The sequence below is a fragment of the Cynocephalus volans genome, chromosome 5 (genome assembly GCF_027409185.1).
Source record: "Cynocephalus volans isolate mCynVol1 chromosome 5, mCynVol1.pri, whole genome shotgun sequence".
Lineage (NCBI taxonomy): Eukaryota > Metazoa > Chordata > Mammalia > Dermoptera > Cynocephalidae > Cynocephalus > Cynocephalus volans.
This window is the reverse complement of record NC_084464.1, coordinates 58,358,414-58,430,502: the sequence shown is the minus strand read 5'-3', so window position 1 is coordinate 58,430,502 and position 72,089 is coordinate 58,358,414. Positions and strand designations below refer to the sequence as shown.

General features: G+C 40.7%; 2 protein-coding genes across 2 annotated transcripts; both read right to left on the bottom strand.

The window, feature by feature from the left end:
• Positions 1–17,510: 17,510 nt before the first annotated feature.
• On the bottom strand, positions 17,511–34,143 carry LOC134377603 (adhesion G protein-coupled receptor F4). The gene is made up of 9 exons (XM_063096093.1): positions 34,057–34,143; positions 33,142–33,196; positions 27,911–28,062; positions 26,472–26,723; positions 24,175–25,554; positions 21,968–22,009; positions 21,525–21,584; positions 20,414–20,470; positions 17,511–17,586 (listed from the first exon to the last, which is right to left on the bottom strand). Exons 1-8 carry the CDS (start codon positions 34,141–34,143, stop codon positions 20,423–20,425), a joined length of 2,076 nt encoding a protein of 691 aa, XP_062952163.1. The 3' UTR covers positions 17,511–17,586; positions 20,414–20,422.
• Positions 34,144–49,508: 15,365 nt separating this feature from the next.
• Positions 49,509–67,214, bottom strand: LOC134379055 (adhesion G-protein coupled receptor F2-like). The gene is made up of 8 exons (XM_063098312.1): positions 67,143–67,214; positions 62,820–62,862; positions 61,947–62,098; positions 59,231–59,464; positions 56,903–58,264; positions 52,493–52,534; positions 49,739–49,798; positions 49,509–49,613 (listed from the first exon to the last, which is right to left on the bottom strand). The coding sequence occupies exons 1-8, from the start codon at positions 67,212–67,214 to the stop codon at positions 49,509–49,511; spliced, it is 2,070 nt and encodes a 689-aa protein (XP_062954382.1).
• Between the last annotated feature and the right edge of the window lie 4,875 nt (positions 67,215–72,089).

The following is a 72,089-nucleotide window of genomic DNA, read 5'->3' as shown; positions in this document are numbered from 1 at the left end:
GCAGACAAAAAAAAAAAAGGAAAAAAGAATATTAAAAAATGAAGAAAATCTAAGAGAGCTAGCAGACAATCTTACACGCATAAACATCCAAATTTGGGGTGTTCCAGAAGGGGAAGAGAAAGGAAAAGGGATGGAAAACCTAAGCAATGAAATAATGAAAAACTTCTGAGGTATAGGAAGAGACATGGACCTTCAGATCCAGGAGGCTCAAAAATCTCCAAACAGATTCAACCCAAAAATATCCTCTCCAAGACACATTACAGTCAAACTGGCAAAGCTCAAAGACAAAGAAAGAATCTTAAAAGAAGCAAGAGAAAAGTGTCAAGTCACCTATAAGGGATCCCCTATCAGACTAACAGCAGACTGCTCAACAGAAACTCTACAGGCCAGAAGAAAATGGGAAAATATATTTAAAATACCAAAAGGAAAAACATGCCAGCCAAGAATACTATACCTACCAAGGCTATCCTTCAGAAATGAGGGGGAAATAGTGTTTTTTCCACACAAACAAAAAACTGCAGGAGTTCACAACCACACGACCAACCGTACAAGAAATCCTCAAGGAAGTCCTGCATCTAGAATACAAAAAGTGATATTCATGACCACAAATGCACAAAAAACAAAACCCACTGGTAGAACAAAAATGCGAATGAGCAAGAGAAAGAAACTAAATCTTACACCACAAAAAAACCATAATGACAATGTAATAATGCCAATGCTTTATTTCCGACTTTAGTAATTTCTAAAGAGGTCTTCCCTCTGTTTTCTTTTCAGTCTAGACAAAGATTTGCAAATTTTGTGGATCTTTTTAAAGAACCAACTTTTGGTTTTGCTGATTTTCTATATTGTTTTTTAATTTCCTATTCCATATATTTCTATTGTAATCGTTATTATTCACTACTTATATTTGCTTTTGGTTTAGTTTGCTCTTCTTTTTCTATTTTATTAAAGTAGAAGTTTACATTACTGATTTGAGATTTTTCTTATTTTTGATATAGGTGTTTACAAGTATAAATTTTCCTCTAAGCACTGCATGAGCCCTGCATCCTATAAATTTTGATATGCTGCTCTTTGATTTTTATCTCAAAAAAATTAACTCTCTAATTTCCTTGTAATTTTTCTTTTTACCCATTGTTTAATTAGGAGAGGGCTGTTTGATTTCAACAGATTTGTGAATTTTCTAAATTTCTTTCTACTATTGTGGTCAGAGAGCATATTTTCTACGATCTTGGCCTTTTAAAACGTATTAAGACATGTTTTGTGGCCAAAAAATAAGTAACATGAATAATAATAATAAATGACTATTCCACACATTCTCTTCTCTCATATCTCACACTTCCTCCCCCATCCTCACTCTCAGCCAATCATCTTTCTTCTTATTTGTCTGAGAAAATAAAAGCAAACAGAAGAGAACTTCCACAGACTCCCAGCACCACTGCTACTCACCCACAAACATCTGTATCAATGTCTCTGGCTTTCTCTCTGTTACCAGAGCTGACATTGTCTAAAGCCAACACTGGCCCCTGGATACCAAATTACAGATATGGGAAGTTTTACTTTTGCAACTCATTTAATATTTCCCAACTGCAAAGAGATTCTAAAAGAATTTGAAAAGCACATTTTATAACAATTTGGCAGTAGAGGATATTTTACTACTATTCTTAATGTAAACAGCAGATCAAAGAGAAGGAAAGACTTGTGTGGCCATTACCACTCATCATGGGCAATTATGAAGTAATTGGAAGAACGCCAGTTTGCTGAATTTGTTTGAATGCTAGTGCTGAGTGACCTTGGGAAATATTCCAGAGTCATAATAACCTGAGTTCGAGTCATAATTCCATTAGCAATGGGCTTTATTATTCAGGCAGGTTATGAAATCGCAAAAGCCTTCAGTTTCCTGTACATGATAGCACTGCCTCATACATTATATTGAGGATTAGATGTATAGAATCATGTAAAATGTGTCTGGTATGTGCTCGTATTATTTTTATGTTTGTTTTCATTCTCCTTTTTGGTTTGTTAATTTTAAGGTTAATAAGTAAAAACATTATAATATTATTTCCATGTTTTGGTACTCAGACAAGTGCCCAACCCCACCCCACCCCCAAGATGTCCATGTCTTCACCACCAGAATCTGTGAATATGTTACCTTACCTGGAAAAAAGGATTTTGCAAATGTGATTAAGGATTCTGATATGGGGAGATTATCCTGCATTATCTGGGTGGGCCCAATGTAATCACAAAGATCCTGAGAAGTAGGAAAGGGAGTCAGAAGAGTAGGCAAAGGAAGATTTGACTACAGAAGAGGAAATCAAGGTAACCCAATGTGAGAAGGGCTCAGTCCATCCTTGCTAACCTTGAAGATGGCAGAACTTTGCCAAGGAAATTAGGCAGCCTCTGGAAGCTGGAAAAGGCAGCAAGTGGGTTGTCCCCAGAGCCTCCAGAAAAGAATGCATCCCTGCTGACACCTTGATTTTAGCCCAGTGAGGCCTATTTAGAACTTCTTAGCTCCAGAACTATAGCACAATAAATTTGTGTTGCTTTAAGCAACTAATTTTGTGGCAATTCATTGCAGCAGCCATAGAAAACTAATATGCATGCCTATGTCTACCCTGCTCCTATCGGTAATCATATTTACTGCTTTCTGCTTTATTTTTTCCTGTGGATATACTTCTTTAATAAACAAATACATATGTGTTTACTCTGATTTTTCCATCTTTCTTATGCAGAAGATTCTATATTATATATTCAACTCTTCCCCTTGCTGTTTTTACTTGACAATATACATTCTCATTCTTTTTTTACCCTTGTATACATGAGGTTGTACCATAGCTCCTTAAACCAATACTTGAATGACTAACATTTGGGTTGATTACAATCTTTTGCTAATGCAAATAGAGCTGCAATAAATAAATTCGAAAATATGTTTTTTTTAACATTCGGGGAGGTGTTTTCTCACACGAGATTCCTAGAAATGGTACTGCTGGGGAAAACAGTAAAGGTATATGTACTTTTGTTAAATATTGCCCCCGTAGTAAGGATCATATTATTTTTCACTCCGATCAGCAGTATATGAAAATGCCTATTTCTGTACAGCCCCTCCAAAAGCATGTGTAGTCAAACTTTTGCATTGTTGCCAATCTGATCATTGGGATATGATATTTTATTGTAGCTTTAATTTTTGTTTCCTTTATGATGAGTAAGGGTAAGCCTATTTTTCATATGTTTAAGGATCATAAAGCTCTCTATCCATGAACTGTCTTTCATATCTTTTTCTAATTTCTTTGTATTATTTTATTTTTTCTTCTCAATTTTAAGAATTCTTCACATATGAGGGAGATTAGCCTGCAAAAGAGCCACCTTTTGTTGCCTCAATAAAGTGCAATTTCTTTAATACGTCGTGGCCTTTTTGTATGTCTTCTTCTGATTCTTTGATGTTCCTTGTTTCAGTAGGAACTTTGTTCAACCAGTTCCTTTTTTTCTTCACCTCCAGGCCTCCAAGAGACTCTTCTCCCTCCTTCAGTTCTTCCTGAGACTGCTACCTCTCCTGCCAATGCTCCTGCTCACTTCCCAGGCTTTCCCTCTTGATTGAGTCCCAGGCAACCAGTTCTCTGTTTCACGGGGCTTTAGGGTAGGTCTCTCTCCTGTTGGGGTTAAATCTTAGTTGACATGATCTGTGCTCCTTTGACACTGGGACCTCACTTCCCACTCCTCTCTTCTGTGCAAACCCCTCCTGACCTTCTACTCTAATGCAGGCTCTGGAGGCAGCTTTGCTAGTCTTACACGAATATTTCCCTACAGATGCATAAACTGAAGTTTGTAGTACTGTTTATCTCTGGTTATGTTGTAGATGTGAGCCATGGGTGATTTTATTCGGAATCCTTGTTTATTTGTATGATTTGGGGGAGAACATATAAAGAGACTCATACTTACACCAGCACTTATATGACCATGGCAAGTATTAAGATTTAAATAACTGTTAGTAATTATCAGTATTTGTATTAAAGAAAGGGTACATGGAAATCTGAAGTATAGGTATTGGGAAAATTGGATTTCCATGAGAAAAAATAAAATTAAATAACTGTATTCTCACCTATCATCACAGTGTCCAAGAGTAGACTCTAGCTCCGGGTTTCTCAGCCTCAGCACTATTGACGTTTGGGGCTGGATAATCCTTTGCTGTGGGGGCCATCCTCTGTATTGTAGGAAACTTAGCATCATGCTGGCCTTTACACACTAGATGCCATAGATACACCCCACCCACTCCCCAAGTAGTGGCAATAAGAATGTCTCCAGACAGGCCTAAATATCTCCCAGGGGGCAAAAACACCTCCAGTTGAGAACCATGTCACCATGTCTATAGGTGGAATAAATCCCTGAATGTAGGGGAACATCTTTGTGGCCAAGAGTTATGAGGGAGTTTCTTTAAACACAACTTCTAAAACACAAATATATGGCAAAATATTGATCAATTTCATGACATTCTTCAGACTACTTTGTTGAAAATTAGACTGTAAGAGCATAAGAACCAAATCAGAAGGACCAATTAGGCAGTTCTTAAATTAATCTAGGGGTCCAATGTCACACAGCAGGCAAAGTGTGGAACCAGGATGTTGTTTTACTCCACACACACACACTCTTTATGTCCACTTGATGTGTTTCTAGAGTAGTGACATAAGAAATGTTGTAAGCTGGTGAAAGGACTAAGAGAAGCGTTAGCTCAAGCCCTGTCAGATTCTCTGAAAATAGGTTATGTGGTTAAGCTCAGACTCTAGACTTTGAGGTTTTATAAAGTTAGAAATGATCTGAAAAACTGTGATGGAAAGATCTGAGCATAATGTGACTACGTCTTTATACCAGTAGGAAATGACCCACAGCTGATGGGAGAATTAGAGTTTCTCAATGACTAGCAGGAAATCAGGTTAGAGGATGAAAGGGTAATGCTGTGCTTTTGTAGTTGTGTCGGATAAAAATGGTGAGGGGGAGGCAACTCTTGGGACCATCTGAAGAGGACTCACTATCTGAGATGTAGGCCCTTTTCAAACATTTGCAGCCTCCAGCCTGCCTCTCCAGTGTACTGGGACATTCACAGAGCCTCAGCCAGAGGCCTATATGACCTTTATCAAGTCTTGGGCATGCTCTACTACCGTGCATGTTTTTTTTTAATTGTGGTAGAAAATACATATCATAAAATTTACCATCTTAACCATTTTTAAGTGTATAGTTCAATAGTGTTAAGTATATTTACATTTTTATGAAAGAAATCTCCATAACTTCTTCATCTTTCAAAACTGAAACTCTATACCCATTAAACAACAATTGTCTTTTACACTCTCCTCCCAGACTCTGGTAACTACTATTCTATTTTCTGTATTTGTCTTTTGTGATTGGCTTATTTTACTTAGGACAATTTCCTTAAAATTCATCTATGTTATACCATATGACAAAAATTTCTTTCTTTTTAAGGCTGAATAATATTCTATTGAAATATATACCACATTTTTTTTTTTTTTTGTCCATTCATTTTTTAATGGACATTTGAGTTGTTTCCGCCTCTTGGCTATTGTGAATAGAGATTTTATAAATATGGGTGTGAAAATATCTCTTTGAGACACTGACTTCTATCCTCCTGGATATATACCCAGAAGTCAGATGTCTGAATAGTATGGAAGTTCTATTTTTAATTTTTTGAGGAACTGCGATACTGTTTTCTATAACGGTTGCATCATTTTACAATCCCACCAACAGTGCACAAGGTTTCCAACTTCCCCACATCCTTGCCAGCCCTTGCTATTTTCTGTTTTGTTTTATAGTGGCCATCCTAATAGGTGTGAGGTACCCTGCACTTCTGAATGGGCCAAGTATGTACAAACGGATATAGGGTGCTTCCTGGTTGAAACAATCCTACACTTGCATTATGCTTTCTATGAGGCTGGGAAAATATTAATTGTTTATAACTAATACTGAGAGAATAGAGTAAGGTTTGGGTGGAGTGAAAGTTCCCCTAAGCCACCCCTTGGTACTATCACTGATCAATGATGGTTCCTAGGCAGATCTCACTGGCTTCTTATTTTCTGCCATGAGTCCTTGCAATAAAATGCTATATTCCAGAAAGTTTACAACTTGAGCTTCTTTCTCCATATCCAAATGAATTATTTCAACCCTTTTTATCTATTAACCACAAATTACACGCTTAGTGCCATGCTTGGAGCATAGTACTTCTCTCTTGGGGGAACAGCTACAAGTTGATGTCTTTTCAACTGTTATTTGTTGTAAGATTTCAGCCACCAGGTGGCACCTAAGTGTCTAATTTGTTGAAATCAATTGTGTCTGCACTGTCTGTTAACCAAGTTTTAAGTTAATTTGCAAATGACTTATTTATGGCTATAAAGTTACAGTTACTGTACTAGTTTCCTATCATTGCTGCAACAAATTTCCACTTATTGGCTTAAAACATCACAGTGTATTATCTTGCAGTCCTGCAGGTCAGAAGTGAAACATGAGTCTTACTGGGCTAAAATCAAAATGTCAGCAAGGATGCATTCCTTCTGGATCCTCTAAGGGAGAATACATTTCCTTGCCTTTCCCAGCTTCCAGAGGCCACCTGCATTCCTAGGCTTATGGCCCCTTCCTCCATCCCCAAAGCCAGGAGCATAGCATCTTCATATCTCTGACTCTAACCTCCTTCCTCCACTTATAAGACCCTTGTGATTACACTGGGCCCACCTGGATAATCCAGGATAATCTTCCCACATCACATGCCCAATAAATGTTAAATCAATAAATGTAGTTTCGAAATATTACAATAGGAAACAGATGGCAGTTCAAGCAGTTCAAGCAAATATTGTACAAGAAGGAATTCCTATCAGAGAGATAAGAGTGGTTTCCTAGTAACTGGGCAGCAAAGTCATCTGGGAGCAGATATTGGCTAAGTTCAGGGAGCAATCTGGGAATCAGTCCCTGAGGAAAAGAAAAAGACTGGAGCAAGGTAGATGCCAAGGTTTATGCGGAGCTAAAAGCAGAGAGGTGAATCAATACACGGCACAGGATTGTTATTAGAACTGGTACAATATGGAAAGTTGGTTCCAGGCGAAAAGTGGAAGCCCAATTTTGGACACATGATCCAAAATGCAATGAGTTTAACTAGCTATTGAATTAGCCAGCTCATACTGAACAAAGCTCCTTTTACTTCCTCCTTACCAAGGTAAAGTTAGTCCTAAAGCAAGGTTGATCTTGAAGTTTAAGATGAAGTGACCTTAGTTGGGGAAGAGCATTTCTACAGAGATTGGGGTCTACATAGGACATATTGGAGACCCTTGTTATACATACTGACTAAAACATATATAATAAATGAAATAACTGGGTTTTTTAACCCATTGGGGATGACTTATTTTTAAAGCTTTCTTTCTTTTGGTGACAGGGCTTGATAGCTAGAGTAGGGTGTGGGATGGTAAGGTTGGGGGTTAGAAGAAAGAAACAGCTCTTCCTTGAAGTGTTCTGAGACCTCAGCAGAGAAAGCTAATGGGAAAGGACAGGAAGCTGAAGCTGGGCTCAACCTACTTGCCCAGGGAACTGGTACCACAGGGAGTGAGCGGCTACCTGACCCCCAGTCTCCAGAGGGGCTGGTGACTGGGGCTCAACTGGACCACAAGCACTGTCTATGGGGTCTAGGATGCTGCACGGGGTACAGCAGCCAAACCACATGCAGGTGGTGACAGGAGATGCCAGGGGACTGACCAGGGGAGCAGGGGTCGAGCCCAGGGCATGGGATGGTATCTAAGGGTGAAGCTGGGCAGAGGCAACATCAGGGCTCTGGTCCTGGACTGCGCGTATGTTGTGGCCTCTTTTTTCATCTCCATGCTGTGGAGGTGATTTATGCCTCCAGAAACACCCTGCAGGAAGGAGCTGTGGGGACCCACCCGTGACAGAGAGAGGGCACTGAGGCCCTGGGAGGGTTGTGCCAAGAGTGACCAGAATTGAGTATTAACTCTAACAGCAATAATAGCTCTATTTTCGGAGAGTTAGCCTGACGAGAAGCTTTTTCCTCCATGACCTGCTTTCATCCTAACAAGACAGGCATGTGGGCCGTGAGGTAAGTTCTCACACCGTTTACATATTTCATAACTGAGGCTCAGAGAGCTGAAGTTGTTTGCGCACAGCTGAGAAGTGGTCAAGCCAGAATTGCAACCAAGGTTTGTGCCCTTACCCTACACCAATAACCTATCAAAGGACCTTGGAGCTTTGGGCTCATAGCCACTTGATGGTTCTTCATTCCTTCACTTAATTATTTACCCAGCGCCGCTGTGTGCTGGGCCTATTAGACAACAGGAAACAATAGGAACAAGAAATGGTACCTGCCCCTGGATCTTTCAGGAAAAAGGAGCTGACAATAAAAAGAGAAAAATACAGAGTGTGAGCTAAAAAGAAAGTGAACAAATGCTGAGGTAAGAGGATAATTGGATGTGGAGACTATTGTGTATTAGATGGTCAGGGAAGGTCTCTCGGGAGGTAACATTTAAGCTGAGACCCCTGAGGAGGGAGAAGGAGCTGGCTATTAGGAATCCACAGGAGAGATTTCCAGGCAGATGGAAGAGCAACCACAAGAGTCTTAAGGTGGAAATAAGCTAAATGTGTTCAAGGAGCAGCAGAGTCATTGTATGTGAAGGAGTAAGAGGGTGATAAAGGATGAAGTTGGAGAGGGGGCAGGGGCTGCATCTTATACGGCCTTAAGGGTCATAGTAAGAACTTTGGATTTTATTCTGGAAAGTTTTAAACCAAAGAGTGGTGTGATCGAATATATGTTTTAAAAGATCACTTTGCAGTAGAGTGGGATGTGGGCAAGCAAGAGTAGAAGCATAGAGAGCTATTAGGAGGCTAGTGGAATAATCCAGAGAGGTTATCATGATGCTTGAGGTGGCAGTAATGACAGAAAATGAATTTAAGGTATGATTTGGAGGTAGTGCTGGTGGGACTTTCTGAAGGATTAGTTGTGGAAGGTGAGGATAAATGAATCAAGGGCAACTTCCATGTGTGTGGCTTAAGCACCTGGATGGATGATGACGTTAATCAATGAAGGAAAGACTTGATAGCAGTGACAGTGGGGAATTTAGAGTCCTTTCTATCTAGGTTAATCTGAGGTTCCCGAGATATACCAGAGGACAAGTCAAGCAAGTAATTGAAAGTGTGGTGGAGACCTAGTTGTCTACCCAAATAATTGGTCTCTTGGCCATTGTATTAGTCTGTTTCTGTTGCTTGTAACAAAATACTTGGAACTAGGTAATTTATAAAGAAAATGAAATTTATTGCTTACAGTCTCAAAGGCTGGGAAGTACAAAGTCCAGGGAACACATCTGGTGAAGGTCTTCTTTGGTGGTGGCTTTACAGCAATGCAGGGGTCTCACATGGCAGAAAAGGGCAGGGCAGAGAGAGAGGGACGCTCTCACAAGCTCTCCTTTTAAAGCCCTCAGAACCATGCCCCTGACCGCTCTTGTTAATCCTTTCACTACAGCATGGTCCTACAATCTAATCACTTCTTCAAGGCCCCACCTTTTAATTGCCATAATAGGATTTCCCACCCTCTACAGTTACCGTGGGGATTAAGCTTCTAATACATGAACTTTAGGGGTGTGTTCAGTCAATCCACAGCAACCATATAGCTATACTACTTTCCTCAGCCCTCTGAAGTAAGTGTGGCCATGTGCCTGTGCTCTACCCAATGGAAAGTGGGCAGAAGATATGTGCACAGTTTCCAGGCCTGGCCCATAAAAACCATCAACAGGAATTCCTCCATGCTCTTACTTATTCCACCAGCAGGAAGCAGATGATGACCAGATTCTGAAGAAGACAAGGCTTCTAGATAGAAGATTTCTGGGTAGAAAAGAAATCTGCCTCATTACCCTAAATGTCCACTCAGGACTGTTATATGAGAAAAAATAAATAAACTTCGATTGTGTTATGCTTAAAAAAAAAAAAAAAAGGCTCTGGTCCTGCAAGGTGGAACTCAGATCAGAGCACTAGCCACAGCAGGACAGATGTTCAGTAAACCAGACTCTGCCAATATATACAGGAGATAAAGGAAACAGCAACAGGCTGAAGACCTAGAGCTCAGGGCTCATCCTCTGCAACACCTAAACCAGGACAATGGCAGCAAATCCCAGGCCCCGGTCACTGGTGTGTATGAAACTCTGAATGCTTTCTAAAATAGCTAGAATTCATTCACAAGCCGGCAGAGCTGAGCTGATAAGTAAAAGGCATCAGTGTAACAGTGACAGAGACTGAGAGGCAACGGCTGATGTGCAGATCCTCTGCAGAGAGCATGATTCAGAGGTGACCCCACTAGACACAGTAGGAGCTTGAGCAGGAAGCCTGGAGCCTGCAGCTTAGGCCACTATTTCAAGATCTAAAGAGAAACATTCACTTATATTTGAAGCACTTTTCTTGAGTTCATTTTAGACACTGAGAGCCAATATTAGGAAGGAAAGAAACCATGAGGACATGTGGCCTTAGGCCAGAAAGACAAAAGGCATCCTTGTGGCTCCCAGGGTCCTGGCCCAGCCCAGTTCCCCAAGACTGACTGCCCCATAGGACTAGTATTGCACATGGAAGTACTGGTGAGAAAGAGCAGTGCTTGAAGCGTCCCCTTCACAGTTCTTCTCTGTGAATTTCTGACAACAGTAGATAAGGAACTGGAGATTCAGGATTGATTGCAGCCATGCTTTTGTTTACTTTATCCATGGTGACGGGTCAGGAAAGAGATGACAGGAGGGTTGCGCCACTCCCCAGGCACATAACTGGTAGCACTCAGGTGCTCTCAGAACTCATAACAGTTTCTACGCCTAGTTTTTCCTTTTTTTGTTTACTATCTAATCACTCTGAAAATCAGGAACATGGAGTGCACTTGCACAAATCTCAGTTTCTCCTTCAGAAACTGGTTGCCCACTCCCTGAATGGACAATCACATCTCAAGGTGCAGTCATCTTGGGTGGCTACACTCAAGGTCAGGATTGTGCTTTCCCTTCACACAGTCCCAGCAGCCTGCAAGGTCACTGACTGGCAATTTTCTAATAATGGCAGAATAACTTGAAATATTTGGATCCCAGATTCCTTTTGCTGCTATGTGGCTTATTCAAAAAAAAAAAAAAAAAAGTGAGGCCTACTTCCATAAAGCACAACATGTCCTCAAATGCCAAAATTTTCACCGACATTCCCTCAGTCTATTGTGCAGAACATTCAGACTATCAGTAACTTCCACTGACTCTGAACAAAGAATATCGTTAATGTATCAATAAAGACAGTATCCTGTGAATGGTGTCATTGGTCCCATGCCCTAGAAAATGGACTCTGAGGTGGAGGTTTGCTGGCATGCAGTTTATTGGGGAGTAATTCCTGGGAACATCTATGAGGGACTGAGAGAAGCCAAATAGGGCAGAGGGAGGAGTTGAACTATGAGGCAGTCACAAGAGTGTCCTGGGCTGATCCCAAGGAAGCTCTGGAGCGGGGTGATCCTTCAGAAACATTCCACTTTGAGCAAAGCCTTTATGTTCAGTATCATTCAGGCACTGGATGCAAGCTGACCCTGGAGTGACCTGGGGAGAGGCAGCTTCCTTCCTTCAGACCTTCGAGGACAAGTGTTAGAGAGGAACTCAGCTGTCACCCATCAGCCAGCAACATTCGTGACAACTGGGGATCTCGGCAGTGTGTCCCTGCATCTAGTCTAAATAGTTTCTTCAAGATAGTTGCTTTCAGGCTGTAAATGGGTGGCCTGTTTCACAGCAAACTCTCTGCAGTGTGGCACTGCATCTTGTCTGTCTTCAGATCTGACATACCAGCTGCTCTGATGCTCTTTGCAAATAGTAAGCTTCAGTTAATATTTGGATTAGATTTGTCTTAAATAAAATCCCTATTATTAAATAAAATGCCCTATTATTGCTATATTATTTTTAAAAATAGAAATTAAAGAATCTGCAGTGAAGCTGACAATGAAAAGCTTATTTATGCAGGGCAGCAACAGTATTTTAATGATAATAATGCACTGTGTCCATAAAATACCTTCTGGGCTAAGAAATGAATTCACATTCTCATGAAGCATTTCATTCATCTAAACATCTCTGGGCATGTATATTAGTTTGCTAGGGCTGCCATCAAAAAGTACCACAGACTGGCTTAAACAACAGAGATGTCTTTTCTCATAATCCTATTGGCTAGAAGTTCAAGATTAAGGTGTTGGCAGACTTGGTTCCTTCTGCGGCCCCTTTCCTTGGCTCATAGATGGCCATCTTCTCCCTGTGTCTTCACATGGTCTTCCCTCTGTTTGTGTATGTCTCCTAATCTCCCCTTCTTATAAGGATACCAGTTGTACTGGATTAGGGCACACCCTATTGGTCTCATTCTAACTTAATTACCTCTTTAAAGGCCCTACCTCGAAATGCAGTCACATTCTAAATATTGGGGGTTAGGACTTCAACATATAGATTTTGGGAAGACATAACTCAGCCCACAAGAGCGCATGGCAAGGGCTCATACTTTTAACATCATTTTATAGTTAGGCAAACTAAGACAGGGATGTTGAGTGGCTTGAGGCACAGCTCATGTCATCTATCCCAAAGGCTTGTCACCTTAACTCTAATGTGACTGTGGGGTTGTCTCATCCCCAAGAATCCTCTGTACACCTTTATTGCTTTTAACATAGAGAGGACTCTTACCACTAATCTTTCTTGAAGCTTGTTTTGTATTGCAGAATTCAGTGACGAAAGTCATTCAAGAATGCAGTTTCTCCACAATTTGTTCCTCTGAAAATTAATGTTACCCTATACAGGGTTCACTCTCTTGCACCAAGTTCCAGACCCAGTTTTAATTTTTATTCCTAAAGCAGATCCCTTGCTCTGAAACTCTGTCCCCTTTTCTATCCTGTGACCAGGCCAGACCACTAGAAGGAGGCCTCATCTAACTCTTGCTCTTGAGTCTTATAAAAGTCCTAATTTGTAAGTCCTTGATTCCACTTCTCTATTCCCCACCACCATCCCACTGGCTCTACAGAGCCAAAATCTCCTCCAAAGGAAAAGCAATGAACTCACGTCCCCATCCGCAGACAAACAGAGGGATCAGGAAGGGGAATTAACATTTCTCAAGCACCTACCATGTGTTAGACACAGGGGGGCAGGTGCCTTCATAGACATCATCTTCTTTACTCTCCACAATACCGTAAAGTGTGTTTTATATTTGCATTTTATGGATGAGCAAATAACTTGCTCAAATTACCCATTATAATTCAGAAAGGACAAAACTGAAAGGCACACTTGTCTGTCTCGAAAAGCTGGTTTCTTTCCACTGGCCCACACTGCTTATGTGCAAAAGGCATCACAGAGCCATGCCCTAATCCAAACCTACCCTCACCAAAAATCAGCAGGTGCCCAAAAGCTTAAATGCTCAGTCTTCTTGACTTTCATACCCCACTTATGTGTATGAACAAAGGTACTATCCACCATCTTAAAATATCTTGGTATCATAGAAAAGGATGGAACTCTTCTGTGCACGCTTGACTGCTTCCTGTTTAATATGTTTCAACATCCTTCATTTGTTTTATCAGCTAAAATCTTTTCTTTGCCCACTCATCATAACCTGCATGGAGGGCTCTTAAATCTTAGTAGGCCCCGTCCCAGAGGAAGTTGTGGAAAGAGGGAAGGAGATGAGTTCCGTTTTCTGGCTGCCTTTTCTCATGGTGCCACTCATTGGCTGACTGTCTCCCAAGGGTCCTGGAACTCTTTGGAAACCAGTCCCCCACTCTGGGCAGATTGTTTTCTCTTGAAGAGCTGGGTTGGGAAACCAAACACAAAGTAAAGTCTGCCCCTTCTGTTTGTAATACAAACTTTCAGCCACACTGCTGAATGGAATGAATGAGATGTGGGGATGTGGAAAGAGATGACAAAATATCACCTGGCCACAATATGCAAGTGAAAATGGGTTTCCTTTTAAAGGGCTGCAATAGGACCCCAACCATTGAGACACTGAGTTGTGCCCAAGCATGGCAATTACCAGGAGGGAAGAATTTCTAGGAGAAAAGTTTATCTTCAGGCTGAGTTGCTTAGGGCTAAGACTGGATGCTGAAGTCAGAGCAAGATAGCCACCCGAGGGCCTGTGCAGTGTCCTCCTAACAAATACCCACTTCATTCCACCCTGTTGTCCCCTCCGTATTTCTCTGACTTCTTGGTTTTCTTTATGTGACCAACCATTTTTCCCCCAAACAGAAAGCAGTGCAAAATTATTTATTTTTTATTATCTTTACATCCCACCAGGCATTCTAGGGCTTGCATGATCTGACATATTCTCCCTCTAAGACTGAAATGTCTCTCCACTTGGGCAGGTTATTCTCTTCACTTCTCTTTGAGTGCCTTCCTTATCCTCACTTGCCTTTTTGAAGCCCTCATGCTTTCCTCCCTGCCTGAAATAAGTACATACCCATATCTGTTCAAATCTTATATTATAATACATATTATATTAGATTATAATACAGCCATTAGGCCCAGTCCAGTTCCACCCTCTCCGAGACCATGTCCCAAGCACTCTTGGCCATGCCAGTTTCTCAGTTCTCTGATACATTCATTGCACCAAGTCCTTACATGTTGAACCCATTCAGCATTGATGGCATTGTTTTATGACACATCATTTTTTCGTGGATAGACATTTGGCCCCAAGCAAAAGGCTAATAAGAGAAATTTCATTTTTTCCACTTTACTTCTCAAAATAGGGGCATATATTTAGAGGTCAATAAGTATTTGTTTGAATTAAACTTACTGACAAGAATTTCTTCTCTTTCTCTGTTTTATTACCCAAGAAGTTTTTTCCCATCAAAGACTAACTGAGCCAGAATCTCTGGGGCAAGGCTCAGGCTCTCATAGTTTTTAGAAGCTTTCCAGGTGGTTTTTAATGTGTTTCAGGGCTGGAATCACTGTTCTTTATGGTAGTTCACTATACTATACAGTCAGTTCTTCAAACCAGAATTTGTTCTAACTTAATAGATACATTAGGGAATAATTTGAACATAACATGAATTTCATGTTTGTTTGTGTATGATATCATCTGCAAGAAACAGTAGCAGAATGCAGAAAACTGTACATACACAAACCGAGCCATGCAGGAATACACAACACACACACGAACTTCAAACATCTTCAGCTCCCTTAGTACTCTGCCTGTGTTGCAAGCCACATCCATCCGCTTCTGGTATGACAGCGTTCTGTCAATTTCAGATAACCTTTTTTTTTTTTTTTTTTTTTTTGTCGTTTTTTTGTGACCGGCACACCGGTCAGTCCTATATAGGATCCGAACCCGCTGTGGGAGCGTCGGCGCGCTGCCAGCGCAGCACTCTACCAAGTGCGCCACGTTTATCACAACAACTAGCAAGCTGCAAACTTTTTGAAGCCACTTCCCAAAGCAAACTTCAGGTCCTTATGAAGGGAAAATACCATATTTCTTGCAGTATTTATCTATTTCTTAACCACTTAACATGAGTTTGACCGTGCTGCCATTTTTATTGCTTTTTTTTTTAATGTGTCTCAGACAAAGTTTTGATATGTTAGATCCCTAACCCATTTTACCCATAAGCTCTATGGTTTTTATTGGCAATTCTGCATAGCAAGGTGATTTTTAGAAACACTTATGTGGTGTAATTGCGGAACTGTCTGCCCTCAGCACCCTATCTCCCTTAATACGTGCTGAAAAGATGGAGAGCTTAAGAAAATATGGGGAGAAAAGGAGACTAAATGGTAGAGCATAAGGAAATTATAAATTTGAACGTGTTACAGTTCCAAATAAATCTACTAAACTTAAGGCAATTATTTAGCTTGGAATTCCATAATCCTCTGGAATTTCTGAAGTGAGAGAAATAAAAGTTGTTTTGATAGTGGCAGGGGTCAGGAAGGACATGTGAATCAATAAATTAATGCTCAGGAAATTTTACAAATTTGAAAGTTAAATTCATGTCCTTCCTATGAACATTTTATTTTAATTTTATGAGAGGAGAATAATTTGCAATTAACTGAAAATTTTCATCCTTTAAGTAATCAGTGTTTGGTTTGAACCCAATCCTTGTTTGCTTTTAAGCCAATTCTAAAGGTTTTGACAGCAAGCCTGCAAAGAGGTACAGTTGTCCTTTGGTATCTTCAGGGCATTGGTTTCAGGACCCCCGCAGATACCAAAATCCACAAATGCTCAAGTCTCTTATGTAAAGTGGTGTGGTATTTGCATATAACCTATGCACATCCTCCTATATACTTTAAATCGTCTCTGGATTACTTATAATACCTAATACAATGTAAATGCAATGTAAATAGTTGTTACATTGTATTGATTTTTTTTACTTGTCATATTTTTTATTGTTGTATTGTTTTTTTTTCCAAATATTTTTAACCCACAGTTGGTTGAACCTGAGGTTGCAGAATCGCAAATACCAAGGTCCAGCTGTACTCACCTGTATTTTGTTTGTTTCATGAAAAAGAAGTGACTAAATGGCTTTTATGACTTCTGCTTTGAACAAATTGTTCTATCCCACCCACATGGCCATCTTTAGCCCTACTGAATGCCTTACTATTTTAAACCAAATTGGTGATAGAAATTTCACTGAGAGTTTCTGAAAGACAGCCCGTGCTTTTTGCCAAATATTTCCAGGTTCCCACCCGTGGGCACATGGCAGTTTTGCATTCCCAGACCTCCTGTAGGTCTGGTCAATGAATTGAGGTGGACTGACAACAGGATTGATGTCCAAGAATGTGGTGGTACTAATGGAGAAGTCCATCTGGAATGAACTCACACATGAGCAGGTTGTGAAAGGTAAGTATATTCATTTTTATTTCTAAAATAACAACTGGAATCTTCCTTATATGTAGTGATTTAAAAAGACACACACGCAAACATACACACACATGCAGATACAAACACAAAAATAGTAATACCGAAAGGTACATTTTTCCTATTTCATAAATGAGGAAATTCAGATCCTGAAAGCTAAATTATTTTACTCAAGGTCTTAAATAGACTAAAATAAAAAGCATACTAAGTAGTTCTTTTACTACTCTTCTGTTCTCTGCCTTTGGGAAAGCTACCAGGACTTAACTGTCTCCAAAGCAGATTCAGTGTTTCTCTTGCCACACCACCCTCCCACTGCTACCCACCTCACCCCCACGAAATAGGATCTAACTCCCATCGCCCAAAGTGCCCAGGACCCACGCAGTGTAAAGGACAACTGAGCCATGGAGCCGGCCTAGGGAGTGAAAGTAGACCAAGTCCAGAGGGGCCCAGCAGCACCAGGAGGTCAGAAAATGGTTTGCAGGCTGATTCTTAATCTTGCCAAGGTTGACCAAGAAGCTGGTCTCTTGCAAGTCATGGGTAGGTCAAAGTGTCAGTAGATCAGCCTCCCTAAAGCAGAGTCACCAAATGGTATCCTCAGCAAACATTTTCACACCGAGGGCTTATGGTCACTCCTGGCAGAGAAAGTCTTCCAAGGAAGCTTGGTTGTCCCTCCTCATTCCAGCCTGCTTTCCATGTCCTTCTCATGGAGCTCCCCTCTCAGACATCCTCGAGGAACGGGACAGCCTGGGCAAAATGGTTGGAACACTGATTAATAGATTAAGAGCTGGCATTTATTGATAGTTTGAGCCAGACACTATTACAGGGCTTTTTGCTATTGTTTTTGTTTTGTTCTTTTTTTCCTCAGGGTGGCCATAAACCATTCTAGGGTTTTTTTAATGTGTTATCTCATTTAATCCTGAAATAATTTGGAGAGTTATGTACTATTATCAATCCCGTTTTACAGATGAGGAAATGAGGCACAGAGACATTGAGTAATTTCCTCAAGGTCACACAGTAGGAAGGCTGTTCTGCAGCTGTATTTTCTCCGTGCCTTTTGCCTGCTCTGTGCTGCTCTCTCGACACTACACTCGGCGCTCAGCGCCCGCTGTCCTCTGCTGTCTGAACTTGGTCTCTAGAATGACTGCCGCTCTGAAGTTACAATTTAACGTTGTAAACCGTGTTGCTTCCCTCGGGGTAGTTGCTCAGTCGGTCTCACTTTTCATTTGTGGAGTGAAGAACTCTATATCCTTTTAAGAGAATTTTAAACATAAACAAATATGTGGAAGATTTTTGGAGGAACCGAGAGCTTCCTGGGGCACCCGGAATCACACTGGGTAAAACCGCCCGAGTCGTATTAAAGGCTCGCCCTCCATGTGAACAGCAGAGGGCGCTGTGCAGCCGTGGCCTCGCCCTAAAAGTGCTGTCTCCTTCTCGCCCCTGCCTGCCCGGTGGGCTTCCCCCAAGTAGACTCTCTACCTGAAGCAGACTTCCCGGGTTTCACACCTCTGCAGTTCTCCTTCCTTGACCCCAGGACCACATGGAAGGCCTCTCTCAACTCTGTTACTAAGAACAATCCTGACCTGAGGTCTTTGGGATAGGAGGGGCTTCCACCCACACTGGGAGCCTCAATTCTCAGGGCAAGTCCAGTTCTGATCTCCCGCCCCCTTTCTCACCCCTGGAATCCTGCCTACCTCCTGAGTCCCGGTCAGTCTTTGATTTTGAATTCTGGTTTGAGGTCTGAAATATGGCCTTGTCCCTGTGAGTTGGCCCTGCCCTGACTGCGATTCTGCCTTGGGCTTTCCAAACATCTCGAGTGTGCCTGAGCTGTAATTCTGCCCTAAACCCTGTGCTCTAATGGTTATTGTGTCCCCAACATGGGCTACTGTGATCTCAGTTGCTGTTAAAGAACCTTCTGAGGTCACGCGTGTGCAGATGTGAAAAGCATAGGTCCCAATTACCGAGAAAATCTAGTAGGCACAGGCCCACCTGTGGAGTATATGCTGAAAGAATGCAATCCTCAGTTCATCACCTACCTCATAGGTTCAAAAAAGAAGTTGAAAGTTAAAGAATTATGTGATGAGGAACTTCGTTGGGGAGTATTGTTAGCACATTCCTATCTCCTTCCTAGATTTCCGCCTAATTCCAGTATAAGCCTTTTGAACTTCACCAACTCTAGTAAGTAGTACAGTCCCTGGTCTTGGCTTCTGCTGATTTTCTCCAACCAAATATGCCCAACTAGCTAGAGATAAGGCCTCAGTCACGTTCCTCCCTTGAATGGCTGGATACAGAATCTGCAGGAGGCTGGGCCTGCCCAACCTGAGACAGTCTGATATCTAAAATGGGTTGTTGTCAAATTAGGACCATATTTTTTTTTTCTTTTAGAAAGCAAGCCCAGCTGTGTTTTTCATAGGTCAAGAAATGTTTTGCTGATGTTCCACCATGGAAAAACCCTATGGACTAGGAAATGGGCAGAGGTCAGGAGGGTCAACCTTCTATAAATTCTAATATAAAAATCCAAATGTGAGGACAATTAGTTAAGGATAATATGCCGATGTTTTCCCCTCTCTGTTTTCCCCGCACCCCATACATACCAGTCAATGTGTATGACAGAGCCCCCTTACTCTCTCTCCCTATCCCTGGGGCCATGTGCCAATGTCTCACAGCAGCACATCAGTTTGTAGGATCTAACACAGGTCCCTTAAGGGTTCTTCCAACTCAGAGTTATCTTTGGTTCCATGAGATCGTTTCAACCCATTGCTCAATACATATGGGCCATGACTCAGAAAGGGAAGGAATATAAAGAAAAATGTGGCTGCTGCCAAATAGTGCTAAAAAATTTTTTTTAATTAAACAACAAAACAACTCTGAGATCTGAGACTTATCCACATCCGTGCAGAAAGGCCATGAAACCTCTCCAAGACAAAACCATTTCCAAGGTTGGTCATCCCTGCCCACATCCCCCTATTACTGCTGAGGCTTCTGACTGACATTTTGTGACTTATTCTCCCATTCATGGTTGCCTGATATTTGTTTTCCCCTGGTTTCACTTGTGTAGAAATAAGTCTCAGGAGCTGCCGTGAGTAGGCAGCTAATTTGCCACAACCCCACCCACACTCCCCGAGGAATGATTCTGGGCCCCACTTCATTAGAGAGATACAGGCCTGATGCTTTGTAATTTCAATCAATCAAATCTCCCTTCTCGACAATGGGCATATTGTAAATGTCACACCCACTGACAAGATGGGACTAAGGTATGTGAGCGCTGCAGACAAGGGTGTGTTTTGTATTAATGCAGGTGCAATGGCAGCATCTGCTCACAGAGGGCAGAAAATAAAAGCATGCTCATGGTTTGGTTATGCAAACCGAGATCACATAGGTTTTAAAGAAGATGCACATATTTTCGTTTATGTGCTGGGCAATAAAAAAGTTCCATCCTCTGAAAGATATGTCCCCCTCTTCCCTCCCACCTAGTACCAGCATCACATGGCAGGCCATAGTATGCTCACAAGGGGCACTGGGTGTCTTGACACAACTTGCAAGTGAAGTTTCTTCTTAAGTATTTAATACTCACATTTCATCCTCAGCGATTCACTAACTTAGGTCCATTGGTTGGGCTTAATGATGCATTCTACATGGGAGTGGGGATAACAGTGATGACAATGAGTAATGACACTGACAAAACAAGAACATACATTTACATTTATGTCTATGCCCGCCTAGAGATAAACATGTGAAAATGAAGACATGAAGAGAAGTATCCAAATTAACAAAGCTGCACAGAAAAATTATATTTTACTGAATCTAACATTATAAGCTACATTGTTACTTTTATGTTCTGATAAAAAATTTTTTTAAAAAACTTGCCAATTAAACCATGGCATGTCATTGAGTGTAAGATACATTACAATTTTAGAAATATCAAAATATGAAGAAAAATGCCTATCTTAGAATTGATAAAGTATGATACTAAAAGTACACAGTACTAGCTAACCATGAATGGTAGTTATCCATGTATCCAGAAAGTTTTTTGTTTGTTTTTAAGGAAGTAGCTCTAAATGAGAATTTGTTGGTTAAACAAATAACTTCTAATTAATACAGAAATGTTGGCAATTTTAGTTGGTTCCTTAAAAGACAGATTGCTAGGTCCAAAGTCTTTCTCAAGTCTGTAAGTACGTGGATACTCCAATCCAAGGGAAGTGTGGTTTACTGGAAAGAGTCCTGAAGAAGGACAATGGGAAGGGATTTTGATGCCAGTTGGTCGTGGTCATGATTCTGCTCCTAATTGTCTGGGTGTCCTTGTGAACATCCCATAAGTACTCTGAGCCTGGATTTCCGTACCATAAAATGAGTGGACTGGACTAGACTCTCATTTGTAACTCATCTCTCATTTCCCAGCTCTCACATTTTATTAATCTATAATCCCTGGTTTATGTGGTCCAATTTCAAAGGGTCAAATGTCAAGCTGAAATACACTCAATGTGGAAAATTTTCTTGAAGGGTATATTCTGCTGACCTTCAGGTTTAGCAGGATGCTCCAAATTTATTGAATGAAGAAATGAATGAATAAAATATGCCCTATTGATTCTCTTTGCTAACACATCCTGAGCACGAGGCTACAGTATTTGCCTCTGCATAATTGAAGAGGACACCCTCCAGTGTTGAGACGAGCGGGGCGGGCTTACCTCTGCTGCCCTCGCTTTCCCCTTCAGTGAAGACATCCTCATCCTCAAAGCATCTCTTATCTAAAGAAGCAATGACAGTGAGAAATACCTGACAGATGTCAGAGGAAACAGAACCCCCAAGGCTCAGACTCATGTCCTGAAACTTTGAGGCCAGTAACCCTGGCAGAAAAGTTGAGGTGTGGTTATCACTGGATTTGAGATTAAGATTAAAATTGTGGTCATGGTCTTTTCACCAGCAGAACTCACTCCCAGCCGCCTGTTGATTTGATAAAGAGCAAGAAATGAGAGTATAGTTCTCGCCTCTTTTCCTCACACAGCTGACACCCTGAATCACCTCACAAACTCAACTCCCCTGGACTATGCTCCGATCAAAACCACTTCATCCTCCTGCTTCCCTCGCCACATGGAAATCGTTAACAATGAGTAAGACAAATTCAAATTACCTTGTGATCCATAATGGTTCCAAACAGCAAGATGAAGAAACCCTGCAGCAAAATGCGACAGAATCATGAGGGACTGTCTTACAAACAATACCCTACCTGTTATTTTAATACCACTCTTGTAGATACCTGCTAGGGCAGTTATTAGATATTAGCAACCTCAGTTTCCATTGATACAGATAAAAATGCATTGATGGCTATTTCCTCTGAATCTGTCTCCACTCCTGTAAGAGGATTACTCTCATGGGACTATGCATGAGGGTTATTGATATTAATAGCTACATTTGTAGAATAGAGTTTTTGACCTTATTAAATCATTTTATTTTCTTCCCAAATATCGATATAGTGGTTCTTACTCATGATGACAGTAACACGTGACATGGACTCTTGTTATTCAAAATCACAATCATAGAAGGTGTCTTAAGAAAATGAAACTTGTGTTCTAGTCTACTTCAAGAGGGAATTAAAAGTTGGTAAGTAGGCAGCCAGGGCCTCTGAGCAGGTAGATGAAGTTTCTGCATAAAAGAAAGAGAAAGTGACAGAGACCGGTGAGACCAGAATCTCTCCACTATCTAAGGATAGTTTCATGGTAAAGAAACACTGATCAGACGACTGAAAACGTTAAATGTGAGTCACAGGGAAAGCTTGCTAAGAAAAGTGGATTGTATAGAACTAAAAGTATTTGGGTATTTTTTTCTATCAAGAAAAGAGAAACACAAATGACCCGAAAAAGAAATACAGAACAAAACTTCCTGGGGCTTAATTAAGCTGCAAAGTAAGAAAGAGGATGAGATCATTAGTCACCAGAATAACTTCAAGAGTGGAGAGATTTATTAAAAGTCCAAGAGCTTTTGATTTCCCAAAAACAAAAACAAAAAACCTTAAGTTGTTTTCAAAGCAATGCAATGAGAAGAGTGAAATAAATGTGTCCCATTGTTATTTAAAAAATTATGAGTAAGATATATAACTGATCTGAGTTGGCATTTCTTTAAAGTCTACTTTTTTCTTTTTTTTTTTAATTGAAACGTAATTGATTGTACACATCTGTGAGGTACAGAGTTGAATATCAATACTTGTATGCTATATGTGATGCTCAAATGGGGATAATTGGTATATTCAACATTACACAGTGTAATCATTTTTGGTGGCCCTTTACCAATTTCTCTGCTTTATATTTTGTATCATGCTTTTAAATAAAGTAATAGTGACATGTCAATAGGAATACTTTGCTACTTTATTTATATTTATATTATTTAAAGCAGTAGTTGGAAAATTTCTCCTGCAAAGAACCAGGTAGTAAATATTTTAGGTTTTACAGCTCATACTATTGCAACTACTCATTGTAGCACAAAAGCAGGCATGGGAAAAACATAAACAAATGAGCATGGCTGTGTTCCAATAAAGCCCTATTTACAAAAACAGACAGCAGGCCATCATTTGCCAACCCCTGATTAAAAGCATAATTAAGAATATGGACTTTACAAATTTTTTACTACTCATAAGTACAAAAAGCAGTCTGGCTAAAAATACCTTCTTCAAAGTGCAAGCTGAGTAGCCAAGAGGGAGTAAGACAACTTTAAGAGAGACAATCTTGCCTCACCAAGCATGTTAGAGAAGAAAAAGACAATAGAGATCATTCTAGATCCATCTCTTTGCTATACAGATGAGATGGCTGAAGCCCAGAGAAAAGTGACCGTCCCAAGATCAGATAGTATATGGCAACAACTTACATTTATTTCACAGGGAACAGCAGGGGAGAGGTTCAATGAGAACGCCTGACTGGTTAACACCCAAAGTGAATGGCAAGGGACATCTCTTTCTACTATGGAAAGTGGCTATTATTCCACTGAGTTCCCAAACCATTGGTGAAAGGACAAAAATTGTGCTTGTTTTGGGGTATACTATGTGAGTATAGCCTCACCCATCCCTGACCAAAGAACAGTCCTCTATAAGTGAAGGTTAACTTTTTCTGACATTGAAACTTTAGAAGGGATACAGGTAGATCCATGAGGAAAGAAGGAAGGAAATTCCCACCCAACCAGCTTGATCAGCCAAAGCCAACTTAACAATCAATAAGAGTGAGAGATGCCACAGCCAAATATCCTTAAGATATGGAAGAAAACAGAAGGAACATTTTGTGTTCTATAATTTTAGCCATATTTTGTTGTCTAGCCAGAATAACACAGAAAAGTCTCCCTCTTCGAACTTACCTGGAAAGCATTGAGCAGGGCAAAGATTATATGGAACATCAAGGAAGCACCTTCTATGAGAGTGGCTATCCCAAAACCCCAGGTCAGTCCCAGCAGTGGGGTGAGGATGGCAACATTTTTGCTAATCCTCATAATTATGGCCACATCCTGAGACTTGGAACTGCCAATAGAGGGCCTCTGAGTGTTGACAGCAACAACCAAAACCACAACGAGATTCACGGCCACAATGACCAAAGCTGGGATGGCAAATGCTAAAAGGGCTTTGGTGTTGTCCCAGTTAAGCCAGCAGGCCTCAGGTCTCACATAGCCTTTATCTGGTTCTGTGATAGCAACTGTGGTGACAGCAATGACCAGTGGGCACCCATAGCCAATGGCAAAGCCAATGGCCATCATGCGGGACTTCATCATCCTACGGAAAACGACCAATATTCCATAGATGATGAGTAGTGCTTTGAAGAGCATCCAGAAAAACAGAGAGAGGTAGAAAAAATGGCTGAAAAACGTCACTGCAACACACCAGTTGTAGTCCTGGGCCTTTAGATTGAAGTTAGAGCCTACGATGAACCACACGTTAGCAATGAGGAGTGACACTGCTATGTTCACAATACACACATGTCGCATGTATGATATCTCTGTCACAACCACCTGGGACCACACTGTGGCTTCAATGATCAGGCAAAGAACCAAGCTAAGGACTGAGATGCTGAGCCCGATGCAGGTGATGTAGTCCAGGACTTTGTCTGTGATAGATCTGGGGGACATCAGAATGGAAAAAGACATCACCACGTTGGTATAGTTGCAGCGGCATTTCACTTTGTTCATGATATCCGATGTCATGTGACATGCTTTCTCGTCCCACCTCCTTTTCCTGGAATGCCAGCCAACGCACTGGGCCCTGGCATTTCGGGATTTATTGATCTTTTCAAAGGTGAGTAACACTTCTTTCAACCTTCCTGGTAAAGCTACTGAAAGGACCAGACCATTTACTGGTCTGGGAAGACTCACATTTTGCAAGTGGGCTTCTTTCAGAATGGCCCCCAAGGTTGGAAAAGCCATGCTGATGGCTTGGTATGCATTTGCTGGCAGCTTCCGGAGTTCTTGTCTGGGAATTTCTATCATTCCTAAGATACCTTCTGTTTTATTATTTGTGCTCATAGAGAAGCTGAAACTATTCTCTGGGGTGTTGTGGTTGATGTGAAACCCTTTTGTCTGAATGAAGAGTTCATCTGCAATATTCTCAGATTCATTGTGGATGTGGAGTTGCCCGGCAAATAAATTCACTGACTGCAGCAAATCCGAACCGGCGTTTTCATCAGGAATGTAAGCCCAGTTTGAAATGGCTGCTGGGTCGAGGATGTGATTGGCCACTTCACTGTAGCTCTGCAGTGGAGAAAAGTGGATATTATACTAAGGATTTACACATTACTGTACAGAGTTGACTCCTAAAATCTGAAATTTCTGAAAATCAAATTATTTGATCTTACTTGACATATTTCTCTTCAAATTCCCTGTGTAAAATTCCCACATTAAAAAAGCTGCACAGAGGGAAGAAAAGTAAAGGAATTTTTAAAAAAGTATCACAGCTGAGGTTTTCTTGCTTTATTATTGTACCCAAGGCAGCATTTCTGAACTACAATGTGTGGAACCCACCTTTCCTTGAGACATTAATGATTGTTTAAGGGAGGGTGTGGGGGTAGGTTCCATGGTAATCTAAATTTGAAAAATACTGCATACATATTCCTGTATCATTTCCCCCTTACATATCTCATGAATATTCATAACCAATAAAAAAAAGTACGAAATAAGAAAGAATAAATTAAAATTAAAAATAATAAAAAAAGAGTTCCAAAGTTCATTAGCACATTAAAAGCTCTAAAATGTCTTGCCATAAGGAAATCTGCCTAAATTTGTCTGACCCAGAACTTCCTACAACTGCTGTACTATGCATCTCCCCTTTAAAAATGGAACCTCCACTAACATTTCTCAGAACAATTGTGTTCCACAGAACATACTTTTGAAAACACTAGAGTTGCCTGAGTCTTTTTAACAGCCACCACTATGTGATATTTTCTTTAAAATATTAAGTGTGTACAAAAATGTGTACAAAAAGGTTCTAACTTCTTGCAAACTTCCATAAACTAGAATGAACCAATAAGCAAAATTGAGGTAAAATGCCTGCTGTTGTTGTTATAGTTGTTGTGGTTGTTGTTTTTACTCTGAAAAGTACATTTGAAACTGTTAAAGTGAAAGATTTTGAAAAAGAAAAGTGTGCTTTTAATGAAATTAATGAAGAGTACCTTCATTTTCTCTTGAGTAACGTTATCGGACAAGTCCCTAGAAATATTTTTTAATAATTCCACTATAAATGCAATGTTTCCTGATGTGACTTCTGATGACTTCACAACATCAATTATACAGGCGTAATCAAGGGGGCAGTTCTTGCGGATTCCTTGAGCTATGCTCTCAATGGGCTCCGGAGCTCGAAAGTCAAGAATGTGCAGAGGTATAGACGGTGCTGCTATGGAAAGGCGAGATGCACCATTTGAGTCCTGTTTTAAAAAAACAAACAATGTCCCATTCAGAAATGATTAAGTACCTAACATGTCAGACTAAAGGAGCTAAAGACACAAACAACCCACATGAAGAAAACAGATAAAGAAGGAAGCAATCTTAAACAGTGGTTTTGATGCTGCAAAGTAGAGAGGGGAAGGTGGGGTCACAAACAAGCAATAGATTCCACCAACATTCCCACAAAGATCAGGATATCGACTTTTCCTACTGGAGTTTGCTTTCAAGACAATGAATTTAACATCTTGTTATAACAAGATGATTTTCTCCAGAGATTTGGGGAAAGAGGAGCTACATGGAATTTTAGGAGGAAGTGGTATTTGGAGGTTGGCAGATCAAACACAGAATGCTAAGAAACTGGAATTTCAAAAAGTTTAGACTTCACTAATTAAAAGTTCTTTGCTCATTCTTTGATACTTTTACCTACAGTCTCTCAGAATGTGACTTTGAATAAGGCAAAGCAATAATTCATTTCCTTTAATTTACTTTTGAGTGCCACTAAAGTTGCAAGGACTTTCATGTGATCGCCTATGCTGAGTGACAAAGACTTCACCTGCAATCACTTTATAAAGCCACTGTTAAAATTTTAGAAAATGTAGAGATCTGTGTGCTTCAATGAGATTGAAGAGACCGTTGAGGAAATGGTTGCTAAGTGGACAAAGGATAAGTGGACTAAGGATATAGGAGAGGAGATATGAATTTTAACCGAGATGTGATGTATTCACTGGATTTCTATTCCCTCTGGATCATATATCTCTTCTTTCTTTTGGTCAAGTGATTGAAAGTATTAGAAAAAGATATCACAATGAATTTGATTCTAGACACATTTAGTTGAATAACTGATTAGCACAAGAGGCATACAAATCCACCTTTACCACGAAAACGTAACCTGTAAGCAGGCATTTACACAGTGCAGTGTAAATGAATTTCAGATCTTTTTTTTTTTGAGAAGATTCTGAGAAGAAGAAACAGAGAAAGTGAAGAGAGGAAGGAGTACCTGAGAGTTTGGGTAAGAAAGGAAGGACAAGAAACAAATTTAACCCATTCCATAGATTTTCCTAAATCCAGACCTGAAACTTACTGTCATGCTGAACAGATCACATTAAAAACGCCTCTACCACCTCCTGGGGGATTGGTTTCTGTCACCAATAATATGCAAATGAATCACCTTAAAGAGTGTTTTCATGGAAAGGCTTGTACAAGTCTCGGTTGATTTTTGCCACCTCTTTTGATTACATATAAATCCTATTTCTCCACGAAAGTGCTTAGCACAAGGCTGGCTGCAGTTGGAAAAAGAGATGCAAGATCCATGGCATTTCTCTGAAAAGGAAGAAAGACAGAAAGACCTAATTAGCATTTCCACACTCTGGCAAATGCATCTAATTCATTCTGGAGATTTGGGGATTGCTTCCTGGAGGAGGTGACATTGAACTGGGCCCACAGCCAGGCAGATTGTGAAGCTAGTGTCCAGGCAGAGTGAAGAGCACATGGAAAGAGGACTTACAGGTCATTCAGAAAGGCTGGCTCAGAATGCATAGGGACAGGGGGTGGGGGTGGCGAGAGGTGAGAGTGGGAAGAAAAGCAGGAGCTAAGTCACGAACAGCCTTGAATGCTGTACTAATGTGGTAGTTACCAGAAAGCATGATTGTATTTATTTTTGAAAGATCATTAACAATAGCATAGAGCAGGTGTCGGTAAACTTTTTTGTAAAGGACCACATAAATGGAGTTGCCAGTCAAAATACAGGAAACCCAGTTAAATGTTCATTTTCTTTTCAGATACTGTCAATTCTTAACAGGACACTGAATTAGCAAATACTGAACCATTGCTCCTAAGGAAATATAACGTTAGATTCCTGTGAGCTTTTGCTCACAACATGTTCATCAATTGATCAATATATGACCTTGTTTTGTATGTATTTGTATTTAAAGACACCTTATTTAATGTATCGTGTTGATTCATTAACATTGAACTCATAGCCAATAGCATTATAACTCATGCCTGAATGAAGCATTAAACAGAAAAATCACCCAAAAAAAGGCACAAAAATGCAAAAAAAAAAAAAAAAGTGGCACTACATACCCTGAAGAAGGACAGTTGGTTACAGTATGAGGACTAGGGGCCGGCCCGTGGCTCACTCGGGAGAGTGTGGTGCTGACAGTATGAGGACTAGAACAAGAAGGCAGTGGTCACCTTGTCCAGCCTCAGCTGGGAACATGTGCATCAGGCAACTTAATTTTTTTGGTGCTCTGTGCATGTCTGTGAGTATTGAGGCAGTGCTTACAAATAAATTTCAGTGAGTAAGCAAATTCACAAATACAGAATCCAAAAAGAATAAATATAACAAATAAAATTTTTGTCTATGTATGACTCTTGTGATATTATTCATTGTTTATCTGAAATTCAAATTTAACCAGGTGTTCTATATTTTTATTTGCTAAACATGGCAACCCTAGCCAGAGAGTAAATACTTTCAGCTTTGCAGACCATATGGGTCTCTGTCACAACTACTCAACTCTGCCTTTGTAGAGTGAAAGCAGCCAATGACAATATGTAAATAAATGGGCATGGCTGTGTTCCAGTAAAACTTTATTTACAAAAACTTGTCCATGGGTCAAAATGGATCGACTGAGGCAGGAAGTCTAAGAATGAAGCATTGAAGTATTCCCAGGAATAATTGCCTTATGGTATTGGCAGTGCAATGGAAAGCCGATGATGCTGAGAACTATCAAGGTGTTGAAATCAATAAAATGAGTTGACCAACTGGATGACCGTCGTGGAGTGCATGCGTATTTATGGCTCAGACAACTCTGTGGATGATTTCACTTACTGAGAAAGGACGCGAGTGGGTTTGCATCTTTCCTTGACATCTACCAAGTGTGTCAATTTTTGCAAGTTAATTAACTGAAGTAGTTCTCAATTTCTTCATCCATATAGTTTGGAGATGATGCCATAGTGTTGTTATAAATATTGAATGAGATTGCATCTTGTACAACACTTAGATCAGTGTTGTCGTAAATGCTCAATAAATGTTAGCTACCTTTCTCTCCTCTTTCTCAATTCTACATCTATATAGAAATGTGCTTGCCACCAAAAGAATACCTGGCTATTACTGTGCAGAATCCAGTTACTCCCTACTATTTGGGTGAGAACCACATGCTTTCACCATATTACTACTAATGATTACCTCCTTAGTTTACTTGTCACTTCTCAAGAGTAACCATTCTCACTGCCATGATATCCATCTTACACTGCTTTAACAGAACTCTCAGCACCAGATTATTGAATACATTTAAGCACCTGATAATCTTTGAATGAAAGAATTAATGAATCTTGGCCTTCCTCCTCCTCTGCCTCTTGTTGGCTCATTATTTCAGACAGATTTCTCTTTTGGGTTTGAAAATGGACATTTGTCTATTATTCTAAAACACATGTGAATACTTGCCAACTTGCTTCATTGACTGTGCCATTGATGATGATATAATTATAAGAAAATCTATAAGTATTGGTAAACATGGAGAACTTATTAAAGATTGTTATTCAATTGGAAAGTCTATGGTCTGGGGGCATGCTTGCAACATCAGTGTCTGTATGGCTGAGGCAATGGTCGGAATCCTGCTGTCAGGTTGAAGCAATTGCCTCAGCCATACAACTGGTATTGTTGGCAGGATTACTGGGCAGGTAAAAGAACCAGACAATTTGTGTAGTCGTAGCAGGATTCTGGGCAGGTAAAAGAGCCTGGCAATTGGCATCATGGGTAGGATGCCAAGCAGGTAAAGAAGCAGAAAGTCCCTCCAGAGGAGGAGGAAATGTGGCTACCTTTGAGTATGTGGTACCCGGTGGCCACTTTCCTGTTGACCAGGGTCTGACTGTTGCTCACTGCACTGCGAGCCAACATGGACCAGAAACCGCATGAAGTGGCACAGTTTCAAGATTTGCAGCAGAAAGCAGACAGGTTGGAAACACAATACATGCCCTGGAAGCTGAAGTACAGCAACAGATTATCCCTGCTTCTGACACCAAAGACATATGACAAACCCAATGGTGAGTTGGGGGAGACTGTGTGTCTCCTAGAATGACTTTTGCTCATCAGAAAGTGAAGCATGAGCAGCCTATGGGTGGACTAGTAGGCAACCCACAAGTGACCCAATTCACTAACTATGTCCAATATACCCAGATCAAATTGGTTGGCTTGGGGAAACAGGAAAGTGGCAGAAATAGAGAGATCCCCTGGCTACTCTAGTTATGGGACCTAGGGGTGGATGGTGTGCTGTGCTCTGGAGATGATGTAGTAAATGCATGTCGCGTTTGTCAGGAGGCAAATGGCTCAGAGGGTGCCACTTAAATCTGATGGTTTGATGGGTGCCATATAAACAGAAAAAAAGAGTGCCACATGCAGATGGGCAGATGACCCAAGGATGGGTGCACCTGCAAAATTTCAAGTATGTTTTCACCTGGTGAAAATGTGGAAAAGTTAGCCTCCGTTACTATGTGCCTGTTTCTGGCAGCAGTTACAGAATAGCCACAGATATGCACAGGGGCAGAGCAGCCACTCAGAGATGGACTGGGCAAATGCAGCTGTTTGAACTGTGGGCGAAAGCTGGAGAACGGCCCAAGACTGTGAGTAAATAGCCAGTATAAGCCAAGCTGATTCAAGTGGTTCAAGAGCTGGTGATGGGGCAGCTAGATGCTAATAGCCAAGACAATGGACAAAGGCCCTGAAAGCATTTCAGAAGTTTTGGAGAGTGCCCCTCCCATCACAGGCCCTGAGGCCTAGGAGAACTTCCTGCTGCCCTCAGGAAACTGCTCCCCACACTCCACTCTGGCTGCTCTGGCTGGAGTAGCTGTGCCTAAGGCGGCCCCAAGTGCCATTCGGTTCGTGCAGCAGCTCCGGAGAGCACAAGCGGGAAAACTTGGTGGCAGCTGCGTTGTGGCCAGCAGAACTCGAGAACAGTGGAGGTGTGGCACCCTCCACCCAGATTTTGGAAGATGTATGAAAAAGCCAGGGACTCAGGCAGAGATCTGCTGCAGGGGTGGAGCCACTGCAGAGGTCATCTACGGAGCAATAGGGAGCAGAAAAGTGGGGTCAGAGCCCCCACAGAGAACCCCCACTGAGGAAATGTCTAGTGGAGCCAGGACAATGGGGCTGCCACCAGGAGCCCAGAACTGTGGGGCCGCTGGCAATGTGCGGTGATGGCCTGGAAAAGCCACAGGCACCAAGGCAGCTCAATGGGCTGCACCAATGGAGCTGTAGGAGGGAGGCTGCCTGATGCTTTGGAGGTCCAGATACCCCAGTGTGCTTAGTGTTTGCCCTGTTTGAGTTTCGGATTTGTTCAAGGCCTGTTTTCCCTTTCTATTCCTCCCTTCTGGAATGGGAATGTGTACCCAGTGTCTGTCCCACCACTGTATTTTGGAAGTAGATAAACTTGTATTTTTATTTTTTACAGGTACACAGCTGAAAGGAGTACTGTCTTTAGTCTCAGATGAGACTTTGGACTTTGAGTTGGTGCTGGAACAAGCTAAAGATTGTTGAGACTGTTTGGATGGAATATGTAATGTGTGAATTCAAGGATCAGTCATCCTCGCTAAGGGAACACTGCGGAAGATTCTGAATGAGTAGATTGTACAGCGAGGGACCCTAAAGAGGTGGCTGTAGGGAAAATACAGGAAAATGGTCAGGGCCCCTCAGATGTTCAGAATCTTGCCAAGCATTTGATGTAAATATGCACATGTGCCCAGGTGTTCCTTGTTTAATGTCTAATATAATTGCACATGTGCACCCAGGTGTCCTGTGTAATGGACTTAAGAATAAAGGATGAGTGGCTCTGATCCACAGGGCCCCCCACCCCCAGGATGCCCCCAGAGGGGGCCATGGGGAGGCTGCTACTGCTGCTGGAGGCTGTTTCTGCTACTGCTGCTGGAGGCTGTTGCTGCCAGTGCCCCCAGGATGCCCCGAGAGGCCACCGCCACTGCTGCTTCTGCTGCTACTGCTGCTGCAGGCTGCTGCAAGCTGCTGCTGCTACTGCTACTGCTGAGGACAGAGCTCATGTCGTCTGCCAATGGCTCCCAGGATCTTTCCCAATTACCTAGCGTGGACCTGCATGTGAGGGTTCTGGTGACCCAGCCTGGCACGTGAGGGGTCTGGTGACCCTGTCTATACAACGGGTTTGAAGGGTCTGAACCCTAGCCCTGACAATACAAATGGAAACTTAGCATAACTAAAATAATGAAACGTTTTGGCTTTAGTTATGAGTCTGTAGCCATACAATTAGAATAGCTATTGCTTTAACAATACTATGGCCCTAACCCTACTACTGGCATAGTTGTGTAGCTTTACAATGTCCTTCCTTTATTCTGCCCGGTCTCTAAGTGGAAGAAGACTGTTCTGTAGCCACATACCTTGTATCCTTCCAGTCTTGGGTTTTTCTTCAGGGCTTAGAAGTTTATCTCCATCCTGAAAAACATAAATTCCAAAAGGTCTACTATACTGTGGGATTCTCCTCTCTCATCTCAATTTAGATGCTCCATGTACATATGAGGAGAAAATGTGTTCAGAACTAGAAAGAAAACTGCAGCAGATCCATGTGCAGGTATTGCAGGAACTTGCTGAAAGAAACATGGATGAGGGCACAGAGAATACTCTGCCTTCAGATAAGGGATAGAACCTTGACAGTGGTCACTTGGGCTCTGAAGGTCAAGCTCGTGGGTTATGCACATCTTTTCAAAAGTTTAAGAGTCCAGAGAGAACACAGAGATGACAATTTTACAACTAAGCTGTTCTCTGCCTATATTCACTGTAAGGATGAAATGGAGCTAATGGGGTCCACTAGATCCTATATATCCTTAGAAGAAAGAAATAAGCAGATACTAGGAATAATCATGAGGTTGTAATAATAGAATCACAAATCTTTTATGCCTATAAAGGACCATAAACATTATTTTCAAAACCTTTATATTATAGATAAAGAAATTAAGACCCAGAAGTGAAAAGGTTGTACGACTGTGAGAAACAAAGTTAGGACCTGAACCTCAATTGCTCAATTGCCAGGTGAGTACTTTCTCCTTTCATCAGCTGCCTGTTTGCATTCTCTGTGGCTTGCAAAGTGATTCTTCTACTGCACATTGCTTCTTGGGAAAATCCTTGCCACCTCTCAACTTTTCTTTATTCCATTATTTAAAAGTTGCTATCAGTGGGAGTAAAGTTGTAATCATTTGAAAACTTATTTAAAACAGCATGTTATTTATCAGAAATTTAGACATCTAGGGGAACTGAAGGATTTCTCTTGGGACCACGTAGGAATGAATCAAACTTACTTTTATGTGAATCTTGGATCGATAGTGGGAACATTCTGTGGCCATAAATAACACTAAACAGCAAATCATGGTTGCCTGGGACTTCATTTTCACCCATTAGAATATTCACCTGCAATAGAGAAAGAAGGCAGACCCAGCTGAAGGTGATAACTGCACACAACTAACACAATACTTAGCAGGCTAACCAACCACTTGGTGAACCCACTGGGTGTTCTGAGATATTCACACCAAAAAATCTGCCCCAGGAAAGGACAACAGTATCTATTTTTCAAGCCAGCTAAAATGTAAACGGGGAAAGACTTTCTCTCTGTTAGTAGAAATGATGGAAGCACCAAGAAAGATGTACGTTCACCAAAGCATTATTTATTATTTAATCCACAAGTTTCTTTAATAGTAACATTTATCAAGAACTTCTATTTGCCAGTTACTATTCTAAGCGCCTTTTTTGCATTAACTCATTTAATCATATAATGTAAGATACTATTACTATCTTCATTTTATCAATGTGGAAACTGAGGCACAAAGAGTTGAGCAACTATGAGCCCAAGGTCACACAGATAAAAAGTGGAGGAGCCAAGAGCTCCACCCAGATGGTCCAGCTGGAGAGCCATTCTTAATATCTATAGCAGAGTCTCTCAAAAATGGTGCTATTGGCATTTGAGTTGGGTAATTTTTTTTGTTGAGTGCTGTCCTGTGAATTAGAGGATGTTTAGCAGCATCCCTAGCTTCTACCCAATAGATACCAGGAGCACCTCCACTCCCAAGTTGTGACAGCCAAAAATGTCTTCAGACATTGCCAGATGTGCCCTGGAGGAGAAAATTTCCCCAAGTTGAGAGCCACTCCTCCACAGTATACTGTCTCTCTAGCCTCGTGGAGACAAGTAACGAAGTGAAATTGATAAATGCACAATTGTCTGCTCCTGAAGCAAGCACTAAGACCCCCTCTTGTAAATCAACTACCATACAGAGAAACTAAAGGCACTGAAGGATAACTCTCTGTTCTTTTGCCATATCTTTTTTTCTTGCCTTTCTCCTGATAGTTCCATCTTTTAAAGCCAAATCTCTAAGAAAGTATCATTACAAAAGCTGAGATTCATCAACATCATCATTATTATCACCACTTTTCTTTCATATAGGATGGGAGCAATTCAAGCCCATTATTGGTAACAAAGTTCCTAGAATGATATTTTTGGAAGTGCTCATGAAGCAAAGTGAAAATGTCCTGGATTTTAGAGTCAACAAGAGCTAGATTATAACCTTATCTCTACTGTTGAACTATTTAACCCTAACTGAGCCTATTTCCTCATCCATTTTATAAGTGTAGGTGATCATTCATTCTATCAACCAACATTTATCAAGTTCCCCTTATTTTGCAGAAACTGTACAAGATGTTGGGGTCACAGAAATAAAAGATGCTGTCCTTTCCATAATGGATGTCCAGTAGAGAACATATACAAGTCAAACCAATAGTGAGACGAGAGATCACCTACATATCGCACCTAGTGAACAAGGCCGGGCAGAGCCTAAGCCCTCGGAAACATAAATTCCCTTAATCTCTAATGGAGATGAACTAACTCTGATCCATCCACGCTCTCAAGGCAATCTGTGGCCAGGGAAGAGGCAAAACTCACTGATCTGGCATCAGACCCTTCCCAGGTGGAGTGAAGCCCGAGATGGACGTTCATGAGTCCAGTGAGCCTTCAGCTGAGGTGAAGAGCCACAGGCACTTACAGAATGCTTCCAAATTTCTTTGAGTTTAAAGTTCCTAACCAATGAACATGGGGAAAGTATTTTGATTTACAACAACATCTTGTAGAGCAGGTCTGAGTAAAGGAAAGGGAACGCAGCAGAATGCCAGGCAAAGTGTGGTAATGGATTTGCATAGGCGTGGGGATTATGTGTACAGAATTCATGATCTTACGGTGTGGGTGGAAAGAAGTTCTCATGTATGCAGTAAATTGATGGAAGTGTATGCCAAACAATTTGCAATATGAATATTGTTTAGGATAGATTTTTAACTTATTACAGAGGAAGGTACCAAAAGAATCAGTGTAAATTGCCTTAAAAGTATCCCTATGTTGCACCTACATACCTATGGCTTTCAAAAATATTTGACCATGACACAATGAAGAGCAGATCTTACAGTATGAGTTAGTATGTACAGACATGTATAGGTATGTATTTAGGTATCTATATATAAAACTGAAAAAATACATGGTTTTTATACTTAAAAATTTATGTAAAAATACTTATCCTTTCTACCTGCAAGCAAGACACTCTTTGATGTTCTCTTGCCACCCACTAAGTTAAATTCATAAGCTTCTGATAGATTGCAACCTGCAATTTGAAAAACAGATGTGGACTAAAAGATTCACTTTCATTATTGAAAATTGTTCATTTCTTTCACTAAAGTGGTCACTTTAATCCTTTCCTTCTTGCTATTCTTCACAATTACACTGAAATATTCCTCCCAAGGTACATGTATCAGGGAGAAAAGATACCTACATTCAGGACCAAATAATGGGACTGAGGGTAAACCCAATTCTCTACCTGGAGAACATGGTTTGAAATGCACATTCAAATGGATTAAGGTGATCCAAAAGGAAGCATTTATAAATGATAACATTTTTGTTATTAATATTTACTATTGCAGGCTTCAGGAGAAGGACCACTTTTACTGTCCACACTTTTTATAGGGGTTTCGCTTAAAGCTAACCTTGCTGGAAGAAAGTCAGGCATTTGGCACAGTGATGTGATGTCATTTGTGAAGCCCAAAAATGTCTCCCCAGCCAGAACTAGGGCCTCCAAGTCCACACAGCTCCTGATAGTTTTCAGAAAGTAAAGGCTCCTATAGCCATGGCATTTTCTGTAGGCCATTATGCTGTTTGTGGAACATTATAAAATAATGAGACATTTCATATATTCATACATAAATTCATATATGAATATTAAATCACTTTCTGCTAAAAAAAATTCTAGCAGAAAATATATTTGTCATATGAAATCATAAACATAACCATAAGAAACACAAAATTTGAGCTGAGTGTAATTGGCTGGAGTGTTTGGATAAATTAATCTGCTAATTGATCATTCATGTTATAGTCTGGGGTGTTTAACCTACATACCATTTGGTATGATAATTATATGATGTTTCCCTCAGTTACTACAGATATTAGGGGAGAATGTTTAATGACGTTACCCAAGAAGAGTCACGGCATTCTTTTTTGCCCAGTTTGATTGATGGGGATGGATCGAATAGATGTTTTCAGCTTGGCCCCAATCGGATTGTTTCTCTTCTCACCAGAAAGAGTTGAATGGGATTCCTCCCATTAGAATTCAGATGTTGGTGCAGCCAAAAGCCAAAGTGTTCTGCGGAGCACAGAATGAGCAGAGCTTAAGGGACCTGAGAATGGGAAATTAAAAAATAAAAAGAAGTATGACCAGCATAATTCACAATCAGTGGATGGTATTTTATAGAATAGAGGAAGCACACGTTCTCAGATTTACCACTGATAAAAACTTGATAATTAAAGTGAACTTGAGCTTTGCATAATTCCAAACTGAAAAGTTTCTGCAAATACAAATAAAGTACCATTCCAATACCTACCTCAATGCCTGTTTGTAGGAGGTTATACCTTGAAAGAATGAGGGAAAGAAAAGAACAAGGATGCAAGATCTAAACATTAAATTAACTGTGGCAAGAAGAGTGCAGATTGTCCAGAAAAACATTAGCAAACCACAGGCAGTACCCAAAGAAGATGTGCCTTCAGATGTGAAGCTGATCAAGGCTAACCTGCCTGCTATATTCCTAGTGAACAGCGGCTGGAGTCAATGCCGGATTCTATTCTACGTGGAGAAGCCAGAGTTGTTCCACTTACATTATGCTTAAATTACTTTTATACTATTTATTAGCTTCCTGTTTTATGTCCTGTTCAGTTATTAACAAAATTATGAGTCTTCATAAAGTCCCTCTTTAAACCCCTCTGGGTACGGTGGCAGAAAAACACCTTGTTGGGGAGATATGTGATTAGCTATTTAAATCAAGATCTTCATATTCAGTGGGAAGAAATAAAAACCATAAGCAGTATCATGACAGAATAGTTGTGTAATAATGCATATTTATGCCTAGGATTGACACATATTATCTGTCACTTGTTTGCCAGCTGTTTATAGCAGGCACCAAAAGTTAAAGAAAATAGGACAGAAGAAAAATTTAACTCTGAGGACATTTGTATACAGTGATTTAAATTTTCTTTGAATTCAGGAAATCTGCCTGTTTTACTGTTAGTAGGCAAACAATGTAGGCTTTGGTGTCTACTGTCTTTGACTGAGGACTTGTGTGTTCTGAAATGGGTTTCTGTGGAATACTGGTCTCACAAAAGACAAAAAGTTTCCATGGTCAAGTCAGTTTGGGAAGCAATGTACACCACACCCATCACCCCCAGATTCCCTCTTCTCCCTAAGACACACACATAAACACACACATGCATATCAAAGGCTCTGAGAATTCTTATAGTAAGAAGACTGTTTCACCCAAGTTTTACCAAATTTACTTGATCATCAAAAATGCTTTGGAGAGTTTAAGTATGCTGTTCCGTAACAATGTGTTATCTTGGAGGGAAACACGTTAATCTATCCAGACTCAGAATCCACATGTATTTGTTGGGCATCTAACTAATGCCAGTCCCTGTGTTCATAGGAACTCTTTAAGCCATTCACACCGAAGTTTGGTATGAACATAAGGGAGAGGAGGACAGATTTGGAAATGGAGAATTAAAAAGTGCAAGAGAAAACAAGATGCAAAAGAATTCTCGCCTGAAGCCGTCTGTGGCAATGAGGTCAAAAAAGAGTTATTTGTCATTTGCAAACACCCTCCAGTTTCTATACTAGTCACCTAATAAGAGCAGCTCCACATCTTGTTCCCAAAGTGTCTGCAAGATGACTTATTTCAGAGACAAAAGCAACTCAGCACCTAGAATGGCAGCTTCTTAGGACCTACAAAAGTAATTGAAATATGTCCCCAATTCCTCCTCCCCACTCCTACACCCGCCTCTCTCTGTACATTTTGTAAAAGTGTGAATTACCCACTACCATCCGCCTTTGTCTTTCACATGATAATAACGGCTATTCTAGGCTGCTGAATGAAACCCAGGCTCCCTGCTCTAACATAGTGATTACAAAGAAAGAGGGAAAGTAACATTTGCTATCCTCAGAGGTTAAAAAGAAAATGCAGCTAGACCCAGTAATCCTATGTGTCTAAGGATCTACCTCCCCAGTGAAGTTATACTAATCAACACCTCCCACACCACTTTTAGGCAATCACTGTGGTCAACGGAACACACGAATTAGTGCTCTTAGCCCCAGAGCCTGGGAGAAATTGGGCCACACTTACTGGAATAGACACACACAAAAAAAAAATCAGGTTGTCACTAGTCAGGAGATGAACACCTGACGTTTCCCTAGTCTCAGCAGCCTGCAGAGCATAAGGTGCATAATAGACACTCTGTAAGCATGTGTTGCAGGAATGAATGAGTGCATGATCCCTGCCGAGGGTGATGCAGTACCTAAAGTTTTTGCTTTAGAATCATGAGGCAACTTTTCTATCTTAGAGGATGTGTGAGCATGTTTGCAACTCTAGAAAATTTTTGAAGAAATGCTCCCTCATGCCAGGCCTACCATGGACCTCCTCCTTGTTGCAGCCTACATGAAAAAGGATTGGGAGGCCCCATGTAGGTTGAGCAAGGAAGCATGCAATGTTAGATTAGTGATGTCTGTCACAGGCCTAAGAGGGTAGCATGACAATGTGTGTGTCTTTTCCACACTGCCTCCATAACTCAGAACTCATAAAATGCTGTTTCTCAGGACAGACCCAGAAGACCCTGACTGTTCTGGAACGCCATCTCCTACTTCTCCCATCTTCCTTTTACCTAGAGCTGAATTTCTGAGTGAGTTGGAATTCGAAACTACATTTAGTCTGCCCAGGTACTGGAGCTTATTTCTGATACATGCTTGATGTAGATGACTCATGCAGACTGAGGTATTCCCGCCCGTCTGAACATGCTGAGCGTGAGCTGGCATCAGGACTCCCAAAGAAAACGTAAAAAGCTTAGCCCCGGAACTGTAAGCATAGTCAAGAAGGAAGGAATGCATTGGAAGGTGTGAGCCTTCAAAACTCTTCATGCAAAACACCTAAAGATGAGCGGACTGGGAATACTTGCAAACAAAAAGGACACTTTCCCAAGTGTTCCTCTACACCAAACTGCATCCCAAGGGCTGAGGGAGGGCCTATTCTAACTAGTTTGCCACTCAACTAACCTTCTAGGTGGCAACTCACCTCATACCCCTTAGTCAATCCCATTGCCTAATGGGAGCATCAATTCAGAAAGGTTAACTGGAGGGCAAGGAACTTAGAAGTTAGGTGATCCACAATTAGGGATGTGTATGTGTGTGTGTGTGTGTGCATGTGTGCATGTTTCATTCCCGAGCCTAATTCCATAACCGCATGCTTCATCCACTCTAGAAGTGTAATTAGAACTTTGATTATAACATCAGATGGTTAATCGAGTTGTTTATATGTTTAAGACCCAGTATTTCTTGACCTCAATAAGAGAATCCATTTAGTCACTCTCAGCAGTTCTCCCCTGAAGCATGGGTAAGGTACTTCATACAGAGCCTTGAGGGAAAGAAAGATATAAAAGATCTGTTGGAATTATAAGCACCCTGTCCTTGGCTGTTTTAGATGGCTTCCAGCCAATCTCTTTGTAGCTCAGTGTCTTTTCTGAGAATTGGAATGTTGATTCAAATCCTGATAGATCTAAAGAATCACATAATTTCAAATTTGGAAGGCATCCATACATCTCACCAATTATCTTGATACTCATACAATTTTAACGAAATTGATAGACCTGTCAATTGCTCTGCTCCACGAAGAAAGCTCCCTGGAGTGCTGACATTGAAAAAAAATACACCTAATAATGCAACATTTTAGAGTTCTCACAGTTGTCCTCAGAGTATAAGGAATATAGACTTTCAAATGGCACGCTACTAGCCACTCAAAATGAGGGGAGATGCCTTTGCAAAAAGGTTCAGCAGTAACTGAGGCAATGTTTCCATTTCAGTTGATATGAAGACAGCTTTATCAGCCTCACTAAAAGGAGAAACTACTAAAGAATGCTTTCTTTAAAATATCCAGCATTACATGCAGTCTAAAGAAAGGGAATTGAAATTTATCAAGCCAGGGGACAATGCAGGGACAGTGAGTGTAATTGCCTGACAGGGTGCTTTACATTTCGCTCCTAAGGGTGAGCAATTTGAGCCTCACAAATGACTGTTTAAAGAAAAACAGATGTAAAAGAGACTTAGGAAACAATCCAACCTTGAGCTAGTCAGTTTCTAAATAACGTTAAGGATGATTCCCGGGAATCAAGCATCCCAGAAAATACCATCACAAATCACACATTTTCCGCATACTGAAATACGTGCAAAAACAATCCTTTCTTCAATAGGAAAAAAGTGTTGGCATGGGATACATACTCACAGCATCCAGGAAGTAGATCTAGCAGCCAAGAGGTGGAGAATCACCCAGCAGGAAGGTCGGCACTGAGCTCCCCACCATGGTGCCCCACCATCACACACACCCTCACTGCACCTCCCACGGTCCCCTTTCAGGGACCATGACCCATTGTGTTCATCTTTTGAAAAGGAAATCCAGGAGGCCCCAGTGAGAACCAACTGCCTGTTGTGAGAAGCCAGTCAGAACTGTAAAGCTGCCCACAGTTTCAAGGCTTGTGTAAGTCTGTGATTCACTCCACAATGGGTCCCTCAAACACGCCTAAGAGAAATTACAGGTTTCTCTTGTTGGAAGCAAATCCATTAAAGTGAGTCACTTGTTTGTCCTTCAGTTCTTCATCTTTATCTCAGAGGATCATATGAGACTCTCTGTTGCATCCACTGCCCTGGTATAATTAAGATGAGGGTAATAAAATGCAAGGTTGTGCCACTACTATGGATGATTTATAAGGCTATTGCTTTTTTGCCTGTAATGATGTGGAACTTGGAGAAAATTGGCTGATAAATTGATCAGTAGATTGTGATCTAATTCCTAACTTAGAACCAGAGAGATTTCTGTTTTATTTTTTTAATGACTCAGACAAGGAGTTCTTATTGAGCCTCTAAATGTCTGTGGGTAATTCAGACCCAGAAGACACAGTCTCCACTTGGGGGGAAGTTTTTATGATCTGACAGTCAAGGTAGCCAGTGTGGATGGTTCTGCTCACCTCTAAATGGTTCCACACATCTCAATTCTGGTATCTTCTATTTAGAGGCCTTCATTCCTCAAAGATCTAACGTAAATTCCCGATTAGATATTACCAGGAGTGAGAGGCAGTTTTTATTTTGTGTTTCACAGCAATGAAGGTCAAGGAGGCGATGTTTGTAAAAATGGGTCTGTTCCATTTAGGTGGCTAGTTAAGTACTGGGTCATTTGGGAACTGGAAAAGCCAGCATCATCAAGTGGTTGTGTAATCAAAGTGCTTTATTGAACATATTTACTGAACATATTCTATGTATAAGGCACCTTGCTCTATACCATGGACATACAAAAGTGAGTAACCCTGTTCCCAAAGGTTTACAGTCTTATGTAGGAAAGAAAATACATACACACGAAAACACCAAAGATAAATAAACAACATAACACAGTAAATGCTAATGTAAAGTGAATGGCGCACATTATAAACATTATAAAAAATCAGGTGAGAGAATCAGCATTCCTGGTTGGAACAATCCAGGAAGACTTCTTGGAGAAGGCATAAAGTGAAGCAGAGCTTGGACACAGTTTGTGCAGTGAGTAGAGCTCCATAGTGTACACTCTTCTTTACCAGTCAGGGAACTGTGTATTACAATCATGGTAACCTTGGGTGCAAGGATCGTTCAATGGTAAGCTCAGCAGATTTTGCTGATTGATACACTAATGTTGAACAGACCAAATCAAATGCTTAACTGTTTTATTTAGAAGTCAATTAACTAGTTCCCATGAGAGTGTCTTCATCCAAACTCATGCAAAGGACCATGGCTGTGTGTTTGCTTTGTGTTTGTGTGTGTCTGTGTGTACGCATGTATTCATAGGTGCTCTAATAAAAAATAACATTTTATGAGCAATTATTATCTGTCAAATACTATTCTAAACACTTCATCTACATTATTTATTTAATATTTACAACAGTCCTATGAGGTAGACTCCATTATCTTCAATTCATAGATGAGAAAACCAAGCAGGTACAAAGTTATGGGTAGATAGGAAGAATAAATTCTGCTGTTCTAGGCTGACTAGAGCTAATAATATTATATTTTATATTTCTAAATATGTAGAAAAGAGGATTTTGAATGTAGTCATCACTAGAAAAAGATAAATGATTAGGTGATGCAGCCTAAGTAAATCATTGTACAATATATCATGTATCACTGGGCCCTACAAAGTTTGTCCAGATATAGCTTCATGGGATTGCATTCTCACTTTAATATACTGACTTTGAGTAAGTCACATTTCTTTGTGCCTAACTCTCTGCATTCAGAAAAACCAGGACTGTGACTATCCCACTCCCTTCTCTTGAAAAGACCCCACAGATATATCTGTAAATGACAAATTAAAACCACTTTCTGGCTTCATTTCAGAAGGATGCTATCACTGTCCTAAGATAAGTGATGCTACTTGAAAGAGGACTCTTCAGGTTGGTGCATTTTTTCTACCTTCTGGCTGCATTTTTTTTTCTACCTTTCTTATGATGCTTTTGCCTTCTCAAATGTCCCTGCTTAGAGGAAGATTCTTTGTAGTAAAAAATAGAGACAGACCCCACTCACCCACAAAGTGGGCCTGACTTTCCATTGGTGATGTAACATCATTAATACTGGCTTCTCAGTAGGATAATTAGGAGCTGACATGGCCCTATGCCTTTATCCCCCATTCTCCTTCCACTGCAGTTGCCTGCGTGCTTACTTTGTAAAGGGGATTCTTTATCTTTCTGGGAGTGCTTCCACCCACAGTACTGTTCTCCTATCGGGTGGCACCTGATTTGAATGTTGAATTTGTTTATATACAAGGATAAGAAAATGAGCAGCTCTGTACTTGGAATATGATATTTACCTTTCCCCATCTCAGGCTTCAAAAAAAACATACTGTTAGTGAGGATTAATCTTACATTGTCAGTGCAGACAGTAAACCCCTCAGAGGCTACATGGTCTTAAAGAGAAAGTCCAGGACCGGCAGCCAGCACATTTGGCTTCCTACCTGTGGCTCAACCCTTGATTAGCTGTGACTCACAACTCCAGGCTTCCAAATGCTTAACTTAACATGGGAGTCTTTTCTGGTTCAAAAGCTCCATGCTTTTCACTTGGCTCATGGCCAAAGAAGTTGTACCTAAGCCCAAGCCCAGCTGGCCATCCAACTGATATAAATTTGAAGGAGTGAAATATACTGGCAGTTGGATTCCTGTTGTAAAAAGAACCAGCAATGACCTACTTAGAGCCGGCCAACTGTTGGTGACTATTCATGAGGGCCCCTCCCTCAGCAACCCACAGAATCCAGCCAGGTGACATCTCAGGCTACCATTGCCAAATGAGGCAGAGTCCTCTTCCTGAGGACAAATGTGACCCAACAGCATGGAGATGGGTGCCCTGACAAGACCATGGTCCTGCTGTGGCCTACTTCGTCTTTTTGTTCCCTTGTGGATGTCCAGCATAACATTTGTAAAGACAAATATATATGTGTCTGTATATATATATATATATATACACACACACACACACACACACACATACACATATATACACACACATACATACATATATACACACACACATGCATACATATTTACAATTGATTGGAAATATATATATGTACATACATCACACACACACACACACACACACACACACACACACACACACATATTTACAGTTGATGGGCAAGAAATGTTTAGTAGCACAAAACAGTTGGGCTTCCATGCTTCCCTCACGTCACACCCTCCTTCATCAGCACCGCGGTGTTCAAGGCTCCCTTCATACTCCGCAGAGGCAAGATGACAGGAATAAGCACATTTCTCCCTGGGCTCTGCCATTCCTGTAATGTTCAACCTTGTCAAGAACAGAACATCGCAGTTTTAATGTACAAATAGGCTTCACGACAAGCTGCATTATAAGCTCACTCTTCCTTGAACAATAAACCCCCTTGGCAAATAGAGGGTCACTTCCCTTTAAGCCACTCTGGAATCCAGGGAACAGGCTTGTTATATTGCTGACAAATGCTGTGTTACAAACCTTGTCTTTCTCTAAGCTGGACCATTTCCTTTTAAGTGTAACTCCTCTTGGAAAAGACCTATTTCTTTATACAAGGCCCTGGGCCGCTGCAGAAAGCCACCAAGTCTACTGGAGCCTGGATGTGTTTGGAGTGAGAGGTGCGAGGCTCTCTCTACATATCTGAGGGCCTCTTCCAACCCTATGTTACCACGTCCCTCCGTCTATGTATCTCTGAATTTCTGTTTCCCCCTGTGGCTTCCTTATCGCTGTTTCTCTATACATCTCTGTCTGTCTCTCAGACACTATTTCAAATGTAAATAAACTTCTACATTATCCCCAAGGCCTCTCATAGGTAGGAACACAGTTCCTTGATCTTTCAAGACTATAGGAAAGAGAGGGGCCACAGTGGGAAATTTGGGGATATCACTGGTATCATACAGCATGGGGAACTAGAGAAGACGGAGGAAAGGGAGCACTCTGCTCACTCCCCTCTTACACTCACCCAGGCTAATTTACAAGCATACTAAGACATGCCTGATTGTTTTGCAGGAACAACAAAAAATTTCAGTAGCCGCAGAACTAGAAACGTGAATACATTTCTAACCATAGCTAGGTGAGTATAGATTGTATAGGAGAATCCTTTCAATCAAGAAAAAACTCATTTCTAATTATAATTAATCAAATTGCCATTTTAAAAGAAATGTCATATATATGACACATGTATAGGGATCCTCTTGCTTTATACTCACCTCCCTAGTTAGGGATGTAACCTGGTTGGTTAGCTTGGCCCTTTGGTGGGATGACAAGAGTATTCAGAAGAAAGATTCTGTTGAAGACAAAGTATAATTGTGTTTATCATTATTAGTGTGTTTTAAGTTATCACAGTTATTCAAAGTGCATAGAGAATTGTGATCTATATCAATTTATTTTATCCCTTCACTTCCTCCCTGTCTTCTCCATCTTTATGTTAGAACTGCTGACAACATAGGAAAAGGCTGATGTGAGACACCATCCTTTTCCTCCCTGGCCTGGCCTGGACCCCTGTCCTGAAGGAGCCCCTAGTTTGGAGTGAGGAATCGGTGACATTGGAGAAAGCAGTTGAGTGGCATGAAGAGAGAGAAACACTACGATGGCTCCTAACTGTCAAATAGCTCCTTCTCAGATGACCTGCTCAAATCCTCAACATTAAAGCCCCTCCCTTGTGATGCACCTGCATCCAAATGATATCCTCTGTTTTAGGTATATGTTGCCTAATATAGGTAATACATTAACTGATTGGTACAATTATTACATAGGCTAATTCATCACATCAGATATAAAATGAACCCAGACATGCGTCTTTATTATCCTGGGTTTGGGGAGCTGGGACTGACCCTCCCTAGGCAGCTACCATGAGGGGATGAGTTATTCTGGACTGTAGAAGACTGCTACTGAGGGGTCAGAGGCCTACAAAGCAGAAGAGGAGAGGAGAGATGATGTGCCTACTTCCATCCTCTGAGTAAGGTTGATAAAACTAATGACAGGAAATGGTCTAAAGCTAGAGAGCAGAATGAAGGCAGGATTGCAAGAAGTTAGGATAAATGTACCTAGTCCCTAGACTGGTGGTTCTTAACCCTGGAAGCTCATTCAAATCACTGGGAAGCTTTAAAAAATGCTTAGGCTCTACCCCCAAGAGTTTCTGATTTAATTTTTCTCAAGTGGGGCCTAGATGGTGATATTTTCTGATAAGCTCCCTCAGTGTTTCCAAGGTGCAGCCAGCAGGGAAAACCATATACTCACCCAGTCAGCAACTGATGATAAAGTGCTGCGTATCATTCTGATTTATCGTTCATGGAGAAACACAAAGAGAAGTGGACAAAATGACTATTTTTCTATAACACTGAAGAGCAGCATTTCCCTGTGGCAGCCTGAATGGATCAATACTGAAAACACCTAAGAAAGGAGCGATGCTAATTTGGAAGGGATTGGGAGTCCAGCGTCTCCGTGTGTTGTGGCAGACCAGAGTGAGGCAGGAGGGAGATACTTAACATCAGCTATGCTGGTAGGAGGCAAATATTTACCGTGCTAGGATACTCCAGGGAGGCTTTAGATGAATGGTTCTCAGCCCTGACTGTACATTAGAATCACCTAGGGAGCTTTTAAAACACCCAAAACCCAGCCCACACTGCAGAACAGTCAAATTAGCATCTCCAAAGGTGTGACTCAGGTAAACCCATTTTTTAAAGCTTCCCGGTTGATTCCGATGTGCAGCCAAGGTTGAGAACCACTGCTTTAGATAATTATTAGTGTTTATTCTCAGTAAAATCTGGCTTATTATTAATCTGGAAGGAATATAGAGAAGTCAGCAATGTCCCAGGTATGGAGAGGAAGGACTAAGAACAAGATTAAAGCTTAGATAAGAGTAAGGTAAAAAGTTCTGCACAGCAAAGGAAACGATCAACAGAGCAGAAAGACAGCCTATGGAATGGGAGAAAATATTTACAAACTATACATCTGATAAGGGATTAATGTCCAGAATATACAAAGAACTCAAACAAGTATACAGTAAGAAAACAAATAATCCAATAAAAAAAATGGGCGAAGGAGATGAATAGACATTTTTCAAAGAAAGACATACAAATGGCCAACAAGTACATGGAAAAATGCTCAGTATCACTAGTCATCAGAGAAATGCGAATCAAAATGACATTGAGATATCATCTCACCCCAGTTAGATTGGCCATTATTAAAAAGAACAAGAATAACAAATGCTGGTGAGGATGTTCTACACTGTTGGTGGGACTATAAATTAGCACAGCCATATGGAAAACAGTACGGAGGTTTCTCAAACAACTACAGATAGAGCTACCATATGATCCAGCAATCCCGCTACTGGGTATATATCCAGAGGAACGGAAGTGATCATGTCAAAAGGATACCTACATTCCCATGTTCGTTGCAGCTGTATTTACAATAGCCGAAATATGGAACCAACCTAAGTGTCCATCAATGGATGACTGGATAAAGGAAATGTGGTACATGTACACAATGGAATACTACTCAGCCATAAAAAAGAATGAAATTCTGCCATTTGCAACAACATGGATGAGTCTGGAGAAAATTATGTTAAGTGAAATAAGCCAGACAAAGAAACAGCAATACCACGTTCCCACTCATAACTGGCTGCTAGGAAGGAAGGGAGGGTGGGAGGGGAATGGGAGGAAGAGAAGGAGGGAAGAAGGAAGGAATGAAGGAAAGAAAGAAAGACCACAACAATACATTGAACTTTCAGAAGGAGAGAACAAACCTAAGGATACTAGAGATGTGGGGAGAGGGAGGGAGGGGGGCTGGGAAGTGGCACGTCAGGCAGAAGGCATAAAGAAATATTATGATTTGTAAGAAAATAGTAAACAAAAATTTTAAATAAAAAAAATAAAATCTAGGCCAAAAAAATAAGAATAAGGCAAAAGGGAAGAAAAAAGCAGAAGCGATAAGAAGAGAGCTCAAGAAATCAAAGAAAAAAGAATGGAAAGGCAAGGAATTGGGGGAAGGGACCACACTCTTACTCAGGGCCACGGTTGCCTGGCCCCCAAACTCTCCGTCACCCTGTCCATGCGGATCTTCTGTAACAGCAGCCCACGACAGGCGCTACTAATCCAATCAGACATTGGCATGGGAAATTCTAGATCGCCTTTTCTCTCCTTGCTGGGTATGTGCCTTGAACTGAACATCCCTGAATCCCCTCTTCTGGCCATTTAAAAATTTTCAGTTTTCTCCTCCCTCAGAACAGCTGATGGGTCTCATTCTTTGCATAACAATAAATGGCTTTTAAGTTATAGGAACAGAAGATAAGTTAAAGGACATGTCACAGTCTAGCCCACTTTCCAATGATGGAATCTTCCCTTCAACACCCCTGAACAGGCTACTAGCCTCCTTAAACAATTCCAATAGCCATGGCAGCCAGCCCCTCTTGAAAATCAAGCTATTAGGAAGTTTTTTGCGCGGGCTCAGAATATTCTTCCCTGAATTTTTCACACTTTGGGTGTGGTCCAACTGACTAGTGTCATAGAGAACAAGTGGACAGTCACGGGAGGCTGAGACTTCTCAGCTGCCCTCATCTTTCTGTTTCATCACCTGTTCTACAACGCGGCTTAAAGTTCACCTCTCCAGCCCCCACCACATTGTCACTTTCCTTTGAATTCATTTACGTCTACTTTCATCTTTTTGGACGGGGTCTCCATACTCCAGAAAGAATCTGAACAGCTCAAAGACATGCTCACTTGGTACTTCTGAAAATTCCACACCACAAAGTGTTAAAAGGCAATGGTTTTAGCAACTCTCCATATGCCAGAAACTCCAGTATTGTTGTTATCTTGTGAACTTTCAAATGCAAAAATGAATATGAAAGCTTTACCTCTGATACTCTGGAGATCCATTTTGCAGAGTTTACCCGACCCTTTAAGGCTTCTCTTATCTGGAATATTTAACAAAAGGAGTTAAAAGATTATAAGAAGGAGTTAAAAGAATTAAAAGATTATAAGAAGTTAACACATGTGCTTGGGCTTGGCAAATACTGTGGCAAGGGAGCGTTTAGCCAGCGAGGTCCTGTTGGTGGGATATGGAGGCATCAGTAACCTGGTGCAGTGGTCTGGGAGAGATGAGGAGATGAGGAGACAGACACAAGAGAGGCAGAGCTGGCAGAGGAAACTCACATTCAGGGCTTTAAATACAGACCTAATGGTAAGAAGTATAGTTTGGCACAAGTTTTTAGGATTCCTTGACATAACTTTGGGTTTATTTTTTGGAGCACTTAAATAGTTAAGCACTTCCCACAGTTTGTCAATTATTCAAACCTCCTTTTCTAGAGGGAAAAATATATGCATGCTACACCACATAGCAGCAGTCTATGGAACCGAGGAAATAAGAATAATAAATCACAATTGTATTTTGTCTAATATCTTTAAAGTGTATTTCACACTTGTTATCTTGTTTTACCCCCCAAAATAACTGTGAGACAGATATTATTATCCCCAATTTGCAACGGTGCAAATTAAGGCTCCAAGATTAAGTGACATCCGGAGTTTATCAGCCATAAAGAGAGGGAACCAAGACTTGAATTCATGTCCCCTGACTCCAGATCGTCTTGTCCTTTTCCCTAAGTATCTCTGCTGAATACAGGCTATCTTCTTATTTCCTCTCCCTTTTCCCTCCAGCTATACAAAATGTCATTCACCTTCCAAGGCCTCATAGAAGTTCTGTCTTCACAATCAATGTATGCTAACGCCCTCCAGCTCAGGGTGGCTTCAGCCTCCCTGAAAATGCAGTATTCTTTGTCATCCCCAGGCTCCAAAGAGGGAGGCGCACTCCTCAGGGCTGGGGGGCACTGAACTCAAGCATCCCCTGGGATTCGTGAAGATATTTTGGAGTATCTACCTACATTTTCTTTGTTCTAATCCTTTTCACTCCGGTGTTTTATAATGTACATAACACATACTTTGTAAATTAATAATAAACACATCTGGCGATTCATGCTCACTGTTTTTCACTGATCCTAAAAGTTTGAAATCTACTAGCCAATTTTTTGTCAGTTATCATGCATGATCCTACAATGCTTTTGAGTATTTACCTTTTACATTACACTTTTAAATATAAGATGTCTTGATCTTGATAGAAGGATCCACAGCTTAGAGTTCTTCACACATTTCACAGCACGTAACGCTAGTATACTAAGTAATAATGTTGCTGCTGATGCTTTGGCTGCAAATACTAGTTATGATATTATAATTAATAAAAAACACAATGCTATGGTATACAGCCGGGTAATGTCTTGAATGCTTTCCGTGTGATTTCACTTACAAAGTTGCATGTGTTCTTTTCCATAGTCTCGTAAGGCAGGCAGGGAAAGCATCCTTGTCTCTGCATTCCATTTGAGGAATCTGGGTTCATGAGGGTTAAAGAGCATCCCAATGGCACACAACTAGTACACAGAAATATCAAGACTCATACTCTTTCACCTCTAAATCATTTTTACTAGGTCGAAATCCTCATAAGACAATGAAAGGACCATTGTGAAATTCCTCTTTCACAAACCTTTGATATTAACTTAATAGTACAATAGCACTGATAGTTTAAAAAACAAAACTCTGCAGTAAATGTGTCATTTTCTGCTTTTGTTGTTGTGTTTTTGTTTATTTGTTTGTTTGTTTTTTGGTATACCAACCTGGTATTGTCCCTTTTCATTAATTAATTAACTAATTTTAATTGACAGAACGTGTTTGCAGCTACATCTGAGAGGGTTGTTTGTGTTGCTTACTCTTGGAGGCAGGATGGTACAATGGAAAGGGCGTATAGAAGCTTCAGTAAACATTTGATGTTTTGTTCATTTGTTTTAGTTTTTGTTTTCACCACCCTCCACCTATCAACAGTCCTCTATATTTGCAGAATTCCCTTCCTTGAGTCCACTGCTCTTCAGAGTAGGAGTCAGGAACTCACTCTTCCCAACCAGCCTTGCAGCTAAGAAGCAGCCATGTGACCTGAACTTAGCCAATCAGATATGACACTGCAAAGAAGCAGGTGCCAGAGCATCCTGACAAGCAGGGTGGAGGTGACTCCCCAGGCAGAAGTAGCAGCAACTCTCGCTTAACATCACCTGACATTGCCCTGGTAAGCTGTGCTGTCTGTCCTCAGCAAAGGGGAGAGGGACAAAGGTATTTTCCTGGAGCAGTTCCATGCTGTGCATTGGAAATTATTCCTGGAGTGTGGTCTCCAAGCCTCCAAGCCTCCCAGCCAAAGACAGACCTTCCCCAAGATGATACTGTGAAATGTTATAAATTCCTTTCCTGCTTCAACTAATCAGAGTAGGTTTCTGTAATGATCTGGAGCAAGCTACTTCACCACTCTGAGTCTCAATTTCCTCATCTGTAAAATCGAAGATAGTAATACCCACGATTATTTTAAGGATTAGAACTAATGTCCATAAGATGCTTAGCCCCATGAGAGCTTGAAAGATGGTAAATATTATGCGTTGCAAAGAGTAGCGATACTCTGTTCATGTGTCCACACAAATGACTGAGGTAAAAGACTCTCAATAAGTAGTTTTTACAAGTAAGCATTTCAAGGCCAACTACTGATAATGCCGAAAAAAACAAGAAGTATTTACATACAGTACCTTTGGATCCAGGATTGTTCCAAACACCAGGATGAAGAAACCCTGTGAAAGACAGAAGAGGGAAGAAGAGCCGTTTACAAAATAATCATGATAATAATAAATACCAGCATTCATTACCAGTTCCTATTTTAGTAAAAAAAAAAGATTTTATTAAATCTTTTAATTTCCTATTTTAAGGTCACAACACCTAGTTTCAGTCATTCAACAAATATTGATTCAGAATCTCCCATGTGCAGCCACTGTTCTAGACATTTGGGATACCTCAGTAAACCAAACAGACCAAGATGCCTGCTTCTTATAGGAATATTTTAGAAATTTCTTTTTAAGTTGAACAATATAAAAATGTTTTGCATTTAGCAGGAGCTGGCCATCTCATCAGTGTATAATGATCCCAGAAAGAGTTGGAGGAGATGTTAGACAATGACAGCAGCCTTGCAGTCCCTAAACAATCAGTAATGAAAGAAACTTCCACAGAAGAGCAAAAATAGCTGTGCTCAGCCTCCTGTAACACCCTCAATCTCCTTCACCACCCACAATGAAGAATATTACAAAGTTTGAAAAGACAAATCAAGTATATGCATCCTCAGAAAAATCATTGACATAAAATAGATTGGGTTTTCATGCACATAACAGGTACACCAAATATGATGAAATGGCAGGCATTAATTAGCTCTTAATCTTTTATCATTCAAACAAAGAAAGACCCCATAAAGTCAAAAGCAGGCTGTTCCTCTGTAATTATAGTCCATTTAAGTGTCTTACTTTTTGTTTCCCACCTAATTGGCACAAGACCACCCTGGAGGAAGAGAAGGCAGGTAGTAGTTCCATTTTTCAGATAAGGAAAAGGAAGCTCAGAGATTCAATTTTCAAGATGTGACAGATAGCAACATGCATTAGACAAAATTTCTCTTGAATGTGCAATTACTCGGATCACGACTCATCTGAAAAAGGAGGTGAGATAATGACCTTTTATTTAGGCATCCCCTTGCTAGGCTGTTCTGATTTCATAAGTGATATGAACTGTTTCTCAACCAGAAGCCTGTTAAGTCACATGGTTTTAATACCACTGGCACCAGAAAGATATTACAACCAGGTGTTCATCAGTAGGAACAATACCAAACCTACTGCTACCACTATTTAGCAAAGGCTCAGATAAGAGGTAAAGGACTTCTCAGAGACCAGTGTACAGCCATGCAGCTAATCCATTTCCCTAGTACACTAAAATATACCCTTTGATTCAGCCAGCCAACAAAGACTCTAAAGCCTGGTCCCCATGTAGCTTTTATCAGATTGTTCTTTTGTGTGACACTCTAAGCCTGTAAGATAATTATTGAAATCTGTCATTGTACTGACTAAGAAAATGTCATTGTTGACATGGTCCATTAGGTTACAAAGTATCATTTTATAAAGATTCATGGGACAAGTACATCCCGGCCTGGTTCTGGTACTTGTAATACATTTTAAATCAGAATCTCCATAAAATTAGCCTAGGCATTAAATTTTCAAAAGATCTGGGAACCACAATTCTAGCATGTTTTCCCCACAAATAGGCATTCTTTGCTAAAGGACTAAGAGGAATTTCTCTCCTAAGATTTTAAATTCCCTGGAGTTGAACTATTTATATTTGTATCTACAGCATTTAGCACAATGTTTGGCACAAAATACTCAATAAATGTGGTGTCTCTGTATTTGAGCCTCTGTGTTTAATTACTTTGTTATGCAACCTGCATCTGTATAGCCATAAATGTGTAACAGGGAAATACTTCACTAGGATCACTAATCATTGGTCCATGCCACCTTGGGTAAAGTTACAAAATACCATTCAGAATATTTGGATAACAGATGAGTCATAAAGGCATGAGAGAATAGAGCTAAAAAGAATTCACCGGTAGCAGCTTTTTTGCATTTCTTTGAGTAGATAAAGTACTAATTGAGCAGATAAATCTCAAAGTGTTCTCCCAGGTTTTAGTATATGTGCTCTATTTTGCTCTCAGCAAGGCAGCTATAAAAGGTTCCAAAACCTCAGCCATCCTGCAATTACTCTCAGTAAATACAAGAGAGGATACCAACCAGCAGTTATGGATTGACAAGGCGGGCAGGCACGGCAGTAACTGACTACATAATAATACTTCCTTCCATAGGAAAGGGGATGGTTAGCTTTAAATCCAGTGGAGATCCTCCCATGGGGCTAGGATCAGGAAATCTTTAAAAGGGTCTTCCTCCTACTGAGCCTCTTCTGAGCCTGCCAGTCTGTTTCCGAATCTCCCTTCTCTGTCCGCTCCATCAGCCTCGGCTGCCGCTCACCTCTTCTCCCCCTAAGACTCCACTTCTCCTTCTTCCCACCCAGCCCACTGTGTCTCCCACCTCAGTAGGATCCTCTTTCTCTCTTCCCTCACTGGGCCTCCCAAGGATGCTCTGATCTAGTGATACGCTAGGAAATGACAACGAACAACTCTCCTCACTTGTAGCATTTGCCAATCCCTATAGTTAAACTCTCCCACCATGGCTGAGTTAAATCTAGCAATGTGGCATCACTGAACATGGAGATAGGAAGAGATGTGCAGTAGCACATTATTATATAGTATTTCTACCACAAAGATACAATAGATGCAAATAACCTCAAGAGCATAGCAAAATGGACACAAATAATTAGGAAGTGATGAGTTTTGAGGATGTGTGTCTAACCTTTGTCTTTAATTTAATTGCAAGTCTATAAAATTTAATTTTTACTGATGACTGTGTTCACAACCAGCTCACAAAATTCCTGAAAATATAACAGTCAGCTCCTGTGAGCCGGTCCAAGCCAGCTCCGCACATCACACCTAATGTCCTCCCCAGCACCTGGCCCTCGCCCACACCCTGCCCTCAGCTCACACTGGCCCTTCGGTACTGGCACTCAGATAAGCCCCACCCTACTCCTTGCAGGGAGTCAAGTCAGAAACTGAATTGAAATTACAAGCTTATCCTATTATGACAGAGAAGATGTTCGTAACATCAAAATACAAGTGTTTATAGCCTAGTCCAAAAGAAAAGCCGCAGGTAAGATGACCCTAAGGGAGACAAGAAAAGGAAAATGCTGTGGAGTGAGACAGGAGCTCATGAAGGGTTCATGAAGAATAGATATGGAATATGCTAAACTGAAATTTAGGAAAACTAGATTTTTAACCATAGTCCTATCAATGGCTAGTTTTGCAAACATGAGAAAGGCAATTGATAATAAGTAAGAGCTATACAAATGTAGGGTACAGTTAATATTTTCTACAGAAAAGTAAAAAAACCCCAGAGATTCAAAATGTGAGGCACCACCACTGTCATTATTATCACTGTTCTCCAAGACATCAAAATGTTTATTGTAAAGTGAAATAATTTATACCTAAATTTTGAAAGGGAAAAGTGAGAAGATACTTGACTTAAAATCTCAGTTATAAATTAAGTAAGACATTTATTTGAAAATAGTCTTACTGGCTACTGCATATATTCAGAAAAAATAATATTTTTTAGGGATCTTCATAAAAATAAAAGCTTTCTTTTCAATTAGTTGCTGTCTACATATTTAATATTCAATATAATAAACTTTGGTTCATTGGTTCATTGTAACAGGAAATAATACAGAAAAAAATAAAATCTCAATCAAGAAGGAAATTACTGAATATAAAATAGTATGCAGCCATTAAGGAGACATATTTATATATAGTAACCAGATAAAATTCCAGGGTATATTTTTTAAGAGAGAAAGCAAGTTGCATAATAATATAAATTTTTAACCCATATATTATGTGAAAATACATTTGTATAGCATAGAAATTGTGGCAAGGATACACATAAAACTGAACACTGCTTAATTCATAGAAGTGAGATGAGAGAGGAGAAATTATTTATCCTTGACATCAGTCTGTATAGCTTGCTTTGTTAAAGTAAGATGGTTTCCAATGATAATAAACATTCTAAGTGGAAGGAAATATCAAAAATGTGCAAATTTTAATACCTCCAGCTATATACCTAAATATGGGGGAAGGTATTAGTGCTTAATTTCCAAACAGTAACATCTCAGTCTATTACTAAGCTATTTATGATCTTTAGGTCATTTTAGTACTTGATGGTTTCCCATTCACCATTTTATTTCATTTTCCAAACACCCCTGTAAAGTGGGCAGTATTATACCCATTTTACATGTGAGGAAAATATGGCTCGGAAAAGTTAATATCCCAAGATCACGTTACACATTATTAGTAAATGAGAGAGTCAGGATTTGAATTCAGGCCTTTCTGGAACAAAAGCTAATTTTCTTACTCAATGTGCTATCCTAAATCCGTTGTCTTTTATATAGAAATCTGATGCCATAAGCTCCAGACTACAAAACCTGTCTGTGAATTCTCTCTTTGGACTTGGGTCAGCAGCATCTGGACTTACCTGGAAGGCATTGAGCAAGGAGAAGATGATGTGGAAGGCCAGGGAGCTATGAGTGATGACCGTGGCTATGCCGAATCCCCAGGTCAGCCCCAGCACTGGAGTGAGGATGGCAATGTTCTTACTGATTCTCACAATGGCTCTCACCTCCTGGAACATGGAACTGCCGATGGCAGCTCGCTGGGTCTTGACAATCACCAGTGTGACTGTGATCAGATTTACTACCACAATGGCCAGAGCCGGGATCACAAAGGCCAGGAGGGCCTTGGTCATGTCCCAGTTAAGCCAGCAGGCGTCAGCCCGTAGATAGCCTTTGCCAGGCTCGGTGGCAGCAACCGTGATAACAGCAATGACCAAAGGGCACCCATAGCCCACTGAAAAGAGACAGGCCACCATGACTGACTTGGACAGTGTATGGAAAACAATCAGGATTCCATAGAGGATAAGGAGTGCCTTGGCAAGCATCCAGAAGAACACAGCAAGGTAAAAGAAATGAACGAAAAATGTGGCCGCCACACATCCACCATGGTGTGTCCTTGGACTACTGAGAAAGGGAGCCACAATGAACCACACATTGGCCATCAGCAGAGTGGCCGCAACGTTAGCTATGCACACATGGCGTAAATACGAGATCTCCGTCTTCGTCACCTGGCCCCAGACCAAGGCCTCGATGGACAAGCAAAGGACTAAGCTGCAGATAGAAATGCCCAGGCCTATGTATGTGATGTAAATCAGGACCGGGCTCTCCAAGGTGTGGGGCGACATAAGAATTGAGAAAGAGGTAAACAACTCGCTTGGCCTACATTTGCAAATGGCTTGCTGGGAGTTTTCTTGAATCATTTTACAGGCCTGCTGGTCCCATCTGCTGTCCTCGGAGTGCCAGCCAACACACTGTGTCCTCCTCTCCTCGGACTGGCTGATCTTTTCAAAAATCAGTGAGATTCTTCTAAGTTCCTTGGGCAAAAGGACAGAGAGGACAAGCCCATTCACAGTAATGTTTTCCAAAAGACTGGCTTCCAAAATGGCCCCGAGAGTAGGAAATGCAATGCTGATGGCCTGAGAAGGGGAAGGCACCTTCTGAAGTTCCTCTCGACTGATCAACACCCTCCCAGAGACTTCATTGCTGCTGTCATTAACTCTCATTGAAAAAGTAAAATTCATTCCAGTGTCATCTTCAGATATGATGGTGCCCATGGTATGAATAAAGACATCTGATATGTCAATGGGATGTTTTTTTATGAATAGCTTTCTTGCAAAGGAATTGACTGACTGTAGCAGGACACAGCCACTGTTTCTGTCAGGAATGAAGGTCCAGTTTGAGATGCTTTTGCTGTTGAGAATGTGGTTAGCCATGGTGCTGTAACTCTGCCAGTGAAGAACCAGTGTTAGTACTGAGCCATTAGCTGAAAATGCCAGCACATTCAAGATATTCACTTTAAGAAAGTGTGGCCTTCCAACCAGTAGCATAGGCATTCCCTGGGAACTTTTTAGAGATACAGAATCTCATGCCCCACCCCAGACTTCATGAATCAGAATCAGCATTAACTAATGAGATCCCCAGGCGACTGTCATGCACACTGAAGTCTGGGTTAGAAGACAGAGCTACAAGGGAACTGCACTGCCATGCCCCCATCCCATGTATGCAATGCCTTCCACGAGACAGGCAAGTGGGAAGCCTTCCCAAGCTCACGTCCATCATCAGTTCCACTTCACCCCCGGGTGAAGCTAGCAATTCGCTTACCCTAACCAGAGTAGCCATTATGGAATTAACATCTATTACATCCCAGCTGCATCTAAGGACCCTGTGCAGGAACACACTAAATTGGCAATTGACCCCAGAGGCTGAATCTACTTTTTACTATCCTCTGCTTTGAAGATCAAAACCAGAAGAAATGGATCCAGGTCTATTTCACATTTCTACAGTAGATACATATGGCTGTTTTCTTTGCATTCAGTTATTTTCCATTTTAGCAACCTGTTCTAAACTACACATAAAAGTAAGAAAAGTCTTTCTCTCTGCTTAACCTAGAATGTTTCTTAGAGGTTTTCAGTAGCCAAAATATACACTGGAAAATCATACTCCAATGTCCATCACAGTACCAAGTAAGTGCTCTCTATAACTGTTTGTTGATTAAACATGTTCACTTTTTCCATTCATTTATTGATTCTTTCTTCAGTGAAGATTTTTTTAGCACTTGCTATGCTGGGCATTGGAAATACTGAGGGGAAAGACACAGTTTCCAACCCCCAAGAAGCTCACAGAACACTCCAACTCACCTGCATTCCTTTCCCACCAAGAGGAAGTTTTCCCAAATGTTCCAGGTCACTCACCTGCATCTTTGCCTCATCAACATCTGTCAGTAGCACTGTTGATATGTTGTGTAAGAGCTGCACAATGACGGCGATGTTTCCTGGTATCCGGGGAGACTGCCGAATGTTTCTAATTACACAAGACAGATCTGCTGGACACTTCTGCATCAACCTATCTGTTATGGTCTCAGACTTTCCAGAATATTCATGTACTTTTATACCTTCTCCAAATGATTGAACTGAATATTCATCTGCCTAAGATATGGCAGAAAGAAAGAAATTTTTATTATGTTACATGTAAAAGTACTACTACTCAAATTTAGGACAGCCTTATTACACAATTGTATATTTCATAACGTTTTTTCTGTTTTCCATTTTCAAAGTCACATCGCTGTGGAATAACTTGACTAATGCCAACATGTATAAATTAGAAAATGAAAGTCTCTTTTTAAAAAAAATTGTAATTTATCGATACACAGTGTAGTTGATTTTCGTGTCCCTTAACCATTTCCTCCTTTCCCCACTCCTCCCCATCAACATCATATCTGCTCACTTGTCTTAACAAGTTCAAGGAATTGTTGTGATTGTTGTGTCTTCTTCCCCACCCCACCCCCACCCCACCATTCATTTGTATATTTACTTATTTATTTTTATTAGCTCCCACAATAGTGAAAACATGCGGCTCAAACAAGTGGAACGAATAAGTGAGAACATGTACAAATTAGAAAATGAAAGTCTCAGCTCCCCAACTGCCTACGACTTAATCCATTCCCCAAAATAGCAACTGTTGTCTTTAACATGCTACTTCAGACACCTTCTGTGTTTATACACTGTGTGAACATCCTGTGTATGTATGTAAATGTCTAGTGCCATTTAAGTGTATTTTCACTATCCCCCAGGGGCAAAGCATGAGACATGAGCATATCTTAAAAATAGAAGTTTTGAACTAGATTTGGATGAATCAACCGGAACACCAAGATAGAAGAATAACTGAAAATAGAGACATAGTATTTCTCATAGATTCAGACTCTGGTTGCCATGATTTAGGGCAGGAATGGCAAACTATTGCCCCAGGCTGGCTGCCTACATTTTGTAAATAAAATTTTACTTAGCCAGCTTATTCATTTAAGAATTGTTTATGGCTGCTTTCATGCTACAATGACAGAGCTGTGCAGTCTCAACAGAGACCGTGTGACCCCCAACGCCTAAAATTCACTTTGGCTCTTTACAGAAGAAGTTTGCTGACCCCGGCTTTAAAGGACCCTTCTGGCTCTCTCTCCTGCAGCCTGTCCCTCTATGTGGTGAGGAGGATATGCCTACCCAGAGCCCATGTCCCTGCTTCTAGACACCTGAACTCTAGGGATTGCATGGACTTCTTCCCTGAATCTGTCCTGCCAAGGATGGGCCATGCTGCCTACTGCTCACCCCCAGGCCTGAGAGGTGGCCAAGAGGCATTTGTTTCCAGGGTTACAGATGTGTGATCTTGGCTGTCCACTGCCCTTGAGGTGCAGAATGGAATCTGGGATGGGAGGCAGACTGAACATATTTTATTTAGTAGTTTGTAAGCTTGTTTAAAACATTTGAATATTAAGACCTATGGCATGTGAGTCTCCATATGTATGTTTGCTCAGACCCCCAAAAGTTAGGGGTGGGCAGCCTTTTGAAGTCTGGTCAGAGACTTCTGGTATAATGTCCAGTGGCACTCCCCACAGCCACACCCAGAAACAGAGTGTGGGGATGTTCCCCAGACAAAAGAAAAGCAAAAGCCAAGACTCCTCTGAGGGAAATAGGAGCTGAACTTCAGAAAGGCAAAGCCCCTACTAAAAGAGGAAAAAGAAACAAAAGGAAAAGCACTCATATTTGATCTGATTTTGTTTATTGGAATTTGGTTTTTTTAATTTAATCATCTAAGTATGTGTGGAAATACATAAGTTCGTTGGACAATGAAGTCCTTCCCTTGGGTCAACTTGCTTTCATGCTTTAACAAGAAGAGAGATCACCTGGGGGTCTTGCTAAAATACAGATTTTGATTCAGCAAGCCTGGGGTGGGGCCAAATTCCACATGTCTAACACGTTTTCAGGGATGTTGCTGGTCCATGAAGGACACTTTGAGTAATGAGGCTTTGGGGTATTAAAGAATTGAAAGTGAAGTTGGAGAAATTGACTGTGATAATTCTAGGCACCTCTTCTAGCTCTAACCTAAATGATCAGTTTTCTTCATGTCGTGAAAGGGTGTGTGTTTGTGTGAAGCACGCATTTTTTAGATGCCCAAGGTTAAGCAGGAGCTAAAAAAAAAAAAAAGAAAAGAAAAGAAAAGAAACAAAAAAAGAAAGAAAGATACGTCAGTCACAACAAAATCACAATAATTCCTTGAACTCTCAAAAGGACAGAACTGAACTGAGGACAACAGGGTAGGAAAGCAGGAGGTGGAAAGGGGGAAGGAGGGAGGGGGAGGGGGAGAAATTTGTAAAGGGCCATAAAAATGTTTACGTTGTGCAATGATAAAATAAGATAAAACAAGTAAAAAAGTAAATTAAATAAATTTTAAAAAGAACACCCTTCTTGAGTAGAGCGAGAGGACAGGTAGGTGTTTCTGTATTCATGCACAAGCACACCTGTGTGCCACCACCTGGAGCTCCCCCTCTCTCACGGAGGACAATACACATTGCTAATTTGAGGCTGCACGTTGCTCACAGAGCCCACAGTAGAATCCATGTTGTGAGAGAAAGGATATTACCTCAAAGATGTTGAAGGCATTAAGAGTCCGGCAGGTATCAGTGATCTTGTGCCATTTATTTTCCCTGCATAAAAAACCCATATTTCCCTGAGTGTCTGGAGGGCAAGGTTGACTGCAGTGGGAATTGTCTATACAGACACCATCACATACACCTGGGGAAATAAAAGTCATCTGTATCAGATGGAAAGGTCTGAGCTCTGGGCTGCAAAGGGCCAATCACCAGGCTGTCACTTCAGTGAAGACACATGAATCCTGTAAACATCAGGTGTCTTTTCTTTGTAAAGTAGAGGAAGATTGAAGTGGGTCAGTGTTTATCACATATTTCAGCAACAAAATTCTATAGTTTCCAACAAAATCTTATCCTGAACTCCAATGTATAACATAGATAAACATAGAACTGCCCCAGTCGAAGTGAGAGGGAAGAGCACACAGTTCTGTCCACTAGGTCACCATCACACCCCACAGGAACCCCTGAGACCTCCTCAGACCCCTAAAGCTCCCCAGATCGGCTCTAGTTTGGAGTCCACCACCCCCGAGCTGCTCTAAGAAACCTCCCAGTTCAGCTGCAGATCTTCATGGTGAGTCACACCATCAGTGCGTTCTCGCACGCCGGGGCTAGCCACTGCCCCAGTTTGAGTTTGCTCAATCCAAAGGATCTATGGCAAAGAGCTCTCAGACTAGGATGGAGCAGAAGGTGCTGAAAGGAGAGAGGAACAGGGCTGGGGTCAAAGGTATAATTTAATATGAGAGTCCAGATGCAAGCCATCAAGGAGTCCCATCTGCCATGCCATCAACAGAGGGCTGAGAACAGTCCCCTATTACAGTAAATAAACAATAAAACTTCCACGTGATTAGTAACTGCTGCCAACATACCGTGTGGCCTGGCAGACACCTTCTCCTTGCTTTTGCTGTCAGCCTAGAAAGGGAAAATCAAAATCAAGTCAAAATCAATTGTCCACATGCCAGCCCACTGGTTCACTTTAGTCCCAGATGAACAAGGATGTCAGAGTCAGCCATGATGCCAGTAGGGCTACCAAAAGCTGAGTCCATGAAGCATGACTCCATCATCCCCTTTCCCTTCAGTTTGGACAGCTTTCTCTCTCACCTCTATTTGGTAGGAAACCTCCTCTCTCTCCAGTAAGAATGGTCCATGTTCCATCCAGGACTTATTGGGAAGTTTATGAAGGCTAAGCTTCAGAGTCCCTGGCTTGTGTGGGCTCCTTGGAAGCCCTAGGGGAGGGTCTAGTGATGTGCTCACATGATCATATGTTTTATTAAATTTTCAAAAGCAAAATATTCTAACTGCCTGCCATCTGTTAAGAGCATCACTTTTTGCCATTCCAACACGCTCTTTTTCACATCCTCCCTCATTTGGGGTATCACTGGAGAAGTTGTATCTATTTAGGAAACCTGGACAAGAAGCTGACTTGTGGATACATTTAGTTTGAATTTAATAGGATATACAGGATATACTTATGTAGTTTTTGGTCACTTCTTCATTACAATGAGGACATCAAGTTATAAGTGGTATTAATTCTAAGAGTATTTACAATTAGTCACAGAGCAAGAAAATTCTAAGTACTCTGATAACTTGCACCTCACATATGAAAGACACTTAATAGAAGTTTTACCAAATTTGACAGCAGCCCTACATATTTACACGGCATTCCTAACAATGAATTGAGAAACTGAAAGGTACTTTTGTAAACTAGCAATCATAAGAAACAAATTTAATCAGCAATATTAGAGGAAAGACGGAATAATCTTCCTATTCTCTCTATAGAAAAAAACTTAAAAATCATTGGCATGCAAATATACAGCCAAAAATGTAGGAAAATAAAGGTAGGCAGCTCATTAAAAAAATATTATTTTGCTGAACTTATTGCTGAATAATAATGAATAGTTATTTAATGTAATATTCTTCAGCATTTCCAAATTTAAAATTTGCTGTGATTCCTTTTCTCATTCTAAGTAAATATTCACTTTTCTCTTAATTTTGCATTCGTGATTTTGTATTATTTTTTTTAAGAGGGCTCCCCCAAAATGTGGCTCCTCCCTATCATGAGCATTTCCACCTCTCCTGATTAGAATCCCTTCTCTACCCCACCCATCTATACCATGCCATGCCTGACTCTTCATGAGAAAGTGTCACATTGTAGTCAAGGGATGTACTCTGGGAACAGAGTACATCCCTTGACTATACCTGGGTTCAAATTCCAACCCTATCACTTGAGACCACAGGAAAGTTCTTCTCTCTGAGCCTCAGTTTCCTCATCCATAAAGTAGGGTAGGAACCATAGTGCTATAATTGTATAATACTTATGCTAGGGAATTTTTAGAATAAAAATGAGCTTATCTATGGAAAACACTTAGAATGGGTTCTGGAATAGTATAAGTGCTGTTTGTGATTTACCTACTGTTACTATTCTGAACATACACTTATTGAATATACTAAGCTCAAGTTTCCCTCTTCCAAGAAGTCTTTCCTGATCCAGTTCTCAATCTTACATCTTTTCCTCTAGGTGTTATGCATACCACCATACCACACAGTCAATACTTGGTATATACTCACCTGACCTGCTATCTTATTATCTAATCTTCATATGTATATAAGCATATTATCATCTTAAGTAAATTTTAAGTTCCTTAAAAACATGGATTTCATATTGTGCTTCTTTATATCCCCCTAAGTAGCTAGTTCAGTGGCTTGTACATATGCATGTATGTATATATACATATTAGTATCTATACTGACATATATTTGCATGTGTGTATGTGGGGGGGGGAGAAAGACAATCTTCCTGTTTCTGCTCTGGAAGAGTGCCCTCTAGCAGCTGGAAAGAGGCGTGGTTCAATTACTCCAACTTGGGTTCCAAGACCTAAGTCATTGTGCAAGAAACTAGAAATTCCGTGACTCAGCTGTGTGACTAACACCAGGGGTTCATGTCGCCCTCTCCTTCACAACATCGTTTCTCTCTATGTTATCAAGAAACAAGGCTGAATATTTCCTATTTTCTTTACCAAATAAGAATTTATGGAGAACCTGAACTGAATATTTGGGATCTCTCCAGGGTCAGAAGGTATCACTGAAGATTCATTCAGTGATTCCTTGAAATCACCGATATAAGAAAAGATGACTTCTTATTTTATAGTCAAGAGAATTAAGCCTTATTATATGTGTCAAAGTTAAATTTCTTCCACTAAACAGAATGTTAAAATAATATTTTTAGAGTTGTGGAAGACTATGGATCACCCAGTCCAACTCCCTTATTTTACTGATAAGAAAACTGAGGCTTTGATAGATGAGGTGACTTGCAGGGAGTTCCTCTGACAGCTGGGACTAGAACTTGGCTCTCCTAACTCTTACAGTACTGCTCTTCCCAAATAGCCAGCTCATGCCCAAGTACAATAAGCAGAGGGAATGAGTGGAAGGAAGTACAGGCATCACAAGATGCCCAAAACCCCATCTTGATAGAGCCATGGTCTTCAGTACACTGTGATAAATGCAGTTAGAAGTCAACAATTCCGGATGAAACTTGGCCCATTAAACAAACTCCAGTGTAGTCACATCATATTAATCAAGTACATGGGCAGAAGGTCATGGTGTGCTGATTACAAGGAGTTCTGGAAACTCTTCCTTTTCAGTGGAAGACCTGATTTACTTCTTCCCAGCTAATTTGCCAAAGCACATCATATATGACTCCTCTGGTCATTTCATTTCTAGGGTGGCATCTAGTATGGGCCACATTAGCTTCAGATACCAACAATTCTGAACCTAACGCTATGAAAAAGACACTTGCAAACCAGCAACCTGCCCAACCTGCTGAGCAGCCTGGGTACATGGGCAGGTCAGGACAGGGGTAGCACCCAGCAGCTCAGCATCCAGCAACTTGTATAATGGGAAGAAAAGAATGAAATGTTCCTGAAAAGGTGATCCCCAATAAACAAGAGAAACAAAGCCAACCTCCCATGGTCTGCCTACTCTCCACATTCTGCCTTGTAGTAAGTAAAATGTGAGTGAGGAAATGGAACAAAGGGAGGAAATAGTACAAAACTATGGGGTTGGGATATCTCCAGGAACAGGTCTTTCCAAAGAGGTCTCTAACTTCTCTCAGAAACCAGTGTTAAGGTGGGAAGGGGAGTCATGGAGAAGATTCCCATCACATCCAAAGACAAAGAATTAGAGGGTAAAATAAATATCACTTGGAAAACTCCTGCAAAGATCTCCCAAAGTCATTTTTCCCTAAGGAGGCTCGTGTTAAGAAGACACATTAAAATGGAAAGAACAAGAAGCTGAGAATCTGAAGACAGATGTTCTGGTCTTGACCCTGTAACTACATAGGTATATACCTCAAGCAAATCACATTCCACACCATGGACCTCAGTCTCCCCATCTATAAAATAAGGGAGTAGGGCTTCACTAGTCGATCTCGAAACTCCCTTCCAGATCTTGTGGTCAAATAATAATACTGTCTTCCAAAGATGCTCAGAATATTTTTATATCCTCTCTCTCTCAATGCCCCTCTATACTTTATTTTAAACGAGTAACTTATAGGGAAATCAGGATGACTTACGGTGTGATGAAAACTATTCCAGATAGAGCCATATGGATCGCTTCCCCACAAAACTTAAAACAGTACATTGCTACACATTCTACCCAAATTAGACCTTGCTTAACCACTGACCACTCTTCCTCCTACCCCATTCACAGTGGTCACTATTGGTTTCTCAAAGGAGACACTATTGCCATGTTGGGTGGGACCATGATTCCTTGTGCCAACCCATTCCTAGGTTCTGCCCAGTAAATGTCATTAATACCTCCCAGTGATTGTGGCAACCCTCACCACCCCCACATTTTCAGGTGCCCCTCAGGAAATGGCACCACTCTGGTGTATGAGCAGCTGAAAGCTTCACTGTCAGAGGTTATGGAAAGAAGAGTTTATCACCCTTAAATCATTTGAGCCTCGCTGCATCTCAAGAACCTAAGGAAAAAGCTGATGGGAAAATAATCTGTAGCTATTGACTAAAATGGGTTTTGGCTACGTGTGGTGGCAATTCCTTCTGGCTAAACTACTCTGTCACCATCTTCTCCCTACACTTCAGCTATCAGGTAACTGAGGGCGGGTTAACTAATGGATTTTACTGTCCATTTGCTCTCCCCACCAGTTCATCCTCCACTCTTTCCCCTTTGCTTACCTGGCATAATGTCCTACAGGACTCTGTGGGCAAAAGAAACACCAAGCAGCACAGCAAAATCACATGAGTCATTGTCTTCCACACAGCTGACTTTCTCGCTTCTATAAAAATAAATAAAAAGGCAAAAAGTCTCCAATCTGAAGCTCTCATAGTTCCATGTCACTGCAGACCCAGCCAGCCTACGAAGCTGAGCTCTGTCCTCAGGGTTGTCTATTCAGATCTCTCTGCTCCAGAGGTGGTGCCCCTGGGGTCTCCCACGGACTTCGCCAGGAGGCTGCAGGGGTGAGCACCAGCCCTCAAGGGAAGCACAGACAGCTGCTGAGATATCCCTCACCTCTGCTGCCGGCTTGCATGTGACACCTAACGTGTAAATCCCTTGATGGATTTCACCTCGCCTGTCAGGGTATAATAAATAACCACCTGTGTTCAGGGAGTGGGAATGATGGTTCACTCTGGGTTAGGCAGGGCTGAGAAATGTGTGGGTGACTGCAGTAGAAGGTGAGCTGGGATTCCTACGGGCAAACTCAGCCTAGAAATATCTTTCGAAGGGGAGTAAGCACCAGTGGGTGCTTCTATCCTTCACCCTCACCCAACTCTGGAGTGGTATTTTCATAGGCAGGTAGCAGTTTCTTCAAAAATGATCTTAGGCATGGCCTGTTATTGTTATTTCTACCAGAACTGATGTCAAAACTAAACTGATGCCTTGACACCTAGAACAGTGCTTGACATACAGAGGGCACACAATAGACTCAACAAAGGAAGAGGAAAGGAGGGAGGAAGGAAGGGAAGAGAAATGAAGGATGGAAGGGAAGGAGGGAAGGTGGGTGGAAAAAGCTGGTGATCAGGCCGACCCCATGGAGCACTCGGGAGAGTGCGGCGCTGGGAGCGCAGCGATGCTCCCGCCGCAGGTTCAGATCCTATATAGGAATGGCCGGTGTGCTCACTGGCTGAGTACCGGTCACGAAAAAGACAAAAAAAAAAAAAAAAAGCTGGTGATCTGCATCATGTCTATGCTCTACAAAGGACTCAACTAAGATAAAAATTTTAATATTAAATTTTAATAATTTTAATATTTTTCATCCTGAATGAGATCATCTTTGAAAGGTATTTGATGTCTCTTCATTTTTAGATAAAATAATTCAGAAGACTTGGATGTCATCAGCAAAGGAACAATGGTTGATATTTGCTATTTGATCATTTTTAGCCAAAAAGAAATCTTTAGCCCAATTATGCATAATTCTATAGCAAACAATGTCATTATTTTAAAGGATAAGCAAAATTGATTTTTTTCAATAATGTTTCGTGCACTGAAATACTTGCTTAGCTGAAATTCCATTGAAATCCAATGATCATCCAAAATGCTTTGTGTTGCATGTGGTTAGCAGTTTTTTGAACGTCTGTAGTTCTTACACAAAGAGATCGATTTGTAGCTCCTCACTTTTAAATGTATTTGGTATCAGTGCAGACAGATATACAATGCAAGTAAAATTGCAACCATATTTACATCCTTTATTCAAATAGATGAAAATTCCAGTATAGAAATCATTAAAGTGACTTATCAGAATCATCACCAGTGCAATTACTACTTTGGATAATATTACCAAAATTGGAAAAAATTAAAGCCATTGACGAATTTGTTGACATAATTTTCATAAAATCTGAGAACAAATCCATGTTTTTCTAAATCAACTTTAACTTTATATTCTAAAACCCTCATCACATAGAATATTCTTTCTTTTAAATAAAATTAACTTTTTAAATGATTTCACAAATGATATGACAACAAACTTGTATAGAGTTAGCACTGCTCAGTCCAGAAACTCAAGTAGATTTAAAAAAAAAAAAAAAAAGGAAGTGGAATGATTAGCTTATTTCTACAAATCTAGATGAAGATCATTCTGTTTGCTTAAAATTTTAATGTGCTCTATTGAAAAAAAATTGTTTTTATGTTGTCATTTTGCTTTACATTTTAAATATAGCTAACTTTTAATTTTTATCAAAAATGCTTTTGGATTATTACTAAAACTATGTTTCTACATATGACAAATGAGTGCTTTGTGTTTTTGTGGGGATGACTTTCATTAGACTTGTAGTATGGCCTTTTTTGATAGTTATGCTGCTACCCAGAGCCCAGAATTTTCTTACACCTTCTTTACTCCCCAGGTCTAACTTGTAGAAAAATCGAGGGCCACAACTCTGAAATGCAGTCTTTTCCCAAGTTTCAGAAACAGCGTGACTCTAATTTTTAGTGGGTTTTTGGCTTTTTCTCAATTCTTTTAACTGGAAGGAACATTTTCTAAAGTTGACTCTTCTTTTATATTTAATTGATATAACTGATTGCTCTTTAAATCAAGTGGTATGTTTTAATGTGGGCTTGAATAAAAGCATTTGTCTTCCAGATTTGTTGACATTAAGCCATAACAGTTATCTCTTTTTCCAGCTCCCTGAAAGCAGAAAGTTTGGAAGAAGCAAAAGAGTATACTGGCAAAACAGTAGCATGAGTCTAATCTTTTGACCACCCTCCAACCCCCAGAATCTGTGTCCCCTTATCTTTTGAAAAGCCACAGGTTGTTCCAACCTCCCTCCCCAGGTCAGCAGGGGTGGATGCAGTGTAACTCTTGCCTCTCAAACAAAATGTTTCAAATGTTAGTTTCCTGTAGTCTAAGTCAAAAAATTCATTACAAATATTCATTTCAAAAAACACTTATCTCTCAAGAACACACAGCCTCAAAAACAGCAGTCACAAAAAAACATGAAGTAATTATGTAAGTACTGAAATTTCACAAGGTGAAATGTGCCAAATACAAACTGATAGAATTTTAAGAAAATAAAAACTAAGGAACTACTTGCCTTTGCTCTTATTAAAAAAAAAAAAAAAAAGTATACCCATACAATGGCTGAATCTGCAAAGAAATAACATTTCTAACCATCAAACCTAGAATATATTTTCCCATTCTCTGTTGTCTTATTTCCAAACCTGAAGAAAGTGTTTAAGATGTTAAGCTATTTGTTTATTCAACAAACCAAAATTGAGCTCCTTGTTTCCACACAACATACTAACCACTGGAAATTAAACAACAAGTATTGCTTCTTTCCCTCAATCTCCTAAGGGAGTCACAGTGGAATGGGGGTCCTGATGCACAGCCTGAGGGCTTGGGAACTTGGGTCAGGGGGCTGCTCTCTAGAGACCAACAGACCCTAAGAGTCAAAACTGGTCTAATCATCATGAGAGGAATTATTCCAAAGTTCAAGATTCTATCTTTGTTAGCAATTTCATTTCAAAATATCTCTTCCTATGTTGAAGTCCTCCACCCCAAAGCAATACAGTTGACTGGCAACAGGCACAGCTCACTAAAGTAAGACAAAACAGGAGGAAAGAAACATGTGAGCCGTGTGCTGGGACATGTTTAGTGGACAGCCCTTTCCAAAACAAACATTCGCTGAACTGAAACACACACACACACACACAAGCAATGGAGATGAGAGCAATTTTATGAAGTAATTTTGAAGAAAAGCGTCCACAACTTGAACTCTTAGATCTTGATTAAGAAAAAAACAGTATTGAATAGCAACCATAAACCACAGCCATAACAAAAGTAAGCAAAACTCCAGACAGAACTTTACCAGCCAAGCAGGAGTATTTCAGTCACCAGCTTCGTCAGCCGACAGACTGCGGCTACTACTTACATAATTATGTTTTGTAATAAATTGCTGAGATTCAAGTGATATTTCACAAGGTGCTATAGAAGTTTCCAGACAGACTGTGGGCGCACACTTCAGATGATCTCAGGGGTGGAAGATTCCACAGCATCTGTCATCAACCATCCCACTCTTTTACCTTGAATGCAGACATTATGGTAAGGGAGGAGGAGAATAAAACAAACAGTTATTGCCCGTTTACTCTGTGTGGGGGACTAAGTTTACATTAGCTCTTTTAACGCCATCAAGCAATTCTGTGCAACTGAAATGATTTCCAAAATTTTCCAGTATTCAAGAGCTTAAAGATGACCTTGCCCAATCTCACAATTAGTAGGCAGCATATTTGGGATCTGAACTTAAATCTGTCATTTACTTTTATTTTCCAATATGTCATGTGGCTTTTCTAAAATAAGAAAGAGCTGATCTTCATAAGGGGCTTAACACTTTCAGAGCATTTTCACACATAACTTTCAACTTGATGTCATAATAGTCTTACGAGGTAGGCAGAGAAGGTATCATTTTCCCTCTTTTATCAAAGATATGAAGTGTCTTTCCAAAGGTCATGCCCAAGTTATTGGAAGAACCAGACTTGCTTTTGACTCTGATCCAGGGCTTTTTAACAATGACATTGTGCCCATTTCCTCCTTTCTGTCCTCATTGGAGATGCAAAGAGCTTGTCACCATCTCTAGGGGGAAAAAAACAACCCTAAATACTAACAGTTTTGTAGTTTTCACACCCACAGAGCTACCTACTCATGTTGTGGGGAGCCTTCAGTTTTCTCCAGAAGCCCCATTTTTTAAACTTTAAATCATTTTCATTGGTTCCTCTGAATCTTGACCAGTTTCTCTAAACTGCTTTTGAATTGAATACGGTAGTTCCCCCTTATCTATGAGGAGTAAGTTCCAAGTCCCCCAGTGGATGACTGAAACCTCAAACAGTACCAAGCCTTGTACAAGCAGGTACTATGTTTTATCTATACAGTAACAGGTGGGGAGTGTAGACTGTGGATACACTGGACAAAGGGATGATTCACATTCAGGGTGGGAGGGAGCAGGAACTGTGGAAGATTTTATCACTCTACTCAGAATCATGCCCAATTTAAAACTTACAAATCGTTTCTTTCTCAAATTTTCCACCTAGTTTTTTTGGACCATGCTTGACTTCAGATAACTGAAACCGTGAAGGAATAATGGTGGATAAGGCAGCCTATTGTACTTTCCTTTTACACATGTAGGTTTCAAGTAGTG

What these genes read in the sequence shown, in the direction of transcription:
- LOC134377603 (XM_063096093.1), bottom strand. Translation starts at nt 34,143, where the DNA reads ATGAAGTCCCAGGCAACCATGATTTGCTGTTTAGTGTTATTTATGGCC. An exon ending in CCATGAAAACACTCTTTAAG is followed by an intron (nt 26,724 to 27,910) that starts GTGATTCATTTG and finishes TTTTTAAAACAG; the next exon opens with GACTCAAATGGTGCATCTCG. An exon ending in TTACTCAAGAGAAAATGAAG is followed by an intron (nt 25,555 to 26,471) that starts GTACTCTTCATT and finishes TCTCCACTGCAG; the next exon opens with AGCTACAGTGAAGTGGCCAA.
- LOC134379055 (XM_063098312.1), bottom strand. Translation starts at nt 67,214, where the DNA reads ATGACTCATGTGATTTTGCTGTGCTGCTTGGTGTTTCTTTTGCCCACA. An exon ending in ATGCCTTCAACATCTTTGAG is followed by an intron (nt 59,465 to 61,946) that starts GTAATATCCTTT and finishes GCCATATCTTAG; the next exon opens with GCAGATGAATATTCAGTTCA. An exon ending in CCTTGCTCAATGCCTTCCAG is followed by an intron (nt 52,535 to 56,902) that starts GTAAGTCCAGAT and finishes TGTCTTTCACAG; the next exon opens with GGTTTCTTCATCCTGGTGTT.